This window comes from Pseudophryne corroboree, chromosome 8 (assembly GCF_028390025.1).
Source record: "Pseudophryne corroboree isolate aPseCor3 chromosome 8, aPseCor3.hap2, whole genome shotgun sequence".
Taxonomy (NCBI): domain Eukaryota; kingdom Metazoa; phylum Chordata; class Amphibia; order Anura; family Myobatrachidae; genus Pseudophryne; species Pseudophryne corroboree.
Window position 1 is genome coordinate 71324207 of NC_086451.1, and position 72089 is coordinate 71396295.

The 72089-nt window shown below is 47.2% G+C and overlaps 1 protein-coding gene across 1 annotated transcript; it reads left to right on the forward strand.

Annotated features, from left to right (window-relative positions):
* The first annotated feature begins 13978 nt into the window (after window positions 1-13978).
* Window positions 13979-54234, forward strand: CERCAM (cerebral endothelial cell adhesion molecule). The gene is made up of 12 exons (XM_063936626.1): window positions 13979-14504; window positions 15418-15528; window positions 23296-23413; window positions 28104-28238; window positions 40491-40695; window positions 40809-40928; window positions 42038-42114; window positions 42713-42819; window positions 45167-45299; window positions 46755-46882; window positions 46983-47186; window positions 48407-54234. Exons 1-12 carry the CDS (start codon window positions 14311-14313, stop codon window positions 48642-48644), a joined length of 1770 nt encoding a protein of 589 aa, XP_063792696.1. The 5' UTR covers window positions 13979-14310; the 3' UTR covers window positions 48645-54234.
* Window positions 54235-72089: the final 17855 nt, after the last annotated feature.

The window sequence follows — 72089 nt, forward strand, 5'->3', positions numbered from 1 at the left end:
ACAGGGACAGCAGGCTTAGAGGCGCCACTCCGTGCATCTTTTGTTTTAGCGGCTTGAGGAGAAGGTTTAAAGAACGCCACCTGGGAAACCGTTTTAGCGGCCTTATATTTCTTGGGTGGCATAATAAAGCTGAACGACAAAAGTAGAGGGACTAGAGGTAAGAGGCGTCTGTTATATCAATCAAGGAAGGATCCACATAAAAGCTGAGTTGTCATATCATGTCATAGGAGCATTCGGGTGGAGGTAGAATTATCCCAGAGCAGTCACATCATAATATCGTGGTTATTCAACCATGGGGACATCGCAGCCGAATGACTCGGGAGGTGCTGGGATATCTGCGGTCCTATGAAATCTGCACTACAATATGTATTATATATCGAGCACACTGTGTGAGAAATGCATGCAATTACGCCCAGTGGCCACAAGATGGGGCAGTTGTAGTAGAAGAAAATACTGCTGTGAAAAAGTCCATTGCTCCACAAAGACAAGAAAGCACCAATCCCTCAACAGAGGCCCCAGAGTGAGATGAAAGGGAGAATAGTGCCAGAGGGCCACCAGTCCCGGTGTAGCCCCAATCCAGAGACACCCACAACACACAGGCACACCACTACCTCAGAGCAGCTCCTGCAGTGCAATTCAAAATGGCCGCCGCGTCCCCCTGGGCGTCTGCTTCACCGCTGTCTCCCGCTGCCAGGCGTCTCCCCGACCTGCTGCCCCAGGGGATGTCCACCCTGGGGGTCTGGGGAAGGCTGCCGATGGCTCCTGTGGCACTGGGGAGGTCCGCGCCGCTTCCCGGCGCCGCGTCCCCGCCATGGAGCTCAAAACGCAGGCACCGGGAGTACGCGAGGCCCCGGCTTCTGGAGGTCCGTAGGCCGCAACCTGCAGGAAGTTAAAACTGCTCCCCGGCTCTGCGGCAGTCCCTGCTGGGCACAGGAGGTCCACAGGGGGGAAGGGTAGCCCCCAGAGGGGGTATAAAGTGGGTGAGTACACAGTATGATATGTTTAATAAAGCTGGAGAGAGGAGCTAAGCAGAAACACATCTGCTCTCTTCTCCAGCCAGGCCACGCCCCCATTATCACCATCTTTACTTGTACTACTCATCCCCACATTTGCAAAAGGTGCAGAAACGGTGGAGGGAGGCCTCCTTATGAGTACAGCATGAGAAATGTCAGACTCACACATAGCTAATGTGGACACCCCCAGTCTCTCCTCAGGAATTTATGAAAACAGTTTGTTCTTCACCCTTATTGTTTTGTTGTTTTATTTGTTTGTTTGTTTTTTACCTCCTTTTTTCTTATAACATTTTGACATTTTTCAATTTCAGGTGCCCTTTCTTAAACTTTCTGCCCCTTGGACCACCTTTAGTTGCTGGCAACAGCCACAGCACTAGTACTTGGTTGCTGCCCCTTCTCTTCCATCGATTGACCAAGCTCCATATCGATTTACAGCACTTATATTTCACTGGGGAACAAAAATATATATATATTTTTTGTTGCCAAGGATTTAAGATTGATTTGCAAGTACTCACGGGTCCTATTTTTGCATTAGATCTTCGCTAAAGCTGAATTGGCTCCAGTTTTTAAATTAATGAAAAATTATAAAACTCAATTATTTTCTCCATTTGAAGTACTTACTAGTCTAGGCCACTTTACTTAACAGAATCGACTTAGTTTTGCTTTTTTAACAACTACCCTCTTTCAACAATAACAAGAATTTGTTTTATTTGTGATAAGGTAGCTGGTAGTCACGTTTGAGACACATAACACATTCATATCTCCTCACTAATGCTGGGAGGAGGCGTGGCAGTGCACTGCTGAGACATCCTCAGACCATAGCCATGCCTCCTCCCATCATAAAGAGAGAAGCAATGGAGAGGACCGAGTTAGCACACCTCCTGTTCCTTTGTTCGCCCCTCTCTCTGTCCCATCACTACCGATTTCTAGCCGGTTGGGCTTGTTTTGTTCAGTACGTCCTCGGCTTTTGTTGGGAGTTAGCACTGAATGTGTGAAACAAAATGTTTTGTCGTAAAAATTAGTTCTTCTTGGAGATGGTGTACTAACAACCCTGATGTTTTTTGTTATATTTGTGGCAAATATAGTGTTGCAAAAGAAAGGTTATAACTGTATTAGTAAAACAAGCATATCAGGCTTATTTTGGATGTCACATAAGCTAGCAAGACAAGATATGGGTGCCTCACAAAGTGAAAACACTCCGCAATAGGACTAAATGTGATCGGAAAGGACTTAATTTCGGCATACTTATGATGTGATGTGACCCAAAAGATCACTTAAATAACTGCTATTTTTGTGATGTAAATGTGAAGGGTATGAATCGATTTAAGAAACGCAAATGGGAATACCCAAGTATGAATTCTGTAAAGCAAACGATACCACATAGGGAAGATTTACCTGTACCACCATTCAGTTATTTGTGCGAAGTTGTATGTGATGATGTGGAAATGTTATTTCCATCCAGTGCAAGTGACAACACAGATGAAAGTGAGTTTGAAGAAAGTTCCTCTACTCCAAACAAATTATCTCAAAAGGAACTAAACAATTTAATTTGTGACTTGAATTTATTGAAAAAAAGGAGCTGAGCTTATGATCCAGACTTCAAGAAAAGCACTTGTCCTGAGCCAGATGTTACTATAACGTTGTATCGAAATAGAAAGCAAGCCATACGGGTTCACTACGATATGCCGGCGGTCGGGCTCCCGGCGACCAGCATACCAGCGCTGGGAGCCCGACCGCCGGCTTACCGACAGTGTGGTGAGCGCAAATGAGCCCCTTGCGGGCTCGCTGCGCTCGCCGCGCTACGCGTGCCACACTATTTTATTCTCCCTCCAGGGGGGTCGTGGACCCCCACGAGGGAGAATAAGTGTCGGTATGCCGGCTGTCGGGATCCCGGCACCGGTATACTGTGCGCCGGGATCCCTTCAGTCGGCATACTGAAGACCACCCAGCCATACAGCCGTTCTTTAGTCAAGAATACAATCTTGTGTCTTGCAACAATATTCCCGAACTTCTCCAGATGATGGGCTAACCAGAATATTAACATAGAAACATAGAATTTGATGGTAGATAAGAATCACTTGGCCCATTTAGTCTGCCCCTATATATTGAGCAGAAGACTGGCGATTCTTCTTGGATAGTTCAAAAATGAGCTTAAAATGTGTATTACTGCACAGTGGAAATACATTTGCGTCGATTCCTATCGGTCATTCAGCAAAACTTACAGAACAGTATAAAATAAGTAAAGGTGCATACACACGGAGCGATATAACTGAGCGATTTTGACTATATAGTCAAAATCGCTCAGAAAGTTAGTGCAGATCGCTCCGTGTGTACACAGGCAGCGATAGCGATGCGCGTCCCCGCCAGGTCGCTATCGCTGGGAAAAATAGTCAGTGCAGGCAAGTCAATTTTGGCTATGTCGCTGGGAAAGTTAGTTAAAATCGCTAGAGGCCAGCGATTTTTCCCAGCGATAGCGATGTTGCCGGCGGCGGTGGTGCGGGCGGCGGCGGGTGGCGGTGTGGGCGGCGGCGGGTTGCGGTGGCGGTGTGGGCGGCGGCGGGCGGCGGTGGTGCGGGCGGCGGCGGTGCGGGCGGGGGAAATTTACCTTTATCTTGCAGAGTTTGGCAGCGGAGCGGTACCAGTTTCAAAAATGGCGCCTCAGCGTCATTTTTGAAATTCAAGATGGCCGCCGCGAGCCAATCACGGCTCGCCGCGTCATCGCCCCGCCCCCTCCAGCTGACTTATATAAGTCAGCGCGAGGCAGCGGCTTTCAGTCCGACGGCGGAGGAGGAGCGGAGAAGAGCTCCTGAAGACTCCGTGGAAGTCCTGGATGGGCGGCAGCTATGCAAAAGAGCTTAGCAGCCGCCGCCCACCAGGTGAAGACGCCGGAGCAAGACCCCAGAAGCCCTGGGGAGGTGGCGCCCCCCCAGGTGAAGACGCCGGAAGCCCTGGGAAGGCGGCGGCCATGCAAAAGAGCTTAAAGGCCGCCGCCCCCAGGTGAAGACCCAGTTTAATAAAGGATTTTTTAAAGAATGTGTTGGGTTTTTTTTTCAATATTTTCTTTACAGGTGGACTACAGGTGCCAGCGGGCCCTTTATGTCCGGGCATGCTGGCACTTGTGGTTCTCCAAGTGCCAGCATGCTGGGGCAGGCTTGCTGGGACCTGTAGGCCACCTGTAAAGAACAATATTACTATTGAAAGGCTATCAGCCTCCCATCCACCGCCCACGGATGGGGGGGACAGCCTCGGGCTTCACCCCTGGCCCTTGGGTGGCTGGAGGGGGGGACCCCTTGATTTAAGGGGTCCTCACTCCTCCAGTGTACCCCGGCCAGGGGTGACTAGTTGGGGGGGTAATGGCACGGCCGCAGGGACCAATATAAATGTGTCCCCCGGCTGTGGCATTATCTCCCTGGCTAGTGGAGCCCGGTGCTGGTTTTAGAAATACGGGGGACCCATATGTCTTTTGTCCCCCGTATTTTTTAAACCAGGACCGGACGCAGAGCCCGGTGCTGGTTGTCTAAATATGGGGGAACCCTACTCATTTTTTCCTCTGTATTTTAACAACCAGGACTGGCTCAAAGAGCCCGAGGCTGGTTCTACATAGGAGGGGGGACCCCACGCCAATTTTTTTTTTTTACTTTTAGCTATTTAAATACCAGCCACCCTGTAAAATCGTCCTATATATGACACTCATCCCCTTATTTAAATGAGATAGTCAAAATCTCCCATAGCCAAAATCTCCCATAGCCAAAATCTCTTGCATAGTTAGACAAAATCTCTGGTAAAGTTAGTCAAAATCTCCTACTGCCAGTTCAAGGGAAAAGTTAGTCAAAATCTCTCATAGCCAAAATCTCTCCGTGTGTATGCACCTTAAGTCTTAAGGGGGTACACACACAGCGATGTGTGCTTAAATTCTAAGCAATCTGACTAGATTGCTTAGAAAGGAATCACACATCTCTGCAGGTGTATGCCCCATAGCGATAGCAACGCACGGCCCCATGCGTCGTTATCACTGACTCTAGATTGGCGCAATCTAGGGCCTAATTCAGACCTGATCGCTAGGCTGTGTTTTCGTACAGCCTGCGATCAGGTCTGAATGCATATGCACCGCAATGCGCAGGCGCGTCGGTCTGCAGCACCGGGGAGCGCCGGGCAGCGCCGGGATGGTGTGAGAAAAGCGATCGCACGGGCGATTGCAAGGTGACTGACAGGAAGAGGCCATTTGTGGGTGGCAACTGACCATTTTTAAGGAGTGTCCGGAGAAACGCAGGAGGGACCAGGTGTTTGGAGGGAGGGATTCTGACGTCAGCTCCGGCCCCGATCATCACACTGGAAGAGTAAGTCCTGGGCTGTGCAGAGACTGCACCAACTTCTGTTTGTGCAGCTCTCCTGCACATGTGATCACACCCCTGCACAGCGATTTCCCCCTCCCCCTGTAGGTAGCGACTACCTGATCGCGGGGATGCAAAAAACGCACCCTAGTGATCAGGTCTGAATTAGGCTCCTAGTCAGATTGCTCACTTCACCGCTGGGTGAAGTGAGCACCCCCCCTCCCCTCGCTCAGCACACATTGCTCCTGTGTGCAGGGCCGGTTCTAGGCCTTGTGGCGCCCCGGGCAAAAAATAGGGGCGTGGCTTCCTACGGGGGCGTGGTCAGTTACGCCCCCATTTGTGCTCCCTGTAGAGTAGCGCCGCTGAAAGATAAAAAAATGAATACTTAGTATCCACGCTCCTGATTCCCGACCGCTGCAGACCTCCGCTGGTGCCGCTCCTCTCCTCGGATCTATGGGAGAGATGTCATGACATTTCTCCCATAGCACAGCATAGACACTAGAGGTCAATTATGACCCCTAGCGTCTGTGCCAGTCCCACAATGCTGTGCGATGCACGATGACGTCATTGCGAACCGCACAGCAAAGGTCCTCTCCACGAAGGGATACTAGACGGGTAGCGTCTAGTTCCCTTCACAGCGGGGGACCAGCGGGGGACACAGCAGCAGCGGGGGGCACAGTAGCGGCTCTTGCTATGGTGCGGCGCCCTCCGGAAGGCGGCGCCCCGGGCAAAAGTCCTTCTTGCCCGTGGCAAGATCCACTACTGCCTGTGTGTACCCCCCTTACGAAAAAAATGCTTGTTCTCAGCATCAGTGGCCTGTTTGAGTAGATTTCAAAATGGTAAACTTTCTGCTTGGGCAGCAAAGTGAATATACTAAGTATCCTTGTCACATATGCTTATGGGATAGTCATGCAAAACAAAAGCACTGGCAGCAAACCGTATGGTCTCCAAGAGAAGTTATAACTGTAGGAGAAGTAGTGATGTGCACCGTACATTTTTCGGGTTTTGTGTTTTGGTTTTGGATTCGGTTCCGCGGCCGTGTTTTGGATTTGGACGCGTTTTGGCAAAACCTCCCTGAATTTTTTTTGTCGGATTCGGGTGTATTTTGGATTCGGGTGTTTTTTTACAAAAAACCCTCAAAAACAGCTTAAATCATAGAATTTGGGGGTCATTTTGATCCCATAGTATTATTAACCCCAATAACCATAATTTCCACTCATTTCCAGTCTATTCTGAACACCTCACACCTCACAATATTATTTTTAGTCCTAAAATTTGCACCGAGGTCGCTGAATGACTAAGCTAAGTGACCCAAGTGGCCGACACAAACTCCTGGCCCATCTAGGAGTGGCACTGCAGTGTCAGACAGGATGGCACGTCAAAAAATAGTCCCCAAACAGCACATGATGCAAAGAAAAAAAGAGGTGCACCAAGGTCGCTGTGTGACTAAGCTAAGCGACCCAAGTGGCCGACACAAACACCTGGCCCATCTAGGAGTGGCACTGCAGTGTCAGACAGGATGGCAGATTTAAAAAATAGTCCCCAAACAGCACATGATGCAAAGAAAAAAAGAGCTGCACCAAGGTCGCTGTGTGACTAAGCTAAGCGACCCAAGTGGCCGACACAAACACCTGGCCCATCTAGGAGTGGCACTGTAGTGTCAGACAGGATGGCAGATTTAAAAAATAGTCCCCAAACAGCACATGATGCAAAGAAAAAAAGAGGTGCACCAAGGTCGCTGTGTGACTAAGCTAAGCGACCCAAGTGGCCGACACAAACACCTGGCCCATCTAGGAGTGGCACTGCAGTTTTCTAACGAGAGGATGAGTGCTTCCATCCTCATGTGAATCTGAACCACTAGCCATGAACATAGATCAGGGCCTCAGCCGTTCCTTGCCACTCCGTGTCGTAAATGGCATATTGGCAGTTTACGCTTCTCATCAGACGCTTTTCATTTTGATTTTTGGGTCATTTTACTGAACTTTTGTTTTTTGGATTTTACATGCTCTCTACTATGACATTGGGCATCGGCTTTGGCAGACGGCGTTGATGGCATTTCAACGTCTCGGCCATGACTAGTGGCAGCAGCTTCAGCACGAGGTGGAAGTGGATCTTGATCTTTCCCTATTTTACCCTCCACATTTTTGTTCTCCATTTTTTAATGTGTGGAATTATATGCCAGTAATATATCAATAGCAATGGCCTACTGTACCGTACTGCTATATATTATATACTGGTGGTCAGCAAAATTATGCACTGTCTTCCTACTATATATACTGCGCACAACAACTAAAATGCACCACAGGTATGGATGGATAGTATACTTGACGACACAGAGGTAGGTAGAGCAGTGGACTACTGTACCGTACTGCTATATATTATATACTGGTGGTCAGCAAAATTATGCACTGTCTTCCTACTGCTGCGCAAAACTTAAATGCACCACAGGTATGGATGGATAGTATACTTGACGACACAGAGGTAGGTAGAGCAGTGGACTACTGTACCATACTGCCATATATTATATACTGGTGGTCAGCAAAATTCTGCACTGTCCTCCTACTACTGCGCAAAACTTAAATGCACCACAGGTATGGATGGATAGTATACTTGACGACACAGAGGTAGGTAGAGCAGTGGACTACTGTACCGTACTGCTATATATTATATACTGGTGGACAGAAAAATTATGCACTGTCCTTCTACTATATATACTGCGCAAAACTTAAATGCACCACAGGTATGGATGGATAGTATACTTGACGACACAGAGGTAGGTAGAGCAGTGGACTACTGTACCGTACTGCTATATATTACATACTGGTGGTCAGCAAAATTATGCACTGTCCTCCTACTACTGCGCAAAACTTAAATGCCCCACAGGTATGGATGGATAGTATACTTGACGACACAGAGGTAGGTAGAGCAGTGGACTACTGTACCGTACTGCTATATATTATATACTGGTGGTCAGCAAAATTATGCACTGTCCTCCTACTACTGCGCAAAACTTAAATGCACCACAGGTATGGATGGATAGTATACTTGACGACACAGAGGTAGGTAGAGCAGTGGACTACTGTACCGTACTGATATAATACTGGTGGTCACTGGTCAGCAAAATTCTGCACTGTCCTCCTACTATATACTACAATGCAGCACAGATATGGAGCGTTTTTCAGGCAGAGAACGTAGATATTTTCAGCACACTGAGCACAGATATTTGCAAGCACACTGAGCACAGATATTTGCAGCACACTGAACACAACTGAGAGAACGCTGCACACGTCCTCTCCCTATCATCTCCAATGTACGAGTGAAAATGGCGGCAACGCGCGGCTCCTTATATAGAATACGAATCTCGCGAGAATCCGACAGCGGGATGATGACGTTCGGGCGCGCTCGGGTTAACCGAGCAAGGCGGGAAGATTCGAGTCCTCCTCGGAACCGTGTAAAATGGGTGAAGTTCGGGGGGGGGTTCGGATTCCGAGGAACTGAACTCGGTCATCTCTAAGGAGAAGCCAACATCATTCATGAGCACTTAATCGACAGGAAAAAAATCATACTGCCGCCTCTCCATATCAAACTGGGTTTAATGAAACAATTTGTAAAAGCATTGGACAAGTCAGACGATTGTTTCACGTATATTTGTGGAACATTTCCATCTCTAGTATTAAAAAATTAAAGGCAGGAATTTTTGACGCCCCACAGATATGGAAACTGGTGACTGAAACCGAATCTGAAGCATGGCTGAGTTATGTGTCTGTCATTCAAATTTTTTTAGGCAATCACAAGGCAGACAACTATCAGGAATTAGTCCACAACATGCTAAAATGTTTCGACAAGGTAGGGGCCAACGTGAGTATTAAAGTACACTTTAGATCACTTTCCGTCCAATCTAGGGGATTTAAGCGAAGAACAGGGTGAACGGTTCCACCTGGATATTCAGGTAATGGAAGAAAGATATCAAGGAAGGTGGAATTGTCACATGATAGCCGATTACTGGTGGAGTCTGCAGAGAGAATGCCCACAAGAAGAATACAAAAGAAAATACTACAAAAAAGCGGTTCTCATAGCTTCCTAACACTTATATACTGTATGTAATTATCCTGTGTCTTTTAATAACATTTTACGAAACAAATTTAATCAGAATAAAAAAAATATATTTTTAACTATTTTTAACATTGTTTAATTTCATTTTTCATAAATATTAAAGACCTATGCATAGGTCAAAAACTAGAGCCAACTGAAAAATAAGCATGGCATATTCATGATCAGGAACACAAAATTAATAGAAATCGACTCCTAAATCCGATCAGATTGACTGTTCCCCAATGTTATTAATGCGGTGGCACAGCACCTACTGATCGTTATTGTAACAACACAGCAAACCTTCTTGCCACAGCTCGCATTGATGTGCCATCCTGGATGAGCTGCACTACCTGAGCCACTTGTGTGGGTTGTAGGGAGGTCATACAGGCACGTGGAGGCCACACACACTACTGAGCCTCATTTTGACTTGTTTTAAGGACATTACATTAAAGTTGGATCAGTCTGTAGTGTGTTTTTCCACTTTAATTTTGAGTGTGACTCCAAATCTAGACCTCCATGGGTTAATAAATTTGATTTCCATTGATCATTTTTGTGTGATTTTGTTGTCAGCACATTCAACTATGTAAAGAACAAAGTATTTAATAAGAATATTTCATTCATTCAGATCTAGGATGTGTTATTTTAGTGTTCCCTTTATTTTTTTGAGCAGTGTGTATATATATATATATATATATATATATATATATATATATACACATATATATAGATAGATAGATATTATTTTACACACTGCTGCGACTCACTGCGCTTATGGCACCTAATGAATATAATTTTTTTTACAACACGATGGGAGATATTCAATTGTTTGAAAAGTCACTTGGGTGTCCAGTGCCTGAACCTGAACAACACACAAGTTTTTTTTCCCCCACAATCCCCAAAAACAGCCCCGTTTTTTTTTCTGGATGAAAAAGTGCTGTATCTACCGAAAACACACAAGTTTCACTGAACCAGTGTGTTTTCGGGAGAATTTTTTTTTTCCCCGGTGGACCTCATTGGCTAGTCTGAAAAAAATATATTGAAGAAACATTGGGAAAAATCACGTAAAACGTCCGCTTTTGCTCCCAATGTTTCTTTGCAGGTAATCAGTGGTCAAAGTGGGGCGGTATACGGCGGTATGGCATACCGCCACTTCTACTGACCAGGAAGGTTTTTTTTTAATTTTATTAAATGAAAGAGTGTGCAGCAGGAGGCGAGGGAAGTGGCCATCCTGCTGCACATGGTGCTCCCGTCCCTGCTCGGCGGCTGTGTAGAGCGCTGGACTAGCTCACAGCCGCCCAGCCACTAAGGCGCTCACCGCCACCACCCGCCCACCGCTCACCGCCGCCAGCCACCAGCCGCTCAACGCCACCCACCGCCGCCAACCCACTCACAGCCGCCAGCCACTCACCCGCTCACAGCCACCCGCAACAAATGTCGGTCAGAGGGACTTCACCGCACCAAAGGCCTCCTTATCACTGCCGCTGCCCATGGGTCTCTCCGCCAACCACAGTCAGGTAATGTTCCCCTGCTTCCCTGCTGTCACTCTCTCTCCCTGTCGTTACTCTCCCTGTCCCCGCTGTCACTCTCTCTCCCTGTCCCTGCTGTCACTCTCTCTCTCCCTGCTGTCACTCTCTCTCTCCCTGCTGTCACTCTCTCTCTCTCCCTGCTGTCACTCTGTCTGTCCCTGTCCCTGAATTGTGGATCATACCATGTGCTATAACGTGAATTTCAGCTCATTCAGTGTGCTATAATGTGAATTTCGGCTTATTCAGTGTGCTATAATGTGAATTTCGGCTCGTACCATGTGCTATAATGTGAATTTCGGCTCGTACCGTGTGCTATAATGGGAATTTCGGGTCGTACCGTGTGCTATAATGTAAATTTCGGCTCATACCGTGTGCTATAATGTGAATTTCGGCTCGTACCGTGTGCTATAAGGTGAAAGGGTCACCAGTATTAGATAGTATAAAGCAGTGGTTCCCAAACTGTGTGCCGTGGCTCCCTGGAGTGCCTCGGGACACTTGCAGGGGTGCCTTGGATTGGTGGTTCAGGACCAATTCAAATTATTTATGGTCAATATATAGTAATAGGAAAAACTAGTGCTAGTAGCTGTCAGTCATAAAATATGGGGACAAACAAGAAGCAAATCTTGTCCCTCACCACACAATTGAGCCTAAAGATGACATATAAACACAATCTACTTAATGTAATATTTCTTTCTAAATTTCTCAATAAGAAATTTTTGGCCTAGGGGTGCCGTGAAAAAAATTCTGATACTCTAGGGCGCCGTGATTCAAAAAAGTTTGGAAACCACTGGTATAAGGGGTTCTACTACACTGGACACGCCCCCTTTTGAGTGGCAATGCCCACTTTTGGGTGACCACACCCCCTTTCTGGAATGAGCGTGCCTAAGGCGTGCGCATAATTGCATCCTTAGCTTTTCCATACCCCCACTTCAAAATTTCCACTTCAACCACTGCAGGTAATTGAACACTGGACAAAGAATTAGTACTGCCCGGTATTACTATTAGGAGCTCTGGCCTGGACTGTGGGCAGTTACAGCACCATTGTGACTGTGCAGTGCACTAATGAAGGGTTACTGCCAATGAATGCTGCCTAGGGATGGCCATCAACCATCAATGATTCATAATCATTGATGGTTATTGGTTGATGTTGAATGCTTTTTCCATCTGTGGGGAAAAATAGATGGTTTCCCACCATCGATGGCACAGCATAACCAAATTTTTATTTTATTTTACATGGTGCCAGACATGGAGCATAGCTCTGCCCCCAACACCTGCAAAGACCCACCCCCAGGTTTTGATTGTCCCACTGGCCAATCAGTCAAAGAACAGGGATGACTATTGGTTGGTAAAACCATCGATGGTCATCCAATGCATAGTTGTTAACCATTGATGGCCACTTGCCATCGATCTTAACCATACCGATGGCCATCCCTAATGCTGCCCTGTATATTAGGAGGAGCTCTAGGCTTTGTGTGCAAGTAAAGACTATAATTATGCCCTGGCAGTCCAGTGTGCTCTCCCTCTGGTGGTCATGAGTGAAATGGCACCCGAATCACAGCGGGAGGGACTTATATTGAATCCAAAATACGCAAGATCCGAAGACGGGAAGATGTTGTTTGCCTCATTTTGGAATCCGGGCCTGGAGGGAAAATCAGAACCAGGCCTCGGATTTAATTGTAAACCGGAAGTCCAGACGGGTTTGGTTTTCTGAAAACCAGACCCATACATCTCTACAAAAAGTATATTCCATATGAATGAAAATGTGGCATTAATTATAGTTTGGTCACCACAGCGGTGCTGCACCTGGGAACTGGGGTCATGGGGTTGTATGCTTAGTGTGGGGCTGATTTAGGGTTGCACCCATGTCCGCCGCAATTACACTCACAATGTGTACACAGAAAAAAAAGTTAATATTTGCAGAGCTGTACGTGACTGTCTGGCCCCTATCCATACGCTCAGTTTCATAGTGGCCATCAATATCATTGTGCACTTGCACCAGCCCTATCCTTTGCTATAAATGATGCCATTGTTACATCGGGTGGTATTCATGTGACCGCTGGTCAGCTGACCGACAGTCACATGACCTCCTCCACCAGCCCGACGGCTCACTATCCCGATGGTCGGCATGCCGACCACCAGGGACTATTTCCACTCGTGGGTTACATCACATTGATGACAGGAATCCATCAACGGAAACCCATTCATGGTTTCAAACTAAAATGGGCATCTATTGTAGAACACATGGATGTGACTAGCCAATAAAGGAAGGAGTGGCTAAGTGGGCCGCATCGAGGTTAGAGCTAAGCACTTTGTGCCAAAAAATAAAATAACATTGCTGCGTCTCTGACATCGATGGTGGAGAAACTTTGGATCTTCACAACAATCAACCACCGGTAGCCGCCATCCCTACCATAGTAGCTGTAGGGGTGGGTGGTAGAGAATACACACTATATACTGTAATGGCCACTATATTACCCTCTTGCTACGAAATGAACTCTGTAAATTCATTTCTTTGGAGTATTAACTGTAAAGAGGCAAAAATAAAAACTGCTTCATGTACTGTACAACCCAGCAGTGCACATCGCGCAATCTTACGCTCTGTTGAATGCCCCCCCCCCCAAAAAAAAATACAAATATTTCCCTAATATATTGGTTTTTATATAAGGGGAGATATGAAACAGCAGCAACAACAGCTGCTGCAGAACCCCTTGAGAAGCAACATAGGGGTAAATTTACTAAGGTGGGAGATTTTTAGAACTGGTGATGTTGCCCATAGCAACCAATCAGATTATATCTATTATCTGCTAGAAGCAGATAGATAAATGGTAAGTAGAATCTGATTGGTTGCCATGGGCAACATCACCAGTTCTAAAAAATCTCCCACCTTAGTAAATTTACCCCATTGTCTCCAATCTGCTTCTTGGAAAAAGTGAAGCAGCTTCCGCTTTAAAAATAGTTTTCCTTATAGTGTTATTGGTGTGAGAACCAGGAAGCCATCCTGGAAGTTTATCTACAGCTGCCAAGATACTCTGCAAGGAAGGAAGGACTGTATGATGAGTCCATGCTGACAGACACGAGTGTGCATAGTATATGAGGGTTCCCTTGTGCAATACGTAGACATGAGTGAGGGAGAAGAACACAAACTTTTCTCCTCAAACTTCATTACGGCCCCCTGCTGCCTGCAACCTTCCCTGCCAGGCTGTCAGTCAGAGTCCCCCTCCCCTCCTTTCCCCCTGATAGCCCCATCTCTCTCCTCCTCCTCTTCCCCCGGGCACACACATCAGCCCTCCCCGCCTGCTCTCCTCTCTGTCTCCCCCTCCTCTGACACGTCCATCCCGGTGCTTAAACATGGCCCATGCTGCTGTGCTGCTGCTTCTCCTGCCGGGCCTGCTGCTGCTGCTGGCAGCCGGGCAGGAGAACGCTGCTCCCTCTTCTCCTTCCCTAGTCATCGCTATGCTTGCTCGCAATGCAGCTCATTCCCTGCCCTACAGCCTGGGGGCGCTAGAGAGGATGAACTTCCCTAAAGAGAGGACCTCCATCTGGTGAGAGGCGTAGGTGTGACTGGGGTGGGTGGGTAATTAGGTGGGGTAGAGTGGGCATCATTTACAGGGGGCATTGTGTTTATGATGTAGCTGGCAACAAGTTTATTAGGCTGCAGCTTTCTGGGGCAACAATTTGTAGGGAATTCAGTTTGTTGCCTTCGGTGAGTTTGTTCATTGATGTGTAATATAAGTGGAGATGTTGGGGCAGTGCCCTGCACGCCAGATGGACAGTTTGGGTTGGAAGATCTGGGATTGTCTAAAATAAAAACATACTTTGTTTCTTTGTTTTTGCATATTGGAACTAGTTATTTGTCCTTTACTGATGCTAGCACTTGGGCAGTTTTGGAGATTTTAACTTTTTGTGTGTTTTAAAAGGAAAGGAACAGACAGAATCACTGGTGTGAGAATACTGAAGGCGTTGGGATCATTGCTCCCTGCGTCGCCGTGTCTCCAGTATCTGCTTTTCACGGAAGTAGCACAATTTTGTGTCACTTGCTGTGACTGTAAACTGCCAACCTTGTGTCCAGCAGACACATATGCGGGCGTCCGAGCCATTCTATAGACACCTGCTATATTTCTTGTTGATTTCTGCAATATTTCCAGACAAAACTGCACGTGTCACTTTTATTCATACACACAAGTCTGAAAGTCTATACATTGATGTGTTACATTTGTATAGTCCTGTGTTTTGGCATCTCTTGTGTGTACAATATCCTTCTTGGTACAGTATGTGTGCTGCTGTGTTTATTATCTCTCTCTGTCTCAGGTTACTAGTGTGTTAGGCACAATTGTGTAATTATGTTTATGGTCCTACAGCAAATTGGCCAGTGTGTATGACGTCCCATTGCACAATGAATTGCTGAAGTCGTGCATTCCTCCTGCCTAAGCGCACAGTGTTGGTTTGTCTCTGCAGGTGTGTAACTGACCATAATGAAGATGCAACACTTGATGTACTGCAGAAGTGGCTGGAATCGGTGCGGCCGTTATATAATTCAGTGGTGTGGAAAGCACAGGAGAGGCCCAGGTAATATGTCTGCACCACTAGTATGGTCTGAGTTAGCATGTATGAACACGCTGCATGCATGCAGTTATTCCCAATCTGCCAAACAGACACATATTTAGCCCACAGACATTGTACTCTCCTTACAGCAGTGGCGAATGTGTAATTATATGCCTTAGGGTAAATTGTAGGGCCAGTAAACCCACAGTATAAGTAGATTCAATATAAAAAGCAGCAAACAGTATATGAAAATTCCACGTACTCTGGCAGGAGTTTCTACGTGGACTAGATTTTCTTTCTCACTATAATCTATTCTACTGTTTTACCAGCCGTTTTATCAATGCATAGTCCTTCATGGTGGTGTGTATAGCAAATATGCTTCCTTCATAGTAAAACCCCTCACTATACGTATATTCAGTTCTCGTAATCTTCCAGTGTATTTGTGGAGATTAGTAACTTTATTGATACTTAGGTGTAAATTTGGTTATTTGTAATGTTGGCCATACATCATGCAATTATTGGCCTGATCCGAAGATCATCGGCAGATCGGTACAAATAATTGTCTAGTGTATTAACGCGGCCGACCAACAAAGATCAGACATTTGTGCATGAAAAAAATCTCCCAACATGCCTGACTGATGACTGATCCGATCATCGGTTGGACGTATGTGGCAGTGTATGAGCTGCCGCAGTCGCCCGCCCGGCATTTCCCACTATTCCTTCACTAGGGAGGAACCCCAGGGAAATGTTTCCTTCCCAGGGGAGGAACCCAAATATTGTGTGGTCATACAGTGATCTATCTCACAGTGGGCGGGATGTACTAACCTTGCGGTATACATCCCGCCACACATCGCATTGATACTAATCGCATATGCGCTAACATGTGATTAGTAACGCAAAGGACAGCTCTCCCGATAAGAGTTGTCTTTTGTGATGTGCCCCAGTCCCTGGACTTCCGGGTTTATGACCCGGAAGTCTGTCTGCACATGCGCAGAAGGATGCGGCAGCCGCGGGGCATGCTGGGAGGTCGGATCCCTCATAAAGCGCAAAAAAGCAGAATCTGTAGCATGCTGGAGGCCGCCCAGCGCAGAGCAAGGCCACCCAGCATGCTAACTTCCGCCCCACACTGCGACCGCAATCCGATTACGATGCGATCGCAATCGGATTGCAGTTGCAGTAATTGTGGATGACTCACTGCAACTGCCCATCGCAGCAATTGCGGTCACAGCAACTGTGGACTACCCCCATGCCTCTGCATCCCAGCTGCGTATGCAGGCGGTCTGCTGCCATTTTTCCCATCGGAGCTGCCTACCTGCCCCTGTTTTCTCACACGCCACGCCAGCAACGGTCCGGCGCCGCCTCTATCCACCCCGTGAACGCCTCTACCTGTCAATCAGATAAAGGCGTTCGCAGCCAATGCGATGGCATTGGCCAGCACGCTCAGGATGAGACCTGCGTGTGTGCAGTGGTGCCGCAAACAGGAATATTGTGGTTGCAACGCTTAGCCATGTGACCTGACTTACCCCCCCCCCCCCCCTGAGCATTGTTGTATCCAGGAGAAATAAAAAAAACAACTTTGCCTAGACTAGTGTTACCCAAACTCTGCCATCATGGCTCAGTCACAGTCCAGGTACTAAGGATATCACTGCATGAGCAAATGTGGCTTAATTATTACCTCAGTTAGTTTGGTCGACTCATCTGGGCTGAAGCAGGGATATCTCTAATATGTGGATTGTGAGTGTACCATGAGGACCAGGCACAATAGGAAACCATATGCGCCATGGAATATGTGTGCGCTATATAAATAACTGTCAATAAATAATGTAAGAAATCTAGCAAAATATAGCCACGTACCAACCATGAACAAAAAAATCAAAGTTGCCCCAAACTCTGTAACATCTATATTTCTCTGACGTCCTAGTGGATGCTGGGAACTCCGTAAGGACCATGGGAATAGACGGGCTCCGCAGGAGACTGGGCACTCTAAAAGAAAGATTAGGTACTACATCTGGTGTGCACTGGCTCCTCCCTCTATGCCCCTCCTCCAGACCTCAGTTAGAATCTGTGCCCGGCCAGAGCTGGGTGCTCCTAGTGGGCTCTCCTGAGCTGCCTAGAAAGAAAGTATTTGTTAGGTTTTTTATTTTCAGTGAGATCTGCTGGCAACAGACTCACTGCTACGTGGGACTGAGGGGAGAGAAGCGAACCTACCTGCTTGCAGCTAGCTTGTGCTTCTTAGGCTACTGGACACCATTAGCTCCAGAGGGTTCGAACACAGGCACCTGTCCTCGATCGTCCGTTCCCAGAGCCGCGCCGCCGTCCCCCTCGCAGAGCCAGAAGAACAGAAGCTTGGAGACGACGAAATCGGCGGCAGAAGACTCCTGTCTTCATTTAAGGTAGCGCACAGCACCGCAGCTGTGCGCCATTGCTCCCAGCACACTAACACACTCCGGTCACTGTAGGGTGCAGGGCGCTGTGGGGGGGGCGCCCTGGGCAGCAATTGAAGTACCTTTTGGCAATAAAAATACATATATACAGTCTGGCACTGTATATATGTAAAAACCCCCGCCATTTTTTTACACAGAAAGCGGGACAGAAGCCCGCCACTGAGGGGGCGGGGCCTTCTTCCTCAGCACACCAGCGCCATTTTCTCTTCACAGCTCCGCTGGAAGCAGCTCCCCAGGCTCTCCCCTGCAGTATCCAGGTACAAGAAGGGTAAAAAAAGAGAGGGGGGGCACATAAATTTAGGCGCAAATAAAACATATAAGGCAGCTATTGGGTAATCACTTATTATAAGTGAAAATCCCTGTGTTATATAGCGCTGTGGTGTGTGCTGGCATACTCTCTCTCTGTCTCCCCAAAGGACTTTGTGGGGTCCTGTCCTCAGTCTGAGCATTCCCTGTGTGTGTGCGGTGTGTCGGTACGGCTGTGTCGACATGTTTGATGAGGAGGGTTACGTGGAGGCGGAGCAAGGGCAGATAAGTGTGGTGTCGCCCCCGTCGGGGCCGACACCTGATTGGATGGATATGTGGAAGGTCTTAAACGACAATGTAAGCTCCTTACATAAAAGGTTTGATGACGCTGCAGCCTTGGGACAGCCGGGGTCTCAGCCCGCGCCTGCCCAGGCGACTCAGAAACCGTCAGGGGCTCATAAACGCCCTCTATCTCAGATGGTTGACACAGATGTCGACACGGAGTCCGACTCAAGTGTCGACGATGATGAGGCACATTTACAGTCTAAAATGACCAAGGCCATCCGATACATGATTATTGCAATGAAAGATGTATTACACATTTCTGAGATTAACCCTGTTAATACCAAGAGGGTTTATATGTTTGGGGAGAAAAAGCAGCCAGTGACTTTTCCCCCATCTGATGAATTAAATGAATTATGTGAAGAAGCGTGGAGTTCCCCTGATAAGAAACTAGTGATTTCTAAGAGGTTACTGATGGCGTACCCTTTCCCGCCAACGGACAGGTTACGTTGGGAAACATCCCCTAGGGTGGACAAGGCGCTGACACGCTTATCTAAAAAGGTGGCCCTGCCGTCTCAGGATACGGCCGCCCTAAGAGCCTGCGGATAGAAAGCAGGAAGCTATCCTGAAGTCAGTGTATACACACTCTGGTACTCTACTGAGACCTGCTATTGCTTCAGCCTGGATGTGTAGTGCTGTAGCAGCATGGACAGATACTCTGTCAGACGACATAGATTTCCTCGACAGGGATACTGTTTTGCTAACCCTGGGCCATATAAAAGACGTCGTCTTATATATGCGGGATGCTCAGAGGGACATTTGCCTGCTGGGCTCTATAATTAATGCTATGTCCATTTCTGCCAGGAGGGTCTTATGGACTCGGCAATGGACAGGACATGCTGATTCTAAAAAACACATGGAGGTTTTGCCTTATAAGGGTGAGGAATTGTTTGGGGACGGTCTATCGGACCTCGTGTCCACAGCGACAGCTGGAAAGTCGACTTTCTTGCCTCAGGTTTCCTCACAGCCTAAGAAAGCACCGTATTATCAAATGCAGTCCTTTCGTTCTCAGAAAGGCAAGAGGGTCAGGGGCGCATCCTTTCTTGCCAGAGGCAGGGGTAGAGGTAAGAAGCTGCACCATGCAGCCAGTTCCCAGGAACAAAAGTCCTCCCCTGCTTCCACTAAGTCCACCGCATGACGTTGGGGCTCCACAGGCGGAGCCAGGTGCGGTGGGGGCGCGTCTCCGAAACTTCAGCAACCAGTGGGTTCGCTCACAGGTGGATCTCTGGGCTGTACAAATTGTATCTCAGGGATACAAGCTGGAATTCGAAGCGACTCCCCCCCGCCGTTACCTCAAATCAGCCTTGCCAGCTTCCCCCATGGAAAGGGAGGTAGTACTGGCGGCAATTCACAAGCTGTACCTCCAGCAAGTGATTATCAGGGTCCCCCTCCTTCAACAGGGAAGGGGTTTCTATTCCACAATGTTTGTGGTACCGAAACTGGACGGTTCGGTGAGACCCATTCTGAATTTAAAATCCTTGAACACTTATATAAAGAAATTCAAGTTCAAAATGGAATCGCTCAGAGCGGTTATTGCAAGCCTGGAAGAGGGGGATTTTATGGTGTCGCTGGACATCAAGGATGCTTACTTGCATGTCCCCATTTACCCACTTCACCAGGAGTACCTCAGGTTTGTGGTACAGGACTGTCATTACCAGTTCCAGACGTTGCCGTTTGGCCTGTCCACGGCAACAAGGATATTTACCAAGGTAATGGCCGAAATGATGATACTCCTTCGGAAGAAGGGAGTTATAGTTATCCCGTACTTGGACGATCTCCTCATAAAGGCGAGGTCCAGAGAGCAGTTGTTGATCAGCGTAGCACTCTCTCAGGAAGTGTTGCAACAGCACGGCTGGATTCTGAATGTTCCAAAGTCGCAGCTGATTCCTACGACGCGTCTGTTTTTCCTGGGCATGATTCTGGACACAGAACAGAAGAAGGTGTTTCTCCCGGTGGAGAAGGCCCAGGAATTAGCATCTCTGGTCAGGGACCTCCTGAAACCAAAACAGGTATCGGTGCATCACTGCACGCGAGTCCTGGGAAAGCTGGTGGCTTCATACGAAGCCATTCCCTTCGGCAGGTTCCATGCAAGGATCTTTCAGTGGGATCTGTTGGACAAGTGGTCCGGATCGCATCTTCAGATGTATTGGCTGATCACCCTGTCCCCAAGGGCCAGGGTGTCTCTTCTGTGGTGGCTGCAGAGTGCTCACCTTCTCGAGGGCCGCAGGTTCGGCATACAGGACTGGGTCCTGGTGACCACGGATGCAAGCCTCCGAGGATGGGGGCAGTCACTCAGGGAAGAAACTTCCAAGGGCTGTGGTCAAGTCTGGAGACTTCTCTACACATAAATATACTGGAACTAAGGGCCATTTACAACGCCCTGAGTCAAGCAGAGCCCCGGCTTCGAAACCGGCCAGTGCTGATTCAGTCAGACAACATCACGGCGGTCGCCCATGTAAACCGCCAGGGCGGCACAAGAAGCAGGATGGCAATGGCGGAAGCCACAAAGATTCTTCGGTGGGCGGAGAATCACGTGCAAGCACTGTCAGCAGTGTTCATTCCGGGAGTGGACAACTGGGAAGCAGACTTCCTCAGCAGACACGACCTCCACCCGGGAGAGTGGGGACTTCATCAAGAAGTCTTCACACAGATTGCAAAGCGATGGGAACTGCCACAGGTGGACATGATGGCGTCCCGCCTCAACAAAAAGCTAAAAAGATATTGCGCCAGGTCAAGGGACCCTCAGGCGATAGCTGTGGACGCCCTAGTGACACCGTGGGTGTACCAGTCGGTATATGTGTTTCCTCCTCTTCCTCTCATACCCAAGGTACTGAGAACAGTAAGAAAGAGAGGAATAAGAACAATACTCATTGTTCCGGATTGGCCAAGAAGGACTTGGTACCCGGAACTGCAAGAAATGCGCACAGAGGACCCATGGCCTCTGCCTCTCAGACAGGACCTGCTGCAACAAGGGCCCTGTCTGTTCCAAGACTTACCGCGGCTGCGTTTGACGGCATGGCGGTTGAACGCCGGATCCTAGCGGAAAAAGGCACTCCGGATGAAGTTATTCCTACGCTGATAAAGGCTAGGAAGGACGTGACAGCAAAGCATTATCACCGTATATGGCGAAAATATGTTGCTTGGTGTGAGGCCAGGACGGCCCCTACAGAGGAATTCCAGCTGGGTCGATTCCTGCACTTCCTACAGTCAGGGGTGACTATGGGCCTAAAATTGGGGTCCATAAAGGTCCAGATTTCGGCCCTATCCATTTTCTTTCAAAAAGAACTGGCTTCACTGCCTGAGGTTCAGATGTTTGTTAAGGGAGTGCTGCATATTCAGCCCCCTTTTGTGCCACCAGTGGCACCCTGGGATCTTAACGTTGTGTTGGATTTCCTGAAATCCCACTGGTTTGAGCCACTTAAGACCGTGGAACTAAAGTATCTCACGTGGAAAGTGGTCATGCTGTTGGCCTTAGCATCGGCTAGGCGTGTGTCGGAATTGGCGGCTTTGTCATGTAAAAGCCCATATCTGATCTTCCATATGGACAGGGCAGAATTGAGGACTCGTCCCCAATTTCTCCCAAAGGTGGTATCATCGTTTCATTTGAACCAACCTATTGTGGTGCCTGCGGCTACTCGGGACTTGGAGGACTCCAAGTTGCTGGACGTAGTCAGGGCTTTGAAAATATATGTTTCCAGAACGGCTGGAGTCAGGAAGACTGACTCGCTGTTTATCCTGCATGCACCCAACAAGCTGGGTGCTCCTGCTTCAAAGCAAACTATTGCTCGCTGGATCTGTAGCACGATTCAGCTGGCTCATTCTGCGGCTGGATTGCCGCATCCAAAATCAGTAAAAGCCCATTCCACAAGGAAGGTGGGCTCTTCTTGGGCGGCTGCCCGAGGGGTCTCGGCTTTACAGCTTTGCCGAGCGGCTACTTGGTCGGGTTCAAACACCTTTGCAAAGTTCTACAAGTTTGATACCCTGGCTGAGGAGGACCTTGTGTTTGCTCATTCGGTGCTGCAGAGTCATCCGCACTCTCCCGCCCGTTTGGGAGCTTTGGTATAATCCCCATGGTCCTTACGGAGTTCCCAGCATCCACTAGGACGTCAGAGAAAATAAGAATTTACTCATCGGTAATTCTATTTCTCGTAGTCCGTAGTGGATGCTGGGCGCCCGTCCCAAGTGCGGACTTTCTGCAATACGTGTATATAGTTATTGCTTAAATAAGGGTTATTGTTATGAGCCATCCGTTGAGTGAGGCTCAGTTGTTGTTCATACTGTTAACTGGGTAAGGTTATCACAAGTTGTACGGTGTGATTGGTGTGGCTGGTATGAGTCTTACCCTGGATTCCAAAAATCCTTTCCTTGTAATGTCAGCTCTTCCGGGCACAGTTTCCCTAACTGAGGTCTGGAGGAGGGGCATAGAGGGAGGAGCCAGTGCACACCAGATAGTACCTAATCTTTTTTTTAGAGTGCCCAGTCTCCTGCGGAGCCCGTCTATTCCCATGGTCCTTACGGAGTTCCCAGCATCCACTACGGACTACGAGAAATAGAATTACCGGTGAGTAAATTCTTATTTTTGTTCTATAAAAGTATATTTAGCTATGGCGTAATGGACTATTATTTATTGAGGTCATCTCTATATCTATCTCTTAGTAAACTAAGGAAGCTTATTTTGCAATGATAGAGTCAGTGACAATATGTGTAGAGGGGTGTCTAATTATTCTTTTACTTCATGGATATGCTTCATGGTTCCCAGGTGGTATGCCGAGGAGATTGGCCCAAAACAGTGGCCCAAGGAACGCTATGAGCACCTCATGAAGCTACGACAGGAGGCACTGAACTATGCCAGGGAGAGCAAAGCCGACTATATCCTGGTAACGTTGTGGTTTTGTCCAGAACATGGCACTGTGGGTAATTGGGCGCCACAGTGGTATGCGCATCTCAGGGCAACAGGAAGTTACTGTGCTGTACATTACAGATGCATAGATAAGTGTGATAGGAGACTCAAAATAGATATTGGGGTATTACCTGGGAGTAAACTAGCCGTGCCCAGGTGATTACATGATATAGCGTGCTTGTCTAGGCTGAAGCTAATGTATTTCGTGGCATTTACAATCTATAATCCCTATCTCCTGGACACACACTTTTTTGTCAGTTGGCCATTACCCAAACACTGTGTTTTTGGATTGTGAGAGGAAACCCACGCAAACATGAAAAGAATGTACAAATTCATACAGATAGTGTCCTGTCCAAGAATTAAACTCATGCCTGTGAGGCAGTAATGCTAACCACTACACCAACTTTGGGGGTCATTCTGACCTGATCGCACGCTGCCATTTTTCGCAGCGCAGCGATCAGGTCTCTACTGTGCATGCGTATGCACCGCAATGCGCAGGCGCGTCGTACGGGTACAAAGCGGATCGTTGCTGAGCAATGGATTTAACGAAGAATCCATTCGCACAGCCGATGGCAAGGAGATTGTCTGTGGGTGGCAACTGACCGTTTTCTGGGAGTGGTTGGGAAAACGCAGGCGTGTCCAAGCGTTTGCAGGGCGGGTGTATGACGTCAATTCCGGACACGAACAGGCTGAAGTGATCGCAGCGGCTGAGTAAGTTCTGGGCAACTCAGAAACTGCAGAAAACTCTTTTATACCGCTCGGCTGCAAAAGCGTTTGCACACTTGCAAAGCGAATATACACTCCCCCATAGGCGGCGACTATCTGATCGCAGCGCTGCAAAAAGTAGCTAGCGAGCGATCAACTCGGAATGACCCCCTATGTTGTAACATCTAAACACATTTGGTGCTTCTACATTTGACAACACTAGACAAGGTAGGGATCAGCTATGGGCAGGATGCATCAACCTGTACGGCATTTTCAGAGGTTTGGCCGCTTACTGTAAATGCGCCAAGGTCCAGAATGCGATACATTCTAGAGCTCGGACCTGTTGTCGTTGGCCAATAGAAGCCTATGGGCTTCATACTGCGCATGCGCAGATGGACTTCCAGGTCCTGAACCCTGCAGGCCACACACCGCAGAAGGAAGGCTCTCATCGGAAGATCTGTTCTTTGCCGAAATCTTCATGCATATGACAATAATAAACGCTGATAGGCATGCGATGAGTGGTGGTATCATGCACCCCGCCCTACAGGAGCCAGCTACTATCTGATATATAAGTACAGCTTAATATATTTAAACCTTGTACCACTATTACTATGGCAGCATCGCGTCCCTGTGCAGTATGTCGTTTAAATACCAGGTATGGAGACATTAGTAAACTATGAAAGGGATAAGTTCAGGAAACCCCTATGAACAGGGGAAGGCAAAAATATGTTTAGTACAGAAAAAACGTTTATATAGGCTTATAGCTACTACTATTTGTACAGTCCGGTGACAACTCTATCATCAGGCAATACAGCTACACTTTTTTGATGTACCACTGACAAGTTTGAACTGGTACATATCTACGTGTGCCTCACTATACACATGCAAGCACACCATTTTTTTTGTGGGGGGGGGGGGGGGGGGAGGGGGGTTGCAACGGGGGGGGGGGGGGGGCTTATTAGTAGCTACGTGATATCAGCGGTAGCAGCTACATTGTGCAGCTGACCTCAGTTATAAAGGTCACATATACATGGCCATTGGGGATACATTTTACTAAAGCTTCTAAAACAGAGAATTAGTAATGTTGCCCATAGCAACCAATCAAATGCTGTCTGCCATTTCCCTATTGCCTTTTTTGAAAATGATAGACAGCATCTGATTGGTTGCTATGTGCAACATCACTAATTCTCAGTTTTAGAAGCTTTAGTAAATTTACTCCTTAGTGTCTGTCACGGTTTTACAGTTTCACCCCATCAGATTTCTAAGCAGTACAAGAAATGGATAAAGAGGTCTTATTTCGGAATAATCAGAATAAAGAAGCATTTAAAATGTCCTTTTATTTTTTTGAGAATCTCTAAATCAAGGATATGCAACATGCAATCCGCCAGCTGCTGTGGAACTACACATCCCAGCATGCCCTGCTTGCTATTAGGACATTATAAAACTGTTGCAGGGCATGCTGGGATGTGTAGTACCTCAGTTACTGGGGTCATTAGGTCGACCACACTTAGGTCGACAGTCATTAGGTCGACCACTATTGGTCGACACGCAGTAGGTCGACATGGTCACTAGGTCGACGTGGAAAAAGGTAGACATGACTTTTTTTTACTTTTTGGGTGTTGTTTTCTTCGTACAGTGACGGGGAACCCCAATTAGTGCATCGTGTCCCCTTGCGCTTCGGGCAAGGTGTCTCACTCCGCTACACACAGTACAGGTTACCATTCCCAATTGTACTCCACGTGGATCGTAAAGTATGAAAAAGTTCAGAAAATATATTTTTTTTAAAAACTCATGTCAACCTTTTTCCATGTCGCCCTATTGACCATGTCGCCCTAATGCATGTTGACCAATAGTGGTCAACCTAATGACTGTCGACCTAAGTGCTGTCGGCCTAATGACCGTATCCCGTTACTGGAAGGCCACATCTGGAATATCCCTGCTCTAAGTTGTAGAAGACAGCATGTTCCACTCATAAACATGGTCTGTGTGATCCTTTCTGCCATGGATTGCAGATGACATTACCAGGCGTCATTTTCACTTTGACAATTTGGGGCATATTTATCATAAACATCCCTACTGAAAGACTTTTATATCAATAAGCGTAAAATGCCTGACAGGCAGACATGTGACTCTATAGACCAGTAGGGAGCTGCAAGCAGAGGGAGACGATTGGGCGGCACTTGTTTGGGTGGCAGCACTTGGGCTCATGTTTCATTACTGTCAGTCCGAAATTACCAGTACAGGGTTGAGTATCCCTTATCCAAAACTCGAAACCCCACATTTTTGGGTCCCATACTGAGATAATGACATATATATGGCCCTCATTCCGAGTTGATCGCTCACTAGCTGCTTTTAGCAGCATTGCAAACGCTAGGCCGCCGCCCTCTGGGAGTGTATCTTAGTTTAGCAGAATAGCAAACGAAAGATTAGCAGAACTGCTACTAAATAATTCCTTGCAGTTTCTGAGTAGCTCCAAACCTACTCCTAGATTGCGATCAGCTCACTCCGTTTAGTTCCTGGTTTGACGTCACAAACACGCCCTGCGTTCGGCCAGCCACTCCCCCGTTTCTCCAGACACTCCCGCGTTTTTCCCTGACACGCCTGCGTTTTTTATTTAGCACACTCCCAGAAAACGCTCAGTTACCTCCCAGAAACGCCCCTTTCCTGTCAGTCACTCACCGATCAGCAGTGTGACTGAAAAGCGCCGCACGAACAACAGCAAAACTGCTAAGTTTTTCGTTAAATAACTAAGCGCATGCGCATTTAGCAACAAATTGCAGCATAGCGAAAATCGGCAACGAGCAAACAACTCGGAATGACCACCTATATGTGTAGATATATGTAGATGAATGACATATATAATATATATGTCATTATCTCAGTATGGGACCCAAAAATGTGGGATTTCGAATTTTGGATAAGGGAAACTCAACCTGTAACTACAAAATATTTCCACTGTAGTGTACTGTACACCATCTTCAGTTGAGTTTCAATGGGTAGGACATTTGCAGACTGCTCTGTAAGCTATCCTACTTAGTAAATATGTACATAATATAATTAAAAATAAATTAAATGTCATAGCTCATGGCTTGTTTTATTATTAGGTTATATTATACAAAACTACCAATCACCAAACTGATTGCTTATAATCAAACACTGAAAATAATACAATTGGATGGCAGGGGTAGCCAATATTGTTGTGCCTAGGGGCTCACTAACCTCTAAATCCGCCCATGGCTACAGGGGGAATAAAATTAGAGAGAGATCTCCCTCCCTGAAAGAGCCAGGGGCACTGATTTGAGGAAAGAGGTTGGGTCTGCAATGGAGGGAGTAAGTGATTTGATACATAAATGTAATGGTAGACTTGGCTGCTGCCAGGGTGTATGATCTCCATTTTATGGAGTGTTTGGATTGATGCTGAGAGTGGAGGTGGGAGAAGAAAGATCAATGGGTCTTTAGAAATGGGGACCTCCAACATAGAATTGAGATGCGTCTGGATACTACTCCAGAATAAGGTTGGAACAAGTCCACCATATGTGGTAGAAGGTTCCTCTTTGGCCACAGTATCTCCAACACAATGGATCAGAAGAAATGATTTGCTCAGTTTGTTAGGTGTGTAAGACCAGCGGTAGTAGACCTTATAGGCCGTCTTCTTGGTCACAAAGCAGATGGAGGAGCAGGCAAGTCCGTCCTCAAACTTCCTGCCAATAATACTCATCTGGAGGTGGATCCAAGCTGGACCTCCATTCAAGTTCATACCTACGATGAAGCTCTGATGCAGTGTCTAAGAGCATATTGTATTGGGTGGAACTCATACCCTGTCACAGACAAGGAGTGGGCAATAAACATCATGAGGCGGTAGGGGAGTTGTCAAAATGCCTGACCTCGAGTACTATGCCTCTAGATATACTGTACATTGCGCCAATACTTCTGTTCTGTTCAACGACTTTGTTGTCTTACAGTACACGGACGCAGATAACATCCTGACCAATGACAATACAGTGCAGTTGCTGATGGCAGAGAATAAGACCTTGGCAGCGCCCATGTTGGACTCACAGACAGGATTCTCAAACTTCTGGTGTGGAATAACCCCCCAGGTGAGTGTCCAGTAACCGCAGTGGTTTATGGTAGGTACGGTAGATCAGAATGTCGTATTTCAGGGCTGAAAGAACAACAGTCTTTATTTAGACCAAAAACACCTCTTGCTGTCCAGACTGGGTATAGACGGGTGCATGGAGTTGTTATTTCTCTGACGTCCTAAGTGGATGCTGGGGACTCCGTCAGGACCATGGGGATTAGCGGCTCCGCAGGAGACAGGGCACAAAAGTAAAAGCTTTAGGATCAGGTGGTGTGCACTGGCTCCTCCTCCCATGACCCTCCTCCAAGCCTCAGTTAGATTTTTGTGCCCGGCCGAGAAGGGTGCAATCTAGGTGGCTCTCCTAAAGAGCTGCTTAGAGTAAAAGTTTTGTTAGGTTTTTTATTTTCAGTGAGTCCTGCTGGCAACAGGCTCACTGCAACGAGGGACTTAGGGGAGAGAAGTGAACTCACCTGCGTGCAGGATGGATTGGCTTCTTAGGCTACTGGACACCATTAGCTCCAGAGGGAGTCGGAACACAGGTCTCACCCTGGGGTTCGTCCCGGAGCCGCGCCGCCGACCCCCTTGCAGATGCCGAAAAGTGAAGAGGTCCAGAAACCGGCGGCAGAAGACTTTTCAGTCTTCATAAGGTAGCGCACAGCACTGCAGCTGTGCGCCATTGTTGTCAGCACACTTCATAGCAGCGGTCACTGAGGGTGCAGGGCGCTGGGGGGGGCGCCCTGGGCAGCAATGATAGTACCTTATTCTGGCTAAAAATACATCACATATAGCCCCTGGGGGCTATATGGATGTATTTAACCCCTACCAGGTCTCAGAAAAACGGGAGAAGAAGCCCGCCGGAAAGGGGGCGGGGCCTATTCTCCTCAGCACACAGCGCCATTTTCCCTCACAGAAATGCTGGTGGGAAGGCTCCCAGGCTCTCCCCTGCACTGCACTACAGAAACAGGGTTAAAACAGAGAGGGGGGGCACTTATTTGGCGATATGACTATATATATTAAAATGCTATAAGGGAAAAACACTTATATAAAGGTTGTCCCTGTATAATTATAGCGTTTTTGGTGTGTGCTGGCAAACTCTCCCTCTGTTTCCCCAAAGGGCTAGTGGGGTCCTGTCCTCTATCAGAGCATTCCCTGTGTGTGTGCTGTGTGTCGGTACGTGTGTGTCGACATGTATGAGGACGATGTTGGTGAGGAGGCGGAGCAATTGCCTGTAATGGTGATGTCACTCTCTAGGGAGTCGACACCGGAATGGATGGCTTATTCAAGGAATTACGTGATAATGTCAACAGAGACGGCCGGCAAACAAAATAGTACCTGTCCAGGCGTCTCAAACACCGTCAGGGGCTTTAAAACGCCCATTTACCTCAGTCGGTCGACACAGACACGGACACTGATTTCAGTGTCGACGGTGAAGAAACAAACGTATTTTCCTTTAGGGCCACACGTTACTTGTTAAGGGCAATGAAGGAGGTGTTACATATTTCTGATACTACAAGTACCACAAAAAAGGGTATTATGTGGGGTGTGAAAAAACTACCTGTAGTTTTTCCTGAATCAGATAAATTAAATGAAGTGTGTGATGATGCGTGGGTTTCCCCCGATAGAAAATTATTGGCGGTATACCCTTTCCCGCCAGAAGTTAGGGCGCGTTGGGAAACACCCCTTAGGGTGGATAAGGCGCTCACACGCTTATCAAAACAAGTGGCGGTACCGTCTCCAGATAGGGCCGTCCTCAAGGAGCCGACTGATAGGAGGCTGGAAAATATCCTAAGAAGTATATACACACATACTGGTGTTATACTGCGACCAGCGATCGCCTCAGCCTGGATGTGCAGAGCTGGGGTGGCTTGGTCGGATTCCCTGACTAAAAATATTGATACCCTTGACAGGGACAGTATTTTATTGACTATAGAGCATTTAAAGGATGCATTTCTATATATACGAGATGCACAGAGGGATATTTGCACTCTGGCATCAAGAGTAAGTGCGATGTCCATATCTGCCAGAAGATGTTTATGGACACGACAGTGGTCAGGTGATGCAGATTCCAAACGGCACAAAGAAGTATTGCCGTATAAAGGGGAGGAGTTATTTGGGGTCGGTCCATCGGACCTGGTGGCCACGGCAACTGCTGGAAAATCCACCGTTTTTACCCTAAGTCACATCTCTGCAGAAAAAGACACCGTCTTTTCAGCCTCAGTCCTTTCGTCCCCATAAGAGTCATATCTGCCCAGGGATAGAGGAAAGGGAAGAAGACTGCAGCAGGCAGCCCATTCCCAGGAACAGAAGCCTCCACCGCTTCTGCCAAGTTTCTCAGCATGACGCTGGGGCCGTACAGGACCCCTGGATCCTACAAGTAGGATCCCAGGGGTACAGATTGGAAAGTCGAGACGTTTCCCCCTCGCAGGTTCCTGAAGTCTGCTTTACCAACATCTCCCTCCGACAGGGAGGCAGTATTGGAAACAATTCACAAGCTGTATTCCCAGCAGGTGATAATCAAAGTACCCCTCCTACAACAAGGAAAGGGGTATTATTCCACACTATGTTGTGGTACTGAAGCCAGAAGGCTCGGTGAGACCTATTCTAAATCTGAAATATTTGAACACTTACAAAGGTTCAAATCAAGATGGAGTCACTCAGAGCAGTGATAGCGAACCAGGAAGAAGGGGACTATAGGGTGTCCCGGGACATCAGGGATACTTACCTCCATGTCCCAATTTGCCCTTCTCACCAAGGGTACCTCAGGTTCGTGGTACAGAACTGTCACTATCAGTTTCAGACGCTGCCGTTTGGATTGTCCACGGCACCCCGGGTCTTTACCAAGGTAATGGCCGAAATGATGATTCTTCTTCAAAGAAAATGGACGACCTCCTGATAAGAGCAAGGTCCAGAGAACAGTTGGAGGTCGGAGTAGCACTATCTCAAGTAGTTCTACGACAGCACGGGTGGATTCTAAATATTCCAAAACCGCAGTTGTTTCCGACGACACATCGGCTGTTCCTAGGGATGATTCTGGACACAGTCCAGAAAAGGGTGTTTCTCCCGGAGAAGAAAGCCAGGGAGTTATCCGAGCTAGTCAGGAACCTCCTAAAACCAGGAAAAGTGTCAGTGCATCATTGCACAAGGGTCCTGGGAAAAATGGTGGCTTCTTACGAAGCGATTCCATTCGGCAGTTTTCACGCAAGAACTTTTCAGTGGGATCTGCTGGAAAAATGGTCCGGATCGCATTTTCAGATGCATCAGCGGATAACCCTGTCTCCAAGGACAAGGGTGTTTCTTCTGCGGTGGCTGCAAAGTACTCATCTACTAATGGGCCGCAGATTCGGCATTCAGGAAGGGTCCTGGTGACCAGGGATGCCAGCCTGAGAGGCTGGGGAGCAGTCACACAAGGAAAAATTTTCCAGGGAGTGTGATCAAGTCTGGAGAATTCTCTCCACATAAATATATTGGAGCTAAGGGCAAGTTACAATGCTCTAAGCTTAGCACAGGGCGGCACAAGAAGCAGAAGGGCAATAGCAGAAACTGCAAGGATTCTTCGCTGGGCGGAAAATCAGGTGATAGCACTGTCAGCAGTGTTCATTCCGGCGCTCGGGAGAGTGGGGATTTCATCGGGAAATCTTCCACATGATTGTGAACCATTGGGAAAGACCAAAGGTGGACATGATGGCGTCCCGCCTGAACAAAAAACTGGACAGGTATTGCGCCAGGTCAAGAGACCCTCAGGCAATAGCTGTGGACGCTCTAATAACACCGTGGGTGTACCAGTCAGTGTATGTGTTCCCTCCTCTGCTTCTCATACCCAAGGTACTGAGAATTATAAGACGTAGAGGAGTAAGAACTATACTCGTGGCTCCGGATTGGCCAAGAAGGACTTGGTACCTGGAACTTCAAGAGATGCTCACAGAGGACTCATGGCCTCTGCCGCTAAGAAGGGACTTGCTTCAGCAAGTACCATGTCTGTTCCAAGACTTACCGCGGCTGCGTTTGACGGCATGGCGGTTGAACGCCGGATCCTAAGGGAAAAAGGCATTCCGGAAGAGGTCATTCCTACCCTGGTCAAAGCCAGGAAGGAGGTGACCGCACAACATTATCACCACATGTGGCAAAAATATGTTGCGTGGTGTGAGGCCAGGAAGGCCCCACGAAGAAATTTCAACTCGGTCGATTCCTGCATTTCCTGCAAACAGGAGTGTCTATGGGCCTCAAATTGGGGTCCATTAAGGTTCAAATTTCGGCCCTGTCAATTTTCTTCCAGAAAGAATTGGCTTCAGTTCCTGAAGTCCAGAAGTTGTCAAGGGAGTACTGCATATACAACCCCCTTTTGTGCCTCCTGTGGCACTGTGGGATCTCAACGTAGTTCTGGGATTCCTCAAATCACATTGGTTTAAACCGCTCAAATCTGTGGATTTGAAATATCTCACATGGAAAGTGACCATGCTGTTATCCCTGGCCTCGGCCAGGCGAGTGTCAGAATTGGCGGCTTTGTCTCACAAAAGCCCATATCTGATTGTCCATTCGGACAGGGCAGAGCTGCGGACTCGTCCCCAGTTTCTCCCTAAGGTGGTGTCAGTGTTTCACCTGAACCAGCTTATTGTGGTACCTGCGGCTACTAGGGACTTGGAGGACTCCAAGTTGCTAGATGTTGTCAGGGCCCTGAAAATATAGGTTCCAGGACGGCTGGAGTCAGGAAAACTGACTTGCTGTTATCCTGTAGGCACCCAATAAACTGGGTGCTCTTGCTTCTAAGCAGACGATTGCTAGTTGGATGTGTAGTACAATTCAGCTTGCACATGCTGTGGCAGGCCTGCCACAGCCAAAATATGTAAATGCCCATTCCACAAGGAAGGTGGGCTCATCTTGGGCGGCTGCCCGAGGGGTCTCGGCTTTACAACTTTGCCGAGCAGCTACTTGGTCAGGGGCACACCCTGACTGAGGAGGACCTGGAGTTCTCTCATTCGGTGCTGCAGAGTCATCCGCACTCTCCCGCCCGTTTGGGAGCTTTGGTATAATCCCCATGGTCCTGACGGAGTCCCCAGCATCCACTTAGGACGTCAGAGAAAATAAGAATTTACTTACCGATAATTCTATTTCTCGTAGTCCGTAGTGGATGCTGGGCGCCCATCCCAAGTGCGGATTGTCTGCAATACTTGTACATAGTTATTGTTACAAAAATCGGGTTATTATTGTTGTGAGCCATCTTTTCAGAGGCTCCGCTGTTATCATGCTGTTAACTGGGTTCAGATCACAGGTTGTACAGTGTGATTGGTGTGGCTGGTATGAGTCTTACCCGGGATTCAAAATCCTTCCTTATTGTGTACGCTCGTCCGGGCACAGTATCCTAACTGAGGCTTGGAGGAGGGTCATGGGGGGAGGAGCCAGTGCACACCACCTGATCCTAAAGCTTTTACTTTTGTGCCCTGTCTCCTGCGGAGCCGCTAATCCCCATGGTCCTGACGGAGTCCCCAGCATCCACTACGGACTACGAGAAATAGAATTATCGGTAAGTAAATTCTTATTTTTTGTTTATTATACAGTGCATATGGTACTAAGACGGAGATGTATTAAATCTTCCAAATAGGACAGGTGGAGTAGTTGCTTGTAGCAACCTATTACATTCTAGCTATCATTTAATAGACTGTACTAGAAAAATGACAGCCAGAATCTGATTGGTACAGTAGCTATGGGCAACTTTTCCAACTGTCCCCTTTAGAAGGTTTAATCAATCTCCCCCAACGTAATACGGGATCCGGTCTGAAGATCGACAGTGTCTAGGTCGACAATGTTTAGGTCGACCACTATAGGTCGACAGTCACTAGGTCGACATGGATGGAAGGTCGACAGGGTTTCTAGGTCGACATGTGCTAGGTCGACAGGTCTAAAGGTCGACATGAGTTTTTCACATTTTTTTTCTTTTTTTGAATTTTTTCATACTTAACGATCCACGTAGACTACAATTGGAACGGTAAAGTGTGCCGAGCGAAGCGGTAGCGGAGCGAAGGCACCATGCCCGAAGCATGGCGAGCGAACGCGGTGCACTAATTTGGGATCCCGGTCACTCTATGAAGAAAACGACACAAAAAAAAAATAAGAATTTACTCACCGGTAATTCTATTTCTCGTAGTCCGTAGTGGATGCTGGGAACTCCGTAAGGACCATGGGGAATAGCGGGCTCCGAAGGAGGCTGGGCACTCTAGAAAGATTTATGACTACCTGGTGTGCACTGGCTCCTCCCACTATGACCCTCCTCCAAGCCTCAGTTAGGACACTGTGCCCGGACGAGCTGACATAATAAGGAAGGATTTTGAATCCCGGGTAAGACTCATACCAGCCACACCAATCACACCGTACAACTCGTGATACTATATCCAGTTTGACAGTATGAAAACAACTGAGCCTCTCAACAGATGGCTCAACAATAACCCTTTAGTTAGCAATAACTATGTACAAGTATTGCAGACAATCCGCACTTGGGATGGGCGCCCAGCATCCACTACGGACTACGAGAAATAGAATTACCGGTGAGTAAATTCTTATTTTCTCTGACGTCCTAGTGGATGCTGGGAACTCCGTAAGGACCATGGGGATTATACCAAAGCTCCCAAACGGGCGGGAGAGTGCGGATGACTCTGCAGCACCGAAAGAGAGAACTCCAGGTCCTCCTCAGCCAGGGTATCAAATTTGTAGAATTTTGCAAACGTGTTTGCCCCTGACCAAATAGCTGCTCGGCAAAGTTGTAAAGCCGAGACCCCTCGGGCAGCCGCCCAAGATGAGCCCAACTTCCTTGTGGAATGGGCATTTACAGATTTAGTCTATGGCAGGTCTGCCCCAGAATGTGCAAGCTGAATTGTACTACAAATCCAGCGAGCAATAGTCTGCTTAGAAGCAGGAGCACCCAGCTTGTTGGGTGCATGCAGGATAAACAGCGAGTCAGATTTTCTGACTCCAGCCGTCCTGGAAACATATATTTTCAGGGCCCTGACAACGTCTAGCAACTTGGAGTCCTCCAAATCCCTAGTAGCCGCAGGCACCACAATAGGCTGGTTCAGGTGAAACGCTGACACCACTTTAGGAAGAAACTGGGGACGAGTCCTCAATTCTGCCCTATCCATATGGAAAATCAGATAAGGGCTTTTACATGAGAAAGCCGCCAATTCTGACACTCGCCTGGCTGAAGCCAAGGCCAATAACATGACCACTTTCCACGTGAGATATTTTAGATCCACGGTTTTTAGTGGCTCAAACCAATGTGATTTTAAGAAACTCAACACCACGTTGAGATCCCAAGGTGCCACAGGGGGCACAAACGGGGGCTGAATATGCAGCACTCCTTTCACAATGTCTGAACTTCAGGTACTGAAGCTAGTTCTTTTTGAAAGAAAATCGACAGAGCCGAGATCTGTACTTTAATGGAGCCTAGTTTTAGGCCCATATTCACTCCTGCTTGCAGGAAATGTAGAAATCGACCTAGTGGAAATTCCTCTGTTGGGGCCTTTTTGGCCTCGCACCATGCAACATATTTCCGCCATATGCGGTGATAATGCTTTGCCGTAACATCTTTCCTGGCTTTAATAAGCGTAGGAATGACTTCTTCCGGAATACCCTTTTCCTTCAGGATCCGGCGTTCAATCGCCATGCCGTCAAACGCAGCTGCGGTAAGTCTTGGAACAGACAGGGCCCCTGCTGAAGCAGGTCCTGTCTGAGCGGCAGAGGCCATGGGTCCTCTGATATCATTTCCTGAAGTTCCGGGTACCAAGCCCTTCTTGGCCAATCCGGAACCACGAGTATCGTTCTTACTCCTCGCCATCTTATTATTCTCAGTACCTTTGGTATGAGAGGCAGAGGAGGGAACACATAAACCGACTGGTACACCCACTGTGTCACTAGAGCGTCCACAGCTATCGCCTGAGGGTCCCTTGACCTGGCGCAATATCTCTTTAGCTTTTTGTTGAGGCGGGACGCCATCATGTCCACCTGTGGCCTTTCCCAACGGTTTACCAACAGCAGGAAGACTTCTGGATGAAGTCCCCACTCTCCCGGGTGTAGGTCGTGTCTGCTGAGGAAGTCTGCTTCCCAGTTGTCCACTCCCGGAATGAACACTGCTGCCAGTGCTAATACGTGATTTTCCGCCCATCGGAGAATCCTTGTGGCTTCTGCCATTGCCATCCTGCTTCTTGTGCCGCCCTGTCGGTTCACATGGGCGACTGCCGTGATGTTGTCTGACTGTATCAGTACCGGCTGGTTTTGAAGCAGGGGCCTTGCCTGACTTAGGGCATTGTAAATGTCCCTCAGTTCCAGAATTTATATGTAGGGAAGTCTCCTGACTTGACCATAGGCCCTGGAAGTTTCTTCCCTGTGTGACTGCTCCCCAGCCTCGAAGGCTGGCCTCCGTGGTCACCAGGACCCCGTCCTGTATGCCGAATCTGCGGCCCTCTAGAAGATGAGCACCCTGCAGCCACCACAGTAGAGACACCCTGGTCCTTGGAGACAGGGTTATCATTTGATGCATTTGAAGATGCGATCCCGACCACTTATCCAAGAGGTCCCACTGGAAGGTCCTCGCATGGCACCTGCCGAATGGAATTGCTTCGTATGAAGCCACCATTTTTCCCAGGACTCGTGTGCAACGATGCACCGATACCCTTTTTGGTTTTAGGAGGTCTCTGACTAGAGATGACAGCTCCTCGGCTTTCTCCTGCGGGAGAAACACTTTTTTCTGTTCTGTGTCCAAAATCATCCCCAGGAACAGTAAGCGAGTGGAAGGAACCAGCTGTGACTTTGGAATGTTCAGAATCCAGCCATGCTGTTGTAGCACCTCCTGAGATAGTGCTACTCCGACCAGTATCATTTCTGCCATTACCTTGGTAAACACCCTCGGTGCCGTGGACAGTCCAAACGGTAGCGTCTGGAATTGGTAATGGCAAACCTGTACCACAATCTGAGGTACTCCTGGAGAGGAAGGTAAATAGGGACATGCAGGTAAGCATCCTTGATGTCCAGGGATACCATGTAATCCCCCTCGTCCAGGCTTGCAATAACCGCCCTGAGCGATTCCATCTTGAACTTTGTTATGTAAGTGTTCAAGGATTTCCATTTTAAAATGGGTCTCACCGAACCGGCTGGTTTCAGTACCACAAACAGTGTGGAATAGTAACCCCGTCCTTGTTGAAGTAGGGGCACCTTGACTATCACCTGCTGGGAATACAGCTTGTGAATTGCCTCTAGCACAGCCTCCCTGCCTGAGGGAGTTGTCGGCAAGGCAGATTTGAGTAAACGGCGGGGGGGAGACGCCTCGACTTCCAGCTTGTACCCCTGAGATACTACTTGAAGGATCCAGGGATCCACCTGTGAGCGAGCCCACTGATCGCTGAAATTTTTGAGGCGGCCCCCCACCCTACCTGGCTACGCCTGTGGAGCCCCCGCGTCATGCGGTGGACTCAGAGGAAACAGGGGAAGAATTTTGATTCTGGGAACTGGCTGCTGGTGCAGCTTTTTCCCTCTTCCCTCGTTTGACCCGCCTGCTTTTCTGAAGCCGAAAAGGACTGTACCTGATAATACAGTGCTTTTCTTAGGCTGTGAGGGAACCTGCGGTAAAATATTTTCATCCCAGCTGTTGCTGTGGATACGAGGTCCCAGAGACCATCCCCAACCAATTCCTCACCCTTATAAGGCTCTATGTGCCTTTTAAAATCAGCATCACCTGTCCAGTGTCGTGTCTCCAATACCCTCCTGACAGAATGGACATTGCAATAATTCAGGATGCCAGCCGGCAAAATATCCCTCTGTGCATCCCTCATATATAAGACGACGGCTTATGTTTGCAAAATAGTATCCCTGTTTGAAAGGGGTACAGACCACGCTGCAGCAGTCTGCAGGTCTCAGTCTAGTACCTGAGTGTGTAAATACAGACTTCAGGATAGCCTCCTGCTATTTATCAGCAGGTACCTTCAAAGTGGCCGTATCCTAAGACGGCAGTGCCACCTTGACAAACGTGTGAGCACCTTATCCACCGTAGGGGATATCTCCCAGCGTAACTTAGCCTCTGGCGGGAAAGGGTACGCCATCAGTAACTTGTTAGAAATTACCAGTTTCTTATCGGGGAAACCCACGCTTTTTCACACTTCATTCACTCATTTGATGGGGGAACAAAACACTGCCTGCTTTTTCTCCCCACACATAAAACCCTTTGTTTTTAGTGGTACTTGGGTTAATGTCAGAAATGTGTAACACATTTTATATTGCCGGGATCATGTAACGGATGTTCCTAGTGGATTGTGTATATGTCTCAACCTCGTCGACACTGGAGTCAGACTCCGTGTCGACATCTGTGTCTGCCATCTGAGGGAGCGTTGATGGCCTTTGAGACGCCTGGGCAGGCGCGGGCTGAGAAGCCGGCTGTCCCATAGCTGTTACGTCATCCAGCCTTTTATGTAAGGAGTTGACACTGTCGGTTAATACCTTCCACCTATCCATCCACTCTGGTGTCGGCCCACAGGGGGCGACATCTCATTTATCGGCATCTGCTCCGCCTCCACATAAGTCTCCTCATCAAACATGTCGACACAGCCGTACCGACACACCGCACACACACAAGGAATGCTCCAATGAGGACAGGACCCACAAAAGCCCTTTGGGGGGACAGAGTGAGAGTATGCCAGCACACACCAGAGCGCTATATAATGCAGGGACTAACTGAGTTATGTCCCCTATAGCTGCGTTTATATAATTTATACTGCGCCTAAATTTAGTGCCCCCCTCTCTTTTTACCCTGTTCTGTAGTGTAGACTGCAGGGGAGAGCCAGGGAGCTTCCGTCCAGCGGATCTGTGAAGGAGAAATGGCGCCAGTGTGCTGTGGGAGATAGCTCCGCCCCTTTTCCGCGGACTATTCTCCTGCTTTTTTCTGGATTCTGGCAGGGGTATTTTCCACATATATAGCCTCTGGGGCTATATATTGTGGTATTTTTGCCAGCCAAGGTGTTATTATTGCTTCTCAGGGCGCCCCCCCCCCCAGCGCCCTGCACCCTCAGTGACCAGGGTGTGAAGTGTGTATGAGGAGCAATGGCGCACAGCTGCAGTGCTGTGCGCTACCTTGGTGAAGACTGATGTCTTCTGCCGCCGATTTTCCGGACCTCTTCTTGCTTCTGGCTCTGTAAGGGGGACGGCGGCGCGGCTCCGGGACCGAACACCAAGGACTGGGCCTGCGGTCGATCCCTCTGGAGCTAATGGTGTCCAGTAGCCTAAGAAGCCCAATCCGGCTGCAAGCAGGCGAGTTCGCTTCTTCTCCCCTTAGTCCCTCGCTGCAGTGAGCCTGTTGCCAGCAGGTCTCACTGAGAATGAAAAACCTAAATCTATACTTTCTTTCTAAGGGCTCAGGAGAGCCCCTAGTGTGCATCCAACCTCGGCCGGGCACAAGATCTAACTGAGGCTTGGAGGAGGGTCATAGTGGGAGGAGCCAGTGCACACCAGGTAGTCATAAATCTTTCTAGAGTGCCCAGCCTCCTTCGGAGCCCGCTATTCCCCATGGTCCTTACGGAGTTCCCAGCATCCACTAGGACGTCAGAGAAATAAAAAATCCTTGTGTCGACCTTTAGACCTGTCGACCTAGCAAATGTCGACCTAGAAACCCTGTCGACCTTCCATCCATGTCGACCTAGTGACTGTCGACCAATAGTGGTCGACCTAAACATTGTCGACCTAGACACTGTCGGTTTGATGAACCACACCCACGTAATACACAACTAAAAGACTGATCTAGAATCTGGAGACAGTAGTCTCTCTTTATATATTCTAAGGATACACCCAATGTATTTAGAGTAAGGAGTACATCCAGCCAAGGGGTATAGATTTGCACCTGGATAAAACACGTTGCAATGCAGGTGCTTTTTTTGTTTGTTGGCATGCTGGCAAAATATTAGGGGGATGTTAATTTTAACCATTTAGAGTTGAGCTAGAAAACGCCAACTCCCAACTCTAAACCGGTCCTGCCCCTGCAGAGCAACATGGTTTTGTCAAGATGTAAAATTGCCCAAGGTCCAGAATAATACATCTTGTAGAGCTCACAATGCCATATTTGTTCACAGTATTTAATCAGAAACCACAATGCCTTAAATAACAAGGGTATCATTTTGCATTTTATGAAGGGGGCGTGAAAGAAAACCAGAAAACCCTTTTAAAATGAACAAAATAACATGATGGGTTCTTGGAATTGTTGCTCTCCATAATACTAAGCTGAAGTGTAATTCTACATTCTTGTCAGGGATTTTATCGCCGAACACCTGATTATTACCCCACAAGGAACCGTCAGCGCACTGGCTGCTTTCCAGTACCCATGGTCCACTCCACCTTTCTCCTGGACCTGCGGAAGGAAGAGAGTCACAAACTGGCTTTTTACCCCCCTCATCCTCTTTACACCTGGACTTTAGACGATATCATTGTGTTTGCATACTCCTGCTTGGCATCAGGTACATATAGGGAGATGAGAGGCTTACACTACATTTCTGGGGTGTATTCCACCTCTTGATCCCGATCTGGTGTCCCCTCATTAGTTGTAGTTACCAGTCTGTGTTTGTTTCAGGAGTACAGGCTTTCGTGTGTAACAGTCAACGCTATGGTTATATCAATGTTCCAGCACAGCCGCAGCAAAGCCTGGAAGATGACAAGCTGAATTTTGTGCACCTTTTATTGGAAGCAATGGGTGAGCATTGAGTTAATTAATGCCAGAGGAAGTTATAAGACAGATCATCAAAGTATGCCTTAACTTGGAACATGATCTCCCCCCCCCCCCCCCCCCCCTTCTTTGGGCCTCTTAGTCCAGTTTATGCACATATATATATATATATATATATACATTACCATGTTACAACAGGGTAGTGCTTAGAAGTAAATTAATTGGGAAGTATGGAGAGATATAAAGAGATGTTGCTTAAGGAGATATTACAGTTGGACGTACATACATTTTATTTTTTGGGTAAGAAAACCATTTCAGAAGTGGGCATGTGTACAAAAAGCCATGGGGGTGATTCAGATCTGATCGTAGCTGTGTTAAATTTAGCACATCTACGATCAGTTACTCAGACATGCGGGGAGATGCCCGGCACAGGGCTTGTCTGCCCCCGCATGTCAGGTCCTGCCCCACCCCCACCCCCCGCACGGGTGCAAGAGCATTGCACGGTGGTGAGGTTTTTGCACCTGCCGAGTAGTTCCCTGCATGTGCAGCCTAGCTGCGCTGGCAGGCTGCTACCCTACGGGTCGCAGCGGGTGCGTGTGACATCACGCAGCTGCTGCGGCCCGCCACCGTCCGGACACGTCTGCGTTGTCCGGATCGCGCCCCACCAATGATGTTCTAACACCGTTGGCACGCCGCCTCCTCCTGTCAATCAGGCAGAGTAGATTGCAGCCCTGAGATGCTTTTAGTATCTCACTGGGCTCCCGGGGTGCGCTTGCACACTCCCCATAGGGCTTCAGACTGCGATCGCTGCCGATGCAGCAATCCAGTCTGGATTAGGCCCCATATGTGCACGTACAATTTGCTTATCATTTTATATTCTTTTGTGCCGCCCACTTGCATACCCTTAATACGGGTGAGGCAGGAAAAGTGCCAGGCAAGCTCAGACTGAGTACAGTAAGAGCGTGCTCATGTAATTACACCACAGTTAGACAGAGACACCTTTTAGAGGCTTGCAGGGGAGGCCCCACTGAACGAGCAGCTTCTCCTAAGTGGTTGTGCATCTTTTAGAAGGGTGGGAGGTAAAGGGCGTGCAGAGAGGCCGGTCTGTTTAATTATAACACTCTTATTACTTGCAGTGGACGGTTTTCCTTTCATTTCTTCTCAGTACATATTCCCGCTGCAGAAGCATCCAGACAAAATGGGGTTTGATGAGGTAACTTGTTACTATTGTAACTGTAAAGATTGCATGTTGTAATGTTCCTGTATTCTCCTGTAGATCAGGGTTGGGCTCCTACCTTTCTGCATCTTCCTGTCACTGTGCTAGACCACTCGTGATGCTTCTTACATGTTAGTTCACTAACAACTCTAGGGTTGAGGATTAAGATTGATTGATTCCTATAAATTAACATTCTCGCTAATTACTGTGGCTGTTTCCTCTCTCTCTTATGACAATGGGGGTAATTCAGAGTTGATCACAGCAGCAAATCTGTTAGCAATTGGGCAAAACCACGTGCACTGCAGGTGGGGCAGATATAACATGTGCAGAGAGAGTTAGATTTGGGTGGGTTATTTTGTTTCTGTGCAGGGTAAATACTGGCTGCTTTATTTTTACACTGCAATTTAGATTTCAGTGCACATGGTTTTGCCCAACTGCTAACAAATTGGCTGCTGCGATCAACTCTGAATTACCCCCAATATACCTGTGTGGTGTGGTCTTTGGTACTCCGCAATACTCCTGTCTCATGGCAGCACCCCCCTATAGCCCATTTTCTGAATGTGTCCAGTAATGCCAGTGTGTCTCTCTACCTTAGATATTTCTGATTAATCTGCTGCGTCGCCCTGAGAAACGAAAGAGAATGCTCCGCTCTCTTTATGAACAGGAGATATCGTGCAACGTGTTGGATGCTGTGGATGGAGGGTAACCAGCCACTAATAACATTTACTTTATGATGCTGAGCATCCGCTACACTCAGTGCAGGCACTTGGGTGGTTGCGATCGGTCTAGTGTTTCATCTTGTTACTATTCCACTGGATGGATAGTGGAGGAGCGCTCACAAGGGATCCAGTGGCCCCTTGGAAGAGGCATATGGACCATGCTTGGTGGCTTCATAAAAGAACAGATGATGTAAGGTGGTAGAGAGAGTAGATCTTACCCTACTCCTTACCACTGCTTTGCCTGTATGTTTTCCTCCATAGCCGTTCCAATGCTGGAGCCTCTTTAGTATGTAGATCAATTCAGTCTATCAAAAAAGCAAGTTCAAAAGTGCAACCTGCCCAGAATTGGTGCTACGATTGGTAGGAAGTGACCCAGGGAAGAACTGTGTCATGAAGACCAGCGGAGGGAAGGGTGTGGGGGGAAGAGGGTGACCGCAGCAGAAAGGACCAAGAGGATGAGTATGGAAAGTGACCCTTAGATTTTGCTGCAAGCAGACCATTGATTCCTTTTGTGGGTGCAGCATCACTTGCACTAAAAGGAAAATCGTGCTCCCATACTACGTACCCCAACCAAATACTGAAATACACAAAAGATAATTATCCGATACTGGCGCTTCCCCTTAAATACCAAATATTTGATATTACAATAAGTAAACAACAATGTATTTTTTTTTAAACGTTCTTTGTATTTGATTATACAATGGTTGTGAATGTTCTTAGTATTCTCCAAAATATATGGGGGGAAAAAAAACAAAAAACCTCAGAAACACATATATAGTTGAATATGGTCACAATAATGTGATTCACCCTTGTGGGTTTATTTACTAAGCAGTGACTTGCAAAAGCCTCCACTTCCTGGTGTGTTTAAGCCTGAAATATAAAAGGACAATGCTTGTAATAGCAGAACACATGGTGTTTTGCTATTAAAAGCATTGCCTTGTTAAACTGCAGGCTTAGGGCCTAATTCAGACCTGATTGCGATATAAAAAAATTTCACTAATGGGCAAAACCATGTGCACTGCAGGTGCAGCAGATGTAACATGTGCAGAGAGAGTTAGATTTGGGTGGGGTGTGTTCAAACTGAAATTGAAATAGCACTGTACAAATAAAGCAGTGTACAAATGCACTGTACAAATTTTACCCTGCACAGAAACAATATAACCCACCCAAATCTAACTTTCTCTGCACATGTTATATCTGCCCCCCTCCCCCTCCCTGCAGTGCACATGGGGGGTAATTCTGAGTTGATCGCAGGAGGAACTTTGTTAGCAGTTGGGCAAAACCATGTGCACTGCAGGGGAGGCAGATATAACATGTGCAGAGAGAGTTAGATTTGGGTGGGGTGTGTTCAATCTGCAATCTAAATTGCAGTGTAAAAATAAAGCAGCCAGTATTTACCCTGCACAGGAACAAAATAACCCACCCAAATCTAACTCTCTCTGCACATGTTATATCTGCCTACCCTGCAGTGCACATGGTTTTGCCCAACTGCTAACAAAGTTCCTCCTGCGATCAACTCAGAATTATCCCCATGGTTTTACCCATTAGAGAAAGATTTTGCTGCTGCGATCAGGTCTGTACTAGGTCCTTAAACATGCAGGGAAGCAGCATAAATAGCATTCAGATGTATACATTTAAATAACTGTGAGTGTAAGCGAAAAATGTGGGTCCTATCCCAAGAGAAGAAACCAGGGATAGATATCCTCCTCTTTTCACCAAAATGCATCTGTCCTGTATTATTCTTTTTTTACAAATTGTGAATGACAGTACAAATTTTACACTCCAAAAAGACAGGGATATTCTTCCAGCAAGTTATCCCCCTCTTATGCTATTCTTACTGTACTCAGGGGGGCATTCAGAGTTGTTAGCAAACCAAAAAAGCACACTGATGGGCAAAACCATGTGCACTGCACAAAACCATGTGAACTCGGGATGACCCCCATGGGACAGATTAAACATGTGCAGAGAGAGTTAGATTTGGGTGGGGTGTGTTCAAACTGAAATTGCACTGTGAAAATAAAGCAGCCAGTATTTACCCTGCACAATGTAACCCACTCAAATCTAACTCTCTCTGCACATGTTACATCTGCCCCACCTGCAGTGCAGCATGGTTTTGCCCAATTGCTAACATTTATGGTTTGCTACCAACTCTGAATTATCCCCTTAAACCTTCATCTTGCCTTATTTAGCTTAGCAGATTTGCACCATCATAAATGAGCTTCAGAGTCCTTGGCATTGCATATGGCTGTGTCTGTAAATGGCCACTGACTGTATGATGTAAGAGATCTCGCCATGCAGCATCTAACGTGTGTTGTCCCGATTTCTTCCAGGGCTCTGAACAGCAGTGCCATCAAGCGTCTGGGTGTGAATCTGCTGACGGGATTCTATGACCCGTTCTCCGGTCGGACCCTCACTAAAGGGGAGGTGGGCTGCTTCCTGAGCCATTATAAAATCTGGAAAGAGGTAATGTGTTGGGCATTACTGTTTATCTCACTAATTAATAGCTGACACAGTACAAAGTGAGCGCAGAAGTTTTATCTATACAATGTTCTAAAGAACAAGCAAACCACAGCTGACTATGCTAAAAATATTAAGGGGCGAATTTTGAGTCAGCCGGATCTCTGTCCAGGGACGCAAATGGCGAGTTTTTGCATACAGCGCACGTGTGGAAGTGATTGTGTGCATCTCTGTATATGTCCATCCTGTTCTAAATTAGCTGGATCTGTGTTTCCGTGAAATAGGATGTTTTAGGACTGGGCATGGGTGTGACAGCGCAATCGCACGTAACCACCCTTACTTGTGGGCGTGTCATGGGAGTGTCATGGGTATGTATCTAAGCATCTAAAGCCAAGCAGTTGTCACATATGCCCATACTAGCTGAGTGAGTAGTTAAAGGTTGGGTCTACCAGGTAACGTGGTATTTCTAGAGAAGGATCTCCACCCTGAGCGCAGTGTAAGAGTGGGAAGTGGCCAACTTTAAAATGAGCCGACTTGTAATTTCCTGTGTGTGTCCCTAGAAGTGACCTTTGTGGGGCACACCATTATCCAATTAAAGGCTTGTATAAATGGGAGTTGTTTGTGTTCAGTGATGACCTCACCTTGGGGCAGGGCCGTTTTTACCTATAGGCTAAATGTGCAGTTGCCCAAGGGTCCCAGGATTCCAAGGGCCCGTGGACAATAGAAGCGTAACCCCAAACACAGCTACCGCCGATAGTCCTGCATGGGTAGGAGGCATAGGCGGGTACCAGGGTAACACACAGCATTGTAGTGTGAGAGCTGCATGGAGAGAGGAGTCCCAAGGAGAGTGGAGCTGCGACATCTCCCTTCACCGTGTCCCCGGAGACTGCCCTCACACAGTCATCTCCACGCCGTATCACAAGAGGGCTCCATCTGCTGGCTGTGGCCGACCAGACTGTGCCTCTTTGCATATGGATGCCCAGGCTCAGCAGGAGAGGGGGGTCAGTACCGCACATAGTGGTGGTGGGCTTTCACCACAAGTAGAGCTGACAAGTAAGGTGTGTAACAGCACCCTCCCAGCACAGCCGCCGCCAATAGCAACCCACCGCTGATGATAGTACTAGCAAGACCTCTTCCCTCCTCCCTGGATGGAGGATTGGTTAATAGGAGCCCCAGTGCATTGCTTTGCCTAGGGGCCTGCACTGCTATTAAGACGGCCCTACCTTTGGGTCATGTATGTCTCCACAGCAGTACATCAACATACTAACTCCAAAGTTAATCCCCACAGCGGCCAGCAGCGTGGCATTATTTCCTGCTGTTGCTAGCTGTCTCTCACAGAAAAGCACCAAGTTCTGTCTCGTGTTCACTTCATACTCTATAGTAGTCATGTGCCTGTCACTTACTCTCCTTTTACCTCCCAGTGATAAACTCCCCGCTCATCTGTCTTGTGTTCCCGCTCAGATTGTAGATCGCCAGCTGGATGTGACCCTGGTGTTCGAAGACGACGTACGGTTTGAGTCCTTTTTCAAGCGAAAGATGATCCGCCTCCTGGATGACATCCGAACGGCTCAGCTGGACTGGGACTTGATGTAAGGGGCCACTTACTACAAAGATACAGCACAATCTACTTTCACTAGTATTGTCGTTAACTTTTCAGTAGATGATAGCTGACCAGTCTCCCTCTTACAGATACATAGGACGTAAACAGGTGACCGCAGATCCTGAGAGGCCGGTGGAGAATGTGTGGAACCTGCTGGAAGCAAATTACTCCTATTGGACCCTTTGTTACATGATCTCCTTGCAGGGGGCCCAGAAACTGCTGAATGCTGACCCCCTTACCAAGATGCTACCTGTAGATGAGTTCCTACCCATTATGGCAGACACACACCCAAAGTAAGTGCCTTGGATATCATATCACTCAATGGGGCAGATGTATTAAGCCTGAAGATGGCATAAGGAAATGAAACCAGTGATCAGTGCAAGGTGATAAACGCACCAGCCAATCAGCTCCTGAAATGACCATTTGCATATTGGAGCTGATTGGCTGGTGCGTTTATCACCTTGCACATATCACTGGTTTATCACTTGCTTATGCCTTCTCCAGGTTTATACATCTGCCCCACTGTCCTTTAGTTTAGTCTTTTTTTCTTATCTTTTTTTATATATTCGCTGTACAGATGTGTCCTCATACACTTAGCGCCATACAAAACAAGGCGCCCGGCTGAGACACTGAGCCGCTCCAAGTCGAGAAGCATGCTGTATTTTTCATTACATGTTGTGTCTTAAGGCCCATACACACTGGTCGATATATCGGCCGTTCTCTTGAACGACCGATATATCGCGGGACCGTCGGCCAGTGTGTCTGGCCGATTCGTCTGTGAACTCCGTCGTTCACAGACGTATCGCGTCGGCCGCGCAGCACAGCCGACGGCCAATATATCTACCGATATATTGGCGCGTCGCTGTGTGTGTACGGGGCGGTCTGCCGACCGCCCGTACACATGCTGCGGCGGTGATTGACAGCTGAACTGGGCGGACGTGTGTACACGCCCACCCAGTTCATGACGTCAGTCCCCGACGGATCGGGCAGTGTGTATGCTCAACACACTGCTCGATCCGTCCATAGATATATCTGCAGATCAATTGATCTGCAGATATATCTATTAGTGTGTACCCAGCTTTAGTCCCATCGCAGACGCAGTAAAAAAGCTGCTCGCAGTGTACCAGAGACGATAGGCTGAGTGCAGGAATTGGTATAACACATGTACAAAGTCGCAGATGACGCACAGTAGAACCTGAAGTCAGGAAAAGCCGCGGCTGCACACATCAGAGCCCTTTTTTATAGAGATTCAGACTCGTTCGCACACAGATGTACAAGAGTTACACACCTCAGTGGTCAGTGTATGCTAGCAATGTAGTTTTGCCGCTTCTAGTTATTTTAATTATGCGAAGAAGACACTCGGAGTGGCCGAGTTTCCTGGGCCCTGGCTAGCTGAGAGGGGCATTGTGGTGCGACTTGAGCCACAGTGTACGAGGACACATCTGTATCTTGGCTTTATTCATTCACCCTGTGGCATTCATCTCTTACTGCTGTGTTCTGTTTTTCTTCACAGCGAGGAATACAAAAGTCATTTTGGCAGTCGGGACCTGAAGGTGTTCTCTGTTCATCCTCTTCTGGTTTACCCCACACATTACACCGGAGAGCCAAGCTGGCTGAGTGACACAGAGACGTCCACCCTCTGGGATGATGACAACGTACGGACAGATTGGAGTGGATCACAGAAGACCCTGAAAGACACGCGGAGGAATGTACCTGTTGGGCTGCGCTCCACATTGCGGGATGAGTTGTGATCTACAGTCCTACGATGAAGAGAAACCTTAGGTGACAAGCAGTCACATACCATGGAGCCTGAATATGGGAATGAAAGAAGAGAGGCGTGGAAGTGCGCGGTTCACAATGTCTCTCTCCTTTTGCGCCTTGTTATCTGTCCTTCATGCAGTCATGTAGATATGGAAAGATATCATATTTTATACCCTTCTGTTGACATTGTTTCCAAAACCTTTTATACAGAACAAACTCTTATTGGACTATCAGACGGTGAACATTTTTCATATCGTTTATGGTGTGTTTTTATTTTAAATTGTCTAAAAGGGAATTTAATGTATTTTTTTTCTACTCTTAAAAACACTATTATATGACAGTTATAACCAGAATGTGTATTTATGAATCGCCAATGAGATTGACTAATGTCTGTCTGTGTCACTTGGTGACGGGTTGTTGGTAACTTGTGCCTTGTTTCTAGCAACACTTTGGGGGTCATTCCGAGTTGATAGCATGCTGCAACTTTTTGCTTGCCGTGCGATCAGATAGATGCCGCCTATGGGGAGGGGTTTTTTGCATAATAAGGGTGCAATGGCTTGTGCCGCCGAGCTATGCAAAAACATTTTGTGCAGTTTCTGAGTAGCTTCTGACTTACTCACCCACTGCGATCTCTTCAGCCTGTCAGGTCCCGGAATTGACGTCAGACACCGCCCTGCAAACACCTCGACACGCCTGCATTCACCTCACCACTCCCTGAAAACGGTCAGTTGACACCCAGATCTGTCTTCTGCCTGTCAATCTTCTAGCATTCGCCGCTGCAAACACTTCTGTCGTTGCTCTGGTCGCTGCCTGGCGACGGACAACGACGCGCATGTGCATTGGGGCCCGTGCGCAGCCGCAGTTCAGACCCGTTCGCACGGCTGCGAAAAAAAGCAGCATGCGAACGGGTCGGAATGACCCCCTTTGTTACTTGTATGGGAATTCAGTTTCCAGCGGGAAATTTGAAATCCGCGTGGTGTGGGGTTTTGCTATTCAATTAAACTAGATAAATCGGGATGCAGTGATTTCTATAGAAATCACTGCATCTTTTTTCTAGCACCTCTAGAGCAAGTCTAATTTTTCCTAAAATCTGTAATTTTAGGAGAAATCGCCAGGACTGGCTCTGGCAGCCAAACACCCTCCCACCCACACGAGGATTAGTTAAGCAATTGGAAGTTGCCAATTACCTTAATTAGGCTGTAATTATCCACCTTCCAAAGCAGTGTCTTCTTCATCCAGCGTCAGGAGCCGGTTCTTCTGCAGCAGCGGTGAGTATGAAGTGTCTATAAGTGAGTGTGTAAGACTCCCGTTGTCAGTGTCATCCACCTCGGAATGCTGAAAACCCTGCAACCATTTCTTTAAATTGGATACCAGTGGTATCAGGAGTGTGCATACTCATTGTAATCCAAAACTGGGCACGAGGTAAGCAAGGTTTTTAACGTCACTAAACCTCGCACACAATTGAATCCCCCCCATGGTGTACATATTTACATATACCTGCCCTTAATTTTTTCCTGGCTGTGGGCATGCTCTGTCTGTACTATAAAAGGGAACTGAACTCCTACACGCAATCAATTAGATTCGGTTGATAGGAAATATAGAAACCGTCATAAAGGAAATGAGTTTAGGCTTTGAAGGTGTTTTATGATCCCTCACAACATCTCTGCCATGCAGTATTGTCTCCATTGATCTGTAGTGGCAATACATGAGTTTAAAGAACAAGTAAAGCCACTATATTAATGCACATCAATGCCTGTTCCTCTCTGGGATGAGTAATACATATAAGAAAAGTGGAGCGTTAGTTCTCAACTAAAGATGTTCATTGCGTGTCACTGCCCTGCAGCAGGTTGCAAAGTTAGGAAGGAGGAACTTCTCTAACTAAGCAGATAGTGTTTGAGTGACAGTTTGGCAGGCTTGCCGTGCAGAAATGCAGAGTGCGGATTGGTGGATTCATACACGGGGCAGGGGCGGTAACATCGAAGCAACTGTGCAAGGTGTGGGAGTAGCTTCTGTAATGGAGTGGGAAGGTTACATTTTACTTTGTAGAAGACATGCAGTAAAGGGATGTAGTTATGTGACCGGCGGTCACAAAACCGACGCCTGCATCCCACCCCCTCAAAATGCCAACAGTCGGCATGCCGACTAACAGGGACTATTCCCACTCGTGGGTGTGCACGACACCCATAGAGTGCGCCCGCCACCGAGCCCACAAAGGGCTTTGTTGCGCTCGCCACCCCCACGTCATTCTAAACCCTGGGATCCCGGTGTCGGTATGGTGACCAGCAGGATCCCAAACGCCGGTTACCTATACCAAACCTGCAGTAAATAATATATTTTCTCTTCACGGCACATATTTCAAATCTAATGATTTTTTGTTCACGTGATTTTAAATAATAATAGTAATAACAATGTACAACTGCAAGCCTTCCCATTGCGTTCGTATTTGTGTGACCCACACGAGGCAGCTCCGCCGCCACAACTTGTATACTCCTTATTGTTCCCTGTATTTACACGTAACACCAGTCGCCCTTCCCTCTAATACGCACAAGTTGTATAGGTAGAACACAGTGATGGCTGCAAAACTTGATTAAACGTATAAATACCATAAATAGGTCTGATGTCTTACTGTGGAGGCAAAAACGCTTCTGGTATAGAACACACGGAAACTCAGCACATTCTCCAAAGAATAAATGGGCTAATTCAGACCTGATCACTGCTGTGCTCTTAGCCCTGCGATCGCCTCTGCCTGATTGACAGGCAGAGGCGGCGGGCCGGCTGCATTTGGCCGCTGTTTAGGGGGGCGGGCCGCGGCGACTGCATTACATCACACGCAGCCGCTGCGACCTGAGCAGCAACGAGTAGCTTGCTGCCAGTGCGCAGGAGCGCACTCTACCAGTACAAAAGCATCACCGCTGTGCGATGCTTTTGTACTTGTGCAACGGGGCAGGCACTGACTAGTCCTGTGCTGGGCGTCTCCCCGCATGTCAGGGAAGCTGATCGTAGATGTGCTAAATTTAGCACATCTACGATCAGGTCTGAATCACCCCCAAAGTAAGCACAGATTGCCTTTAAGGGGCATATTTATAAAAATATGTGGTCTGCACCTAAAAATGAAGATTCCATTATCACCCCAAATTGTGGAAATAAGGAATCTTTTTCATTCAATTTGAATGACCAGGACACAGCTCTGATAAGAGCCCGTCCTGGAGATAAGGAATAATTAAAGCGATCACATCCTTGGTCACTATACTTCTACCCACGTACCCACCCGCAGCTTCTGTGCATGCACAGTTCTCCTGCTACACAGGCACAATGCGGCAAAAGCCGCAATGCCCTCCGGGACGTCCTGGAAAAGGATCGCAATAGTAATGGTAATTAGATAATGCCATCTGAAGATGGCGTTAGCCCACACAGGGAATTCACTATGTATTGGTGACATGATAAGACATTGGGCACTTTTGTTAAACACAGCGGGGTAAATACAATTTGGAGCAATGGACAGGTGATAGAGGTGATTTGTCATTGTGGTGTCATGTAAACACCATCAACGACTCCCAACATTGTGCATTTTATTTTACAGCCTCATAGGAGTGCATATTAAAGTGCACAAATTAAGCCTACTGTATATATGGGATATGTGTGCACTATACATCTCTCATACATCAGGCCAGAACAGAGCAAAGTTACATGATTCCTATCCTAATTGAATTGGTCCCCAACTCATCTAAGAAAACACTCTGCAGAGAAGCTTCTATGTAACTCACACCGAGAATGTTCGTCATAGTAATATTCAATTTCTGTTTTAGAGAGATGCATAAAAACTTACTTTGATCTCTGCTGTAATCATAACAATTAACATAACTGCAGTTTAATTTTTCAAAATACAATGTAACTTTAGTGTACATATACAATATTCTGCTTTTGGCATCTGGCGTACAATGGGGTCTTTTGGTTTATGGATCATAGAACTTCTACTCAGGTTACCAGTTTAGGGGAACAAAAATTAAATCTGAATTTTAGTACGTTGTGGACTGTGTTAAATACATAATTTCCAAGGCGCCCACCCATGGTGCAACTTGGACAGCCAATTAGATTGTTTTAGCCCCATTGTTGGCAAACCATATGGGCACAGAAAAATGGACAACGTCAAACAGAACAATTGGAAGATGCTGTCAGACAATTGCTGTCTCAAAGGGTGTCATTCCGAGTTGATCGCTCGCTAGCTATTTTTTGCAGCGCTGCGATCAGGTCAAAACTCTGCAAAACTGTGCATGCACCGGAATACGCAGGCGCATCATGTGGGTACAAAGCGGATCGGTGCGATGGATTTAACGAAGAATACATTCGCACAGCCGATCACAAGGAGATTGGCAGGAAGAAGGCGTTTATGGGTGTCAACTGAACGTTTTCAGGGAGTGGTTGGAAAAACGCAGGCGTGTCCAAGCGTTTGCAGGGCGGGTGTCTGACGTCAATTCCGGGACCAGACAGGCTGAAGTGATCGCAGCGGCTAAGTAAGTTTAGAGCTACTCAGAAACTGCACAAACCTTTTTGGTACCGCTCGGCTGCACAAGCGTTCGCATCCTTGCAAAGCAAAAATACACTCCCCCATAGATGGCGACTATCTGATCGCAGCGCTGCAAAAAAAAGCGAGCAATCAACTCAGAATGACCCCCCCCCCCCCCCCAATGTGCATACAGTCACTATCTAATTGCACCGATGTAGCTCCATTACATATAGACTCATTTCAGAAAGTGTGTAAACTAGTTTAGATTCGGTGGGAATAGAACAAACTCCTGTAAATTTGCAACAAGAGAACCTTTAAGTATTAGATAAATTGTAGCTTTTGAAAGAACAGCAAGCTCTCTACCCAAGGAAAGAACAACTTTTTTTCCAGTAACATAGATGTCCGTAAAATGCCTAGCAATTTTCTGCTGATATTGGCTGAGTGCAATGGAAACAACATATAAAGAGTAATATGTTATTTATTAAAAAGGGAAGGGGGTGGGGGAAGGTATATATACGTTAGTTCCGAAGAGAGCACCAGCATGAATAGAGTACTATTCTCGTGCCAAACTAATGATACAGATATGGGGGCACGCACAGGATTTTGGTAAATATACAATATTTAGGAACATACTGGAATTTCCACAGCTTGTTTAATGATCGTTGCCCCTTAAAGGTGCGGAATGCCTGCTTATTACAGAATCTATTCAAATTCACTGGGAAATTGATATTGTGAAGAGAATCAGCCATATAACATTTTTTTCTCATTTTTGTTCTGAAGTTGTTGTCATACATCAGAATTGTTGGGAATACACAAATAAAACCTTCAAAAGTGTACTTTTTTTGTCAAAATGTACTGTATATGTATAACAGGACTAGGTGACACATATATAACACTTAATGTCAGCACATGATTCAATACCAAAATAAAATGTTAGCGGAACAGTGACAATATGTGTGCAGTGTATTATATCACTATGGTGACCTTCTTTGTCCTAACAATTGTCAATTATAATTCACTAATAAATGTAACATCTCAGGTTCATAACTTATTAATAAAAAGTTTTATGTGCATAAGTTTTCTTTTTGTGAATGTGCTTTTACAGTAAAGGTGGGTACACACTAGGCGATGTGCTCTGTGAGTGGCGTTGCCTAATGTTTCCCCCTCCCGGGCCAGGTGATTGGCGGCAGTACATACACATTGAGCGATATGTGCGACCATGTCGCTCAGTGACATCGCGCTGTGGCCTTGTCGTGCAGGCAGCTCTTGGACGACAGTCCAAATTGAGCTGCATGCACGACCGATAGCGAGGGTCGTTAATGAGCCGCGGAGGCCGCGCATCGCTCGGCGGCGGTGGCATACACACTTGCCGAGAAAGTAAACGACGTCGCTCAGGAAGGGTGAAAATGAGCGACGTCGTTTACTTTCTCGGCAAGTGTGTATGCACCTTAAGTTGTGTTCATTTAGTTGGGGTGGACAGGTTTGGATATTTAGAAGAAATTAGTGTAGCTCCTGCTATGATTGTGATTGACTGTGATGAAAAGCGCATTGTAAGTATATATGTAATTCATTAAAGATATATATGAATATCAACAATTCAAATAACATAATATTAAAGATTAGGGGGAAGGATAATAAATCTTAGAGAAGGAAGAGAGCATTATTTAAGGATGCAGGCCCTCATTTGAGACCGGTATATGCCAGTGGTTCCCAAACTTTCTTGAATAACAGCACCCTATAGGGAGGGTATTCATATGAAGTCGGAAACTGCCGTCTTGTCGGAAAGACGGCATTTTCCGACTTTTTTAGGTTGGAAAGAGTTCCAACCTATTCAATGCTGGCTCCTTTTTTCCGACAAGTTGGGAATATCGACTTGTCGGAAAGCACGTGGATCGGCCGCTTAAGCCACCAATCCACGTGTTTTGTCGGAAACACGGCCAAATCCGACAGGTTTTGGCCTCGTTTCCGACAATGTCAATCCGACTTTGAAAAAAGATGGATTGGCATTGTCGGGAGCAGCCAAATACTGTCGGATTTGGCCACTCATTGAATACTGAGATGTCGGATCCTTTCACTCGGAAAGGATCCGGCATCTATTGAATACACCCCATAGTGTCAGTATTGTTTTCACATCACCCCAAGGCCCAAAGTTTCATATTGAGAAATTCAGTAACAATTACTACATTAAGTAAATTGTGCTTACTGGTCATCCTAGGGCCAGTTATGGGTTGGTGGGCAGGGTTGCGCCTCGGTTTAGCCACACATTTTATGATTGGCAGCCATCAGTACTGGTTTTACCTATCACATTGATTATAAATATGATTTGGTCCTGGACCACCAACCCTGCAAGAGGCCTGTGGCACCCAGTTTGGGAACCACTGGGATATGCTATGGAATGAATGCTATGGCCTTGGACTGACACTTGAGGGTCCCAGAGCAATAGCACATCAGTATTTGGAGGCCTTGGAACCATTGTATGCTGATACATGAGCTTTACAGATAAATAGTACACCGATTAATTAGGAGCTCCCAGAATAATTGGATGCTGATACTTGGGGGTCCCAGATCAACAGTTCACCGATACTTAGGGGCAGAGCCGGCCTTAGGCATAGGCAAACTAGGCAAATGCCTAGGGCATTTGGTATGCTTAGGGGCACCAGCAGCTTCTGCTGATTAAAATTATATGCGGCATGCCTATATTCTGTGTGTGACTGCGTCTGTATCTGCATACGAAATGCTACGTTACAGTGTATTCCTGGAAATCACTGTAATGTATGCAGATACAGCTGCAGTCGCACACAGAATATAGGCATGCTGCATATCATTTTAATCAGCAGAAGCTGCTTGTGCATCCTTGACACATAGTAATGCAAATAATATGATGCATTTTCATAAACAAAAGGCGCCCGACATTAGCAGAGCTACCAGCTGACTCATGCCAGGCATCTCCGGCAGAACTAGCGGCGGTGCTAGGGGGCACCAGCCAAAATCTTACCTAGGGCATCATATTGGTTAGGGCCGGCTCTGCTTGGGGGATAAGAAGCAACATATGGAGCTCCGAGGGGAACTTGTGCGACAGAACTGGCTGAGGAATACTGACCCCTTGGACTGTTGTATGCGAGAATCCCAATAGATGGTATTGGGCAGGAGCGGATTGGCCATAGGGCTCACCCGGAGGATTCCCGGTAGGCCGATGTCAGTGGGACCTGCTTTGTGTGCCGCCATGTGGACTCACCCACCACATGACAGGTAACCCGCCGCACTCAGTATACTGCATTGTCACAATTCATTCTGTTATTCCATCTCTAAGTACACCAACTCTGCCATCCAGTGATGCTGCCATGGCTACACGGTATGTTATACCTCTTGTGGTGACATGTAGGGCCACTTATAAAAGTTTTACAGGGCCACTTGTAGTTTCAAATCCGCCCCTGTTATTGGGATACATGAAACTTGTAGAGCTGTGCTGGCTTACACTATAGTATGTGTGGCCACTGAAAATGGGAAGACATGAGGCTAGGCCCCTGAGTCACTGGCAGGACACAATGTAAACCAAGGTGGGCCTATGACCTTGCCCCAGAGGTTGGCCATATTGTGTATGTATTTCAATCAGTTCTGTTCCCTCGTATAACTGTGTTACATGAATATTGTGTGATGGTTACCTGTTCTTAAAAGGTGTAGCAAACTGGTGGATAAATAAACTCCTTTTTGTCTGCAAATAGAGTGCAGGTGCCCCAGTATCATAACATCTCACTGTCTCCCAATGATTTAGACGATAACTTTTGCTTTAATGGACAAATCAGAACATTATAAGTATTTCGCAAGTGCTTTATATGGTCCGGATGGATCTGCCAAATTTGAAGCTGTCCCAAATATCATGGAAATGATTGTTTTTGCCGCCATCTGCAAAATGTGGACATATGGAGAGTTGGGGGTTAGGCTTACTTACTGCGCTACCAGTTAACCACTTAACTGGCATGGTCAGATTTCATGCAACTGCGCCGTTCCACCCTGTCCCCCCCGTTTTTGACGAGGAGATCCGTTCTGCAGATGTTTAAATATTTGAAAAGATACTTTTTCAACTTATTAAATAAAATACATTTTAAAAAACAATATTGTTAACGCTATTGAAGGGAAAAATCGTCTGTTAAGTGGTTAAGTAAGCGCTGGATCAGGACACACTTTTGTCAACATAAAGAATGTCAACGTAGTCAAAATATACCAAACCATCCCCAAAGTACTTACCATAGATATTATTTGATTTAAAGGTCTTGACTTGAGTGTCTGAAATCATCTGCTTATTGAGCTTTATGGGGTAAAAGCAAATTAATTTATAGACCAGGGAGTATATTTACTAAAAGTCAATTTGGGTCAATTTCGATAACATTTTTGGTCGATGTTTGATCGATTTTGTATTTCAGGGTCTAAATCTCACATTTACTAACATGATTTTTGCCATTGTTAGAAAAATTAAACAAGTCAAAAATCATCTTTTAGTAAATGTGGGTTTTAGACCCTGAAATACAAAAGCGACCAAACATAGGGGGTAATTCTGAGTTGATCGCAGCAGCAAGTTTGTTAGCAATTGGGCAAAACCATGTGCACTGCAGGGGGGGGCAGATATAACATTTGCAGAGAGAGTTAGATTTGGGTGGGTTATTTTGTTTCTGTGCAGGGTAAATACTGGCTGCTTTATTCTTACACTGCAATCTAGATTCCCGTTTGAACACACCACACCTAAATCTAACTCTCTCTGCACATGTTATATCTGCCCCTCCTGCAGTGCACATGGGCCCTCATTCCGAGTTGTACGCTCGCTAGATGCTTTTAGCAGCATTGCACACTGAAAGGATATGACCTTATATTCTTAACCCTCGATGTGATGGCCTCTTAGACGTCTGGAGTGTGAACTTTTAGCCACAAGGTACATGCACACACAAGCAGTAGAAATTCACACTGTTTTATTATGAGGTTAACAAAAGTATATAAGGCAATGCATATGGGTGTAACTGACAAGTGTAAAAGGGCTCATTGGCTTAGGGGTAGGTTCCTGGGTGGGGTACGTAGGGGTGGTTAATACTTGACATAACATAATTGGATATAGCAGTTGCTAGGCAGATGTTATATACGTTGCATCAGACGGAACTTAACAAAGGATCTTTTAGTAACACACAGAAGTAGAAAAAGCAGGTTTCATCTAGTATAGAGCTGACCTTGGATGCCAGACCCACACAAGCCTGGTATCTGTATGAGAGACAAAGGCATCTAACACAGGGCAGCACGCATCCATTGCAAACACATAAGAGTTCATAAAGCATGTTTTAACCCTTCAATCCCCTCTTAGAATCATGATTATTATATGACATGATTCTTGAGTGAGGCTCCTTTCTTGTTTCTCCAGTTCTTGAGATATTGGACATAATCGTCGGGTCCCTCACTATCAGAGGAGGTGACAGGACTGGTGGTTATGTCATAATACATCAGGGCCTTATCAATGCCTTTGGAGCTAAGTTTCTTTCCACAGGGAATTATACAATAAACTATAATGCCTAAAAGAATTAAAGTTATGAGTATAAATATGCTTATTTGCACAAGAGCCTGTTTCCAATTTTCAAACCACCCAAAATATTGGCTCCATGGGTTATCAATACCTGAATTTTTCTTAAGTTCTATGGATAAGGTTTCTAACTTGTTTATGGCTAAAGTAACCTTACCATTGGGACCAGTGTTGTCAGGAATATATGTACAACAGCCTTCCACCTTACTAATGTAAACACATGTACCGCCTTTTTCTGCTAGGATCATGTCAAGGGCCATTCTATTTTGGAATGTCATTTGGGAAGTGGCTTCTAGCTGTTCAGCTATACCTTTAAGAGCATCTTTGGTATCATTAACAAATCTTTGTTGATTATAATATATATAATTAATCCAGGCTACGTTTTTATTTACAGTTCAATGTATACGTGGGGGTCAAAGCTACCTCCTGGGAGTGCTCTTTTCTTTCGATTAGCAGGAGTATTAGAGGGAGGAGTGGGGTCATCGGTGATCATTAAAAAGGCTGAAAAAAAAACAATTTTCCTGTTCTAGGGGTATATTAAGGGGCACTGTACCTAGGTGGGGCCTAGATTTGCCACAGACATAACAGTTGCTTTTATTGTGTTTGTTAGCACTATACTTCATCCATTCCAACCAAAATTAATGTCAGAGAAACCAGTTTCAATAGCTAGGGTGTCTTCAAAGGTAGGGTTAGTAATAGCCACCATATCTTTAGAAGTGGCAATATGGGGCTTTTAAAGGTTTGTTTTGGGGATATTTGCTATATCTATTTTTTGCAAATGATGGGCCATATTTCCAATCTGCTCCTGTATTCCACCCCACAGCTTCCCAGGAATTACAATTAGATCCATAATATCTAATGTCATAGTACCATTCGTCAGTAACACAAATATATACTGTCTCAGACATTCCTGATTTCCTCCTTTGTTGTATATAATATTTGTCATCAGCAATTTTGGGGAACATAAAATAGTCAAGGATATATGTGGCTACGTGTGTGTTAGAGCAATTATACCACAAGGTGGGGATCCATTTGTTTGTGTGATGTCGACTTCACATATTGTGAGGTGAATGAGGGCCAGTAGGGCTATCGAGATAGTCCCCAGGATAAAGATAGGGGACAGGTTCCTCATCTTCTTCTGTTCTTCTTTCTTCGCTAGGTGGGAGGTCAGGGCTGTCTGCCCCGGTTCGTACCTCACTGGAATCACTTGCTTCCCTCTCTAGGTCTGGTCTAGGAACCTTTTTTTTTACTCGGGATGCATGGATCCAGGTAGGACTTTCCTCTGTCAGGACTGCTGTCCGGGTAACTGCTACGACCTCTGTCTCTGGACCATAGGTGAAGTCTCCTGGGCTCTTGTTCCTGGGGAGCACCTTCACCACGACTCTGTCTCTGACTTTAAAGGGGTGTGTAGGTTCCTGTGGATTCAAAGGGTTTTTACAAACAACCTCATGTTCAATTTCATTCAGTTTTGTTATCAGGGACCTGACATACTCTTCCCTTATAAGTTCTAGATCTCCTTCCTGTATTACTAGTGGTTTCTTAGCCCAGGGTGTAGGAAAAGGGTCTACCCATTAGTATTTCAAAGGGTGAGTATCCTAGAGTTTTCTGTGGGGTATTCAAGATGCTGGTGTTTAGCTTTATTAGGGTTGTTCCTGAGGCAAGTGATGCATCTGCTAAGGCAAGTGATGCATCTGCTAACATACTGGTCCACAAGTGATTTGGCATTAGTAACATAAAAATCATTGGTTAGTAGGAGGAGTGTTGTGGCTTCACCACGGTGACCAACACCACGGCACTGGGCAACGAGCAAAGGGGCACTGGACTGGGGTATACAGGGTTTCCCCTCTTTGCAGATTAATCCTGATTTAGGATTTTTTCTGCAGGATTGGGTAAGTCCAGTCGGAGAGATCAGTATTAGTCGCAGCAGCTTGAAGTTGAGTGAGCAGATGGACGTTGTCAAGGGAGGGACATGCTCTAGTGAGTGCAATGAGTTCTGCAGCTTGCGCGGACTGATAAGGTATTGGTAGGGTTTCCAACACAGTATCAGGGAGGGTGACAATGGCATAGCCAGCCTGGTATGTATTGTCATTGAGCCTACTACAGGAGCCGTCAACAAAAACAATGTCTGCGCCTGGTATGGGAACGGGAGACATGTCAAGTCTGGGAGAAGTTTCAGCTTCAATGGAAGCAGCACAGTCATGTAGGTCGGGTGGTTCATCCTCGGGACCTTTCAAGCCTAAAAGGGCATTGAGAATGGGTGCAGGGCCAGAAGAACTGGCAGTGTACTTGATGGTAAGGGTAGGGTTACTCAAAAGGAGTACTTCATATCCACTAAGGCGTTGTGCTGACATGTGCTGTGTGTGTAAGCCTTTAAGTATTGCCAGGACATCATGTGTGGTGTGGAGTACTGTGATGTGGCCTAAAGTGAGGGTAGTGGCCATTTCTGCAACCATTGCACAGGCTACCAAAGCCCTGAGGCAGGCAGGCATACCTTGCACAGACACTGGCATGACTTTGAAAAAAAAAAAATGCCACGGGGCGCAACTTCCCTCCATGAAACTGTGTGAGCACCCCCGCCATGGTTTTACAATTGTCCCTTGCATATAGATGGAAAGGTAGCACATAACTGGGGAGGCCAAGTGCCGGACTTTTTATCAACATACATTTTAAACTTTCATATGCAGTTAACATTTCTTGTGACCATTGTACAGTTTTAGGTTTGTCCTTCAGTGTGGCTTGTCTCAAAATGTTATCATAATAAGAGCAATCAGATATCCACTGTCTGCAGTAATTTACCATACCCAGGAAGGACAGTAGTTCCCTCTGGGTAGTTGGGGTGACCAGGCCCAATACAGACTGTATGCGTTGTGGACTGACTTTCCTCTCTCCCTGAGTGAGCACAAAACCTAAGTAATCAACATGCTTTTTACACCATTGCATTTTTATTTTGGACACCTTGTGTCCACATTCACAAAGCCAGTTTAGTAATGAAACACCTCCTCTCGGCAGGCCTCCTCAGTTTTACTACAGAGCAGCAGATCATCTGCATACTGTAGCAGGACTGAACCATGGTGAGGTTGCCAGGGCCTCAATGTGGCCTGGAGACAACAGGTGCGTCAATAATCTGCACCAGGTAAGTTGTTTACCCTCAAAAGAAAAGGCAAAAGTAATTGTGTCTGTGAATCTACAGGCATGCTGAAAAGGCATTCTTCAAATCAAATACAGAGAAGAACGCAGCATCTGCAGGGATTGCAGAAATGAGTGAGTTTACATCTGGAACAATTGGTGCAATTGGGACAATTAGCTGATTGATCGCTCTGAGATTCTGTACAAATCTTATACTGCCATCAGCTTTGGCAACAGGGTTCACAGGAGTACAGTATGGTGATACAATATGTCTGAGAATACCCTGTTGTAAGAATTGCTGTATCATGGGGCGGAGACCTTCTATCTTTTCTGGTGAGAGGGGATACTGCATAGGTCAGAACACAAAACACTGGTTGTTGCACCGCTGTCCACTAAAAAGGGAATTTTACTTCCATTTATAATAAGTGGCAGCAGAGGTGAATCTTTACTATGACGGGTGAGTTGAATAAAGGCTGGGATACCCTCCTCCGGGCCCCGTCAGTGCGCGGGGTCTTTGGAATGTTCCCTGACTGCGGGGTTGGTTCTGTCTGTCAAAGCGTCTGGAGTTCTGATAGTTATGAGTGAGTGGGGAAGTGAGTAAGCTTTCTGAGTTAAGCAAAGGTAAGCCAGCGTCATCTGTCCAGCAGTCCTTAAACCTTTTCCAAAACGCAGTAACAGACTATGAAGGTTTCTGTTTACAAGCTACAGCGACAGGCAAAAAAGCACAGGCAAAAAAAAAAAACTTCCTTCATATGTGTATAGCTGCGTCCTTTGCAAGCTTTGCGCAAATAAGATATACAGCCATCGAGGGTAATAGTGGGCTTGGGACAGTGTTTTACTATTATCTAAACTCTGGGTTACTGATGCGTTAGGGATAGAGCTAGTGGACGCACCCTCCAGCAGTGAAGCCGGAGGCGATCCCATTTAGTGTGAAAGGGTTACTGCTGCCAAGAGATTTGTGTCTCTGAGCGCAGGATACATTGGAATGCAAAGGGGGGAGGCGAGAGGGATTTTCAAAGATTTACAGTTCTCTGCAGTTTCGCTTCTGTGCTAAACTGACATTTTTTCTTAAATCTCCATATAGAAAGGGTAATTACTGCCTTCCCGTAGGAATGGGTCCTGTCCTGCTTTCTCTGTCCATCCCGCTAAATTATCCACCCATGGGTTAACTAAATAATACTCTGAGGTAGAGTTGCGGGCGACATACATCTTGCATGTCTCACCAGGGAGGGGCGGGGGATATGCAGTTTTTTACTCTGACTAGAGCCCATTGTCAGACAGTAATATAAATCAACAGTACAACTTTTAAAAGAAAATTATCTAAAATATACAACACTCTACTTATACATGCATCAGCTTAACCAGTTAATTAGTCATTGACAATATCACAATATTATCTGTATAATGAGAACATGAAATCTTTTGACGGGTACGCTTACCTTCGTACAAGATGTCAGAAAAATACAGCGTTTTAGACAGGAAGCAAGAAAAGTGTTTGAGTAAAGATATCTGGCAGACGAAAACTTACCAGCCGTCTGGACCAAATATAAGAACTTATCTCACTACAAACATACAAGAATATATAGGCGATCAAATCGGGGTATTCTCTTCGTTACGTATAGACCCCAGGTCTATGTTTTTTAAGTATCCCAGATACTGACGTCTTTGGAGAATTGCGCTTGGACGCCTGGTCCTTTCTCAGACGTATCTTTAAGTCCCAGACATTAAAGATTCTATGGTATCCCTGATACCTGTTTTATGCTTTTACATAAAACTTCGTAATATTAAGTCCCGGACTTAAATATTACCTTGTCACGTGTTCCCGGAACACTGACACGGATTCAGCTTCAGTGTATGACCGCAATCCTGTATGGCAAAGACAGACAATAAATTCTCTATCCTTACCATTCAGGGACGATCACTGAATTCCGGACATAGCCCCCAGCTGAAAGGATATGACCTTATATTCTTAACCCTCGATGTGATGGCCTCTTAGACGTCTGGAGTGTGAACTTTTAGCCACAAGGTACATGCACACACAAGCAGTAGAAATTCACACTGTTTTATTATGAGGTTAACAAAAGTATATAAGGCAATGCATATGGGTGTAACTGACAAGTGTAAAAGGGCTCATTGGCTTAGGGGTAGGTTCCTGGGTGGGGTACGTAGGGGTGGTTAATACTTGACATAACATAATTGGATATAGCAGTTGCTAGGCAGATGTTATATACGTTGCATCAGACGGAACTTAACAAAGGATCTTTTAGTAACACACAGAAGTAGAAAAAGCAGGTTTCATCTAGTATAGAGCTGACCTTGGATGCCAGACCCACACAAGCCTGGTATCTGTATGAGAGACAAAGGCATCTAACACAGGGCAGCACGCATCCATTGCAAACACATAAGAGTTCATAAAGCATGTTTTAACCCTTCACACACACTAAGCCGCCGCACTCTGGGAGTGTATCTTAGCTTAACAGAACCTCTTCTCCCATAGAGCTCCCAGATTCCTCTAGATAGTCTGGAAATCCAAAGATCTATCCAAAGTTTGGAGGCTGCCTAACCCAAGGTGGATGGTGTCTGGGAATCTCAAGGCGGGGTGCGGCACAGGTGATGAAGGATATAAAGACATGAGGGGTTCTGAGACCAGGGTTGTATTAACAGCATTGTAGGCCCCAGGCAAAGCAATGCATTGGGGCCCATACACATGTATTCACAGGAATCAATTACAGAACATCATAACATGACCCTTTGTGGTCTTTCCACATGCATCCATATAGTGAAGGCTTTCAGCACTTTGATTGGTGGATAGTTCCAGCCATCCACCAATCAGCATGCTAACAGCCATTCACTGTCTGGATGCAGGCTGGGAAGCAGGTAGAGAATGTAGAGAGAAAGTATAGGTTCAGAGATTTTAATTTTAAAATAGGTCTGACCGAATCGTCCGGTTTCGGGACTACAGCCAAGGTTGAGTAAAATCCCCTTCCTTGTTGAAGGAGGGGAACCTTGAGCACCACCTGTTGGAGATACAATGTGTGAATTGTATTTAATATTATCTCTCTTTCTGGGGGAGAAGCCGGTAGGGCCTATAAGGAAAACCGGCGAGGAGGCACCTCTTCGAATTCCAGCTTGTAACCCTGAGAAACAATTTCTATTGCCCAGGGATCCACCTGTGAGTGAACTCAGATGTGGCTGAAGAGTCGAAGACGTGCTCCCACTGGGGCGGACTCCCTTAGCGGAGCCCCAGCGTCATGCGGTGGATTTAGTAGAGGCCGGGGAGGACTTCTGTTCCTGGGAACTAGCTGTGCCCTGCGCCCTTACCTCTGGTAAGAAAGGACGCTCCTCGTACTTTCTTGTTTTTCTGCGACCGAAAGGACTGCATTTGATAATGTCGTGCTTTCTTAGGCTGTGAGGGAATATAAGGCAAAAGATCAGATTTACCAGCTATAGCTGTGGAGACCAGGTCCGAGAGCCCTTCTCCACACAATTCCTCAGCCTTGTAAGGTAAAACCTCCATATGCCTCTTTTAGTCGGCATCACCTGTCCATTGCATGTTCCACAGAACACGTCTAGATGAAATCGACATAGCGTTGACTCTAGAACCCAGTAGACCAATGTCTCTTTGAGCATGCCTTATATATAAGACAGCATCTTTTATATATATATATATATATATATATCCTAGGGTCAATAACATGGTATCCTTATCTAGGGTTTCAATCTCCGCTGATAAGGTATCTGTCCACGCTGCTACAGCACTATAAACCCCTGCCGACACAATCGCCGGTCTGAGTAGTGTACCAGAATGTGTGTAAATGGACTTCAAAGTACTTTTCTGCATGCTATCTGCAGGATCCCTGAGGGTAGCTGTATCTTGGTATGTCAGCGCTACCTTTTGGGTAAACGTGTCAACGCCTTGTTCACCCTAGGGGAGGATTCCCATTGTATCCTGGCCCTAGCAGGGAAAGGATACGCCATGAGAATTCTTTTGGGAAACTGCAGTTTCTTGTCTGGAGATTCCCGCTCTTTTTCACACAATTCATTTGGTTCATGAGAGGGGGAAATGTTATCTCAGCTTTCTTCCCCTTAAACATGTGTACCCTCGTGTCAGGGACAGATGGGTCATCAGTGATATGCAAAACATCTTTTATTACAATAATCATATATTGAATACTTTTCTGCCAGTTTTGGCTGTAACTTTGCATTATCGTAGTCGACACTGGAGTCAGACTCCGTGTCGGTATCAGTGTCTATTATTTTGGATAGTGGGCGTTTTGAGACTCTGAAGGTCCCTGCGACATAGGGACAGACATGGGTAGATTCCCTGTCTGTTCTCTAATCTTTTGTGCAATAAATTTACCTCAGCACTTAATTCCACATATCCAGTCAGGTGTCGGCGTTGTCGACGGAGACACCACACACACACATATGCTCCATCTCCTCCTTAGAAGAGCCTTTTACCTCAGACATGTCGACACACTCGTACCGACACACCACACACTCAGGGAATCCTCTTATCTGAAGACAGTTCCCCCACAAGGCCCTTTGGAGAGACAGAGAGAGAGTATGCCAGCACACACCCAGCGCTAATACCCCAGGAAAAACACACAATGTGTTTACCCAGTAGCGCTGAAATACTATTATTTGCTGCCAATTATGTGCCCCCCCCCTCTTCTCTGAAACCCCCTTTCACCGTGGATAAGCAGGGGAGAGTTCGGGGAGCTTCCTCTCAGCTGTGCTGTGGAGAAAATGGCGCTGGTGAGTGCTGAGGGAGAAGCCCCGCCCCCTCGGCGGCAGGCTTCTGTCTCGGCGGGGGCTCTTTATATATACAGTGCCTAGCTGTATATATATCTCTTTTGCCAGAAATGAGGTTTATATTGCTGCCCAGGGCGCCCCCCCTGCGCCCTGCACCCTTACAGTGACTGCCGTGTGTGAGGTGTGTGGGAGCAATGGCGCACAGCTGCACTGCTGTGCGTTACCTCAGTGAAGATAATGAAGTCTTCTGCCGCCTCTGAAGTCTTCTTTTCTTCTCATACTCACCTGGCTTCTATCTTCCGGCTCTGTGAGGAGGACGGCGGCGTGGCTCCGGGACGAACTCCAGGGTGAGACCTGTGTTCTGACTCCCTCTGGAGCTAATAGTGTCCAGTAGCCTAAGAAGCAGAGCCTTGAAACTCACAGAAGTAGGTCTGCTTCTCTCCCCTCAGTCCCTCGATGCAGGGAGTCTGTTGCCAGCAGGCTCCCTGAAAATAAAAAACCTAACAAATATACTTTCTGTCAGAAAGCTCAGGAGAGCTTTCTGAAAAGCACCCAGTCTCCACTGGGCACAGTATCAAACTGAGGTCTGGAGGAGGGGCATAGAGGGAGGAGCCAGTGCACACCAGATCTAAAGTCTTTCTTAAAGTGCCCATGTCTCCTGCGGAGCCCGTCTATCCCCTTGGTCCTTACGGAGTCCCCAGCATCCTCTAGGACGTAATAGAAATATGATTTTGGTTACCTACCGGTAAATCCTTTTCTCGTAGTCCGTAGAGGATGCTGGGGTCCATATTAGTACCATGGGGTATAGAGGGGTCCACCAGGAGCCATTGGCACTTTAAGAGTTTGAGAGTGTGGGCTGGCTCCTCCCTCTATGCCCCTCCTACCAGACTCAGTCTAGAAACTGTGCCCGAGGAGACGGACATCTTCGAGAGAAGGATATAACACAGATAGTGGCGAGATTTATACCAGCTCACACATACAAGGCACATCAAGCTAACTTAGCTTGAAATCTCAGCAACCGCTGAGAACATTACTTATCAACTAGACAACGCAGTACTTAACCAAAAACAAAGTTGTACTGAACCAGATAACAATTGCAGGAGAAGAAGCGCTGGGCGGGCGCCCAGCATCATCTACGGACTACGAGAAAAGGATTTACTGGTAGGTAACCAAAATCCTATATTCTCTTACATCCTAGAGGATGCTGGGGTCCATATTAGTACCATGGGGATGTACCAAAGCTCCCAGAACAGGAGGGAGAGCGCGGAGGCTCCTGCAGAACTGATTGACTGAACTTCAGATCATCAGGGGCCAAAGTATCGAACTTGTAGAACTTTGCAAACGTGTTCGACCCAAACCAAGTTGCTGCTCGGCAAAGTTGTAACGCCGAGACACCCCGGGCAGCCGCCCAGGAGGACTCCACCTTACGTGTAGAGTGGGCCTTGACAGACGTAGGACACGGCAAGCCTGCCGTAGAATACGCATGCTGGATAGTGAACCTGTTCTAGCGAGAGATCGTCTGCTTAGAAGCAGGACACCCAATTTTCTTGGGATCATACAGGACAAACAGAGAGTCCGATTTCCTGTGATGAGCAGTCCTCTTCACATAGATTTTCAGAGCCCTTACAACATCCAAGGACTTTGATGAAATTGGAGTCAGTAGCCACTGGCACCACAATAAGTTGTCTGATATGAAATGCCGACACAGCCTTCGGAAGAAACTGCTGACGTGTCCGGGGCTCAGCTCTATCTTCGTAGAAGATCAAGTAAGGGTTTTTACATGATAAAGCCCCCAACTCCGACACACGTCTAGCAGAAGCTAAAGCCAACAAAGTGACAGCTTTCCACGTAAGAAATGTGATCTCAACCTCCTGTAGAGGCTCGAACCAGTCCGATTGGAGGAACTGCAACACCACGTTAAGGTACCAAGGCGCCGTAGGCAGTACAAAGGGAGGTTGGATGTGCAGAACTCCCTTCAAAAAGGTCTGAACCTCAGGGAGGGCAGCCAATTGTTTTTGGAAGAAAACGGATAGGGCCGACTTTAGGCCCATATCCCAACTTTAGGCCCATATCCACACCAGCTTGTAAGAAGAGGAGAAACCATCCCAGTTGAAACTCCACCGCAGGAAATTTCTTGGACTCACACCAAGATACATATTTTTTCCAAATTCGATGGTAATGTTTAGACGTTACTCCTTTCCTAGCCCGTATCAGGGTAGGAATAACCTTGTTCGAAATGCCCTTCCGAGCTAGTATCAGGCGTTCAACTTCCATGCCGTCAAAAGTAGCCACGGTTAGTCTTGATAGGCGAATGGCCCCTGCTGCAGCAGATCCTCCCGAAGAGGAAGAGGCCTCAGCTCTTCTTGTAGTAGATCCAGAAGATCCGCGTACCAAGCCCTTCTTGGCCAGTCTGGAGCAATGAGAATCGCTTGAACCTTTGTTCTCCTTATGAGCTTTAGAACTCTTGGGATGAGGGGAAGTGGAGGAAACACATACACCGACTGGAACACCCATGGAAGTCACTGGGGTGTCCACTGCCACTGCCTGTGGGTCCCTCGACCTGGAACAATACCGCCGAAGCTTCTTCTTGAGACGAGAGGCCATCATGTCGATCTGGGGTATGCCCCAAAGATCTGTTATCTCCTTGAACACCTCCGGATGGAGACCCCACTCCCCTGGATGGAGATCGTGTCTGCTGAGGAAGTCCGCTTCCCAGTTGTCTGCTCCCGGAATGAACATTGCTGATAGCACCAATGCGTGCTTTTCTGACCAGAGGATGATTCTTGTTACCTCTGCCATTGCAGCTCTGCTCTTCGTTCCGCCCTGTTGGTTTATGTAAGCCACTGTTGTCACATTGTCCAACTGCACTTGAATGGCCCAATTTCTCAGAAGATGGGCCGCTTGGAGTGGACCGTTGTAGACGGCTCTTAGTTCCAGAATGTTTAACGGCAGTCCGGCTTCCAGACTTGACCACCTTCCTTGGAAGGTTTCCCCTTGAGTGACTGCGCCCCAGCCCCGGAGACTTGCATCCGTAGTTAGAAAGATCCAGTCCTGAATCCCGAACCTGCGGCCCTCCAGAAGGTGAGAATTGCAGCCACCAGAGGAGTGAAATCCTGGCCTTTGGCGACAGATGAATTCTCTGGTGCATGTGTAGATGGGATCCCGACCACTTGTCCAGGAGATCCAGTTGGAAGGACCGAGTGTGAAACCTCCCGTACTGCAGAGCCTCGTAAGAGACCACCATCTTCCCCAGAAGGCGAATGCACTGATGAATTGACACCCGGGCTGGCTTCAGGACATCCCGGACCATCATTTGAATCACCAACGCCTTTTCCACTGGGAGAAACACCCTCTGCACCTCCATGTCGAGGATCATTCCCAGAAAGGACAACCTTCTGGTTGGTCCCAAATGTGACTTTGGAAGATTCAGGATCCAACCATGTTTTCTGAGAAGCTGAGTCGTGAGTGCTATGGACCGTAACAGCTTCTCCTTGGACGATGCCTTTATAAGCAGATCGTCCAGATACAGAATTATGTTCACCCCAGTGACGTGCGGTGAGGTCAGGGCCTGGGGAGGCACTGCAGCTAAACACCCCCCCCCCCCCCCCGAAAAAAAAGAGTGCAGTCCCCCTACACCACTAAAACCAGCACCAGGCAGAACCAGCCAGGGGGGATAATGCCATAGCAGGGGAGACACTCAGTGTGGGGTCCCCCTGCCATGCCATTAAACACCCCCCAAACCAGTCGGCCCAGGGCTGGAATTCCTCGGAAAGTGGGGCCCCCAAAAAATCTAAATGGGGTCCCCCCTCCCGAGCAACAACCAGCACTGGGCTGATAGCCCAGTGCTATGCCCCGCACCCCTGGTGGCGGTGGGTGCGGGGTTCATTGTATGTTCTGTTCTTTACAGGTGGCCTACAGATCCCAGCAAGCCTGCCCCAGCATGCTGGCACTTGGAGAACCACAAGTGCCAGCATGCCCGGACATAAAGGGCCCGCTGGCACCTGTAGTCCACCTGCAAAGAATAGTAATATTGTTCTTTACAGGTGGCCAACAGGTCCCAGCAAGCCTGCCCCAGCATGCTGGCACTTGGAGAACCACAAGTGCCAGCATGCCCGGACATAAAGGGCCCGCTGGCACCTGTAGTCCACCTGTAAAGAAAATATTGAAAAAAAAACCACGACACATTCTTTAAAAAATCCTTTATTAAACTGGGTCTTCACCTGGGGGCGGCGGCCTTTAAGCTCTTTTGCATGGCCGCCACCTTCCCAGGGCTTCCGGCGTCTTCACCTGGGGGGGCGCCACCTCCCCAGGGCTTCTGGGGTCTTGCTCCGGCGTCTTCACCTGGTGGGCGGCGGCTGCTAAGCTCTTTTGCATAGCCGCCGCCCATCCAGGACTTCCACGACGTCTTCACCTGGGAGGCGGCGGCCTTTAAGCTCTTTTGCATGGCCGCCGCCTTCCCAGGACTTCCAGCATCTTCACCTGGTGGGCGGCGGCTGCTAAGCTCTTTTGCATAGCCGCCGCCCATCCAGGACTTCCACGGCGTCTTCATTCTTCAGTCTTCAGGAGCTCTTCTCCGCTCCTCCTCTGCCGTCGGTCTGACAGCCGCTGCCTCGCGCTGACTTATATAAGTCAGCGGGAGGGGCCGGGGCGATGACGCGGCGAGCCATGATTGGCTCGCGGCGGCCATCTTGAATTTCAAAAATGACGCTGAGGCGCCATTTTTGAAATGGGTACCGCTTCCGCTGCCAAACTCTGCACAAGGGGCCTGAATGCCGCGTCCCGCCACCGCTACCCGCCTCTCCGCCGCCCGCCTCTCCGCCGCCAACACCTCCGCCGCCCGCACCTCCGCTGGTACCGACGCCCACACAGTGATTGACAGCGGATCCAGTGACGGATCCGCTGGCCAATCACTGTGGCTTCACTCACAGGGACGTGCTTTCATAGGTTGAAAGCACGTCCCTGTAGGAAAGCGGCACCACTAATGGTGCCGCTTTCCCATGTTATTTCAATGGGCTTTTCCTGCCCATTGCTAGGCCCCGCCCGCGCCCGCCCCCCATACCTTTCCCAATCACTACGGGAGACACAACGATCGGTGCCTCCCAAACTGATTTTCACACATTAATGATAGGTAAAATAATAAAGAAGATACTTATGTGTCATAAGTATCTTCTTTGTATTATTTTACTCATTAATGACAGGGGAGGCACTGCCTCCCCTGACTGCACGTCCCTGGTTCACCCTCTGTCTGCGGAGGAGAATCATCATTTCCGCCATCACCTTGGTGAATACCCTTGGTGCTGTGGAGAGACCGAATGGGAGGGCCTGGAACTGAAAGTGACAGTCCAACAATGCAAATCTCAGATAAGTTTGATGCGGCAGCCAAATCGGAATGTGGAGGTACGCGTCCTTGATATCCAGGGATACTAGGAATTCCCCCTCTTCCAGACCTGATATCACTGCCCTTAGGGACTCCATTTTGAACTTGAACTCCCT

Excerpts from the sequence above, each read along its gene's own strand:
- CERCAM (XM_063936626.1), top strand. The coding sequence starts at position 14,311 with ATGGCCCATGCTGCTGTGCTGCTGCTTCTCCTGCCGGGCCTGCTGCTG. Across the intron at positions 40,929-42,037 it reads CCTTTTATTGGAAGCAATGG|TGGACGGTTTTCCTTTCATT; the intron begins GTGAGCATTGAG and ends TATTACTTGCAG. Across the intron at positions 45,300-46,754 it reads ATTATAAAATCTGGAAAGAG|ATTGTAGATCGCCAGCTGGA; the intron begins GTAATGTGTTGG and ends GTTCCCGCTCAG.